At 34.0% G+C, this 65,000-nt stretch overlaps 1 protein-coding gene across 1 annotated transcript; it reads left to right on the forward strand.

The window, feature by feature from the left end:
* The first annotated feature begins 5,550 nt into the window (after window positions 1–5,550).
* zfp64 (zinc finger protein 64 homolog (mouse)) lies at window positions 5,551–29,551 on the forward strand. Its single transcript, XM_062052493.1, has 6 exons — window positions 5,551–5,801; window positions 8,192–8,353; window positions 17,219–17,359; window positions 19,427–19,489; window positions 19,559–19,810; window positions 28,242–29,551. The coding sequence occupies exons 1-6, from the start codon at window positions 5,753–5,755 to the stop codon at window positions 29,246–29,248; spliced, it is 1,674 nt and encodes a 557-aa protein (XP_061908477.1). The 5' UTR covers window positions 5,551–5,752; the 3' UTR covers window positions 29,249–29,551.
* The last annotated feature ends 35,449 nt before the right edge of the window (window positions 29,552–65,000 follow it).

A 65,000-nucleotide genomic window follows, 5' to 3' on the forward strand; every position in this document is an offset into this window, starting at 1 on the left:
TTGAGTAAAATGACGACTTTTATTTTATTATTTTTTCTTGTGAAATTGTGACCTTTTTATTGTGAAATTCCAACTTATTTTTCACAACAATCTTTGTAAATACAAATCTTTATATATCTAGAAAGGCTGGTCCTAAAGAGGAAGGCATTTTTCTCAGGTCTCCAGAAGGTAACAAATACAAGAGTGTGTGTGTGTGTGTGTGTGTGTGAGTGTGTGTGTGTGTGTGTGTGTGTGTGGGTGTTTGTGTGTGTGTGTGTGTGTGTGTGTGTGTGTGTGTGTGTGTGTGTGTGTGTGTGTGTGTGTGTGTGTGTGTGTGTGTGTGTTCTTGTATTTATACCCTCCTTGAGACATGAAGAAGGAAAAGTATCTTCCATATGAGGAGGTGTGAACAAGTGATGACATAAGTCATGGTCCCAATAACATTGCATCTAATAGAGAGCCAAATACTAGAGTCCGTGAACATTGCTCCAAAGTCAGGATTTTTTTTGTTGATTTAATGTGCATACCAAAGTAAACATTGACAGGTGCAAAGGCAGCGATATATGGGCGGTAGGCGGGGTACACCCTGGACAAGTCGCCAGCTCATCGCACTTCTGTTTCTGTAATATTGCAATATTTTTTTTTTTTTTTTTGCATTAAAAAGTAAAAATTTTACATAAAAAAGTAATATTTTTTACGAGAAAATATTGCAATATCTGTTTCTGTAATATTGCAATATTTTCTCGTAAAATTTGTACTTTTTGATGCAAAATGGTGACATTTGACGTATACAATTCTGACTTTTATCACAATATTGCCAATTTTTGTTCTTGTAAAATAGTGAATTTTTTTGAGTAAAACTAGGATTTTCGTCATAATTTTGCCAAGTAAAATTCCGATTATTATTATAATGCCAAAATGTTAAAGTTTTCTTATAAAATGTTGACTTTTGTCGAGCAAAATTACTACACTTTTCATCAAATTGCCAACATTTTAAGCTTTTCCTGTAACTGTTATTGAGTAAAATTACAACTTTTATCATAATATTGCACAAATGTTCAGTTTTTCTTGTAAAATTTTGACTTGTGTTGAGTAAAATGACGACTTTTATTATAATACTGCCAACATTCTACGTTTTTCTTGGGAAATTGTGACCTTTTTCTTGTGAAATGCCAACTGATTTTTCACAACAAGCTTTTTTATATTTGCATAGTATGTATATATTATTAATGTTGTAAATACACTTCTTTATATATCTAGAAAGGCTGGTCCTAAAGAGGTAAGCATTTTTCTCAGGTCTCAAGAAGGTAAGAAATACAAGTGTGTGTGTGTGTGTGTGTGTGTGTGTGTGTGTGTGTGTGTGTGTGTGTGTGTGTGTGTGTGTGTGTGTGTGTGTGTGTGTGTGTGTTCTTGTATTTCTACCCTTCTTGAGACATCAACAAGGAAAAGTACCTTCCATATGAGGAGTTGTGAGTTGTGAACATGCATCTAATAGACAATGTCTCATTAGCACCCCTGCTGGTGACATCTATCAAAATGAGGGTGGTCCCAAAAAGGAGGGAGTTTTCAAATTGACTGCGTGTCGCTTTTAAAAGTGCTCCCCCTCTGGTCAATATATATAATAACATGTGATTGTAAGAAATTGAAATGCGCCCCCTTTGGCCAAAAGTATTACTTTTTTTAAATATGTATATAGAGACATACTGTAATAACTTGAAGTAAATAATGAAGATTAAAAAAACAATTACAAACAAAATATTCCAAAAAAAATTTAAAAAATTAACTAGAAGTTTACCTTTTTTATATTTGCATAGTATGTATATATTATTAATGTTGTAAATACACATCTGTATATATCTAGAAAGGCTGGTCCTAAAGAGGTAGGCATTTTCCCGATGTCTCAAGAAGGTAAGAAATACAAGAGTGTGTGTCTGTGTGTTTGCCTGCAAGGATTTTGTGCTGTCTCAGCAGGCCGGGAATCAGGCCAACGTCTCGAGTCCTCCTCTTGGTAGCAATGAGCCAGTTAAGGAGCTGCCAGGGAAAATGGCGCCGTGTGTCAGTCACGTTCACGGCTTATTCACATATAAAGAGGCTTTCTCCTTCGCTCGCCCCAACAAGCCACTAAATTGCCCTTGCTAGTTGAAAGATGGCCGGGTGTGTGCGTGTGTGTGTATATGTGTGTGCGTGTAAGTGCCTTGTAAGAGCAGCTTCATGGGAAATATGTGCTCGCAGAAGGTAGCGACTCATGTTAAATCTGGCTACGACGAGCTGACGTTAAAGCCGCAAAGCTGCAGCCGTCAGTGTTTGTCAGGCCGGAGAAGTAACGTGACGTGTTGAAGACTCCGGAAAGTTAACAGTATCGCAGTACTGTTGCCTGAATTACCGTATTTTTCAGACTATAAGTTTTATGTTTCTAGGATGGGGTTGACGACACAGACACAAGGGGGCAGTAAAGTTCTATGATTTATTATTATATATAGCCAAATATATATATATAATAAATAAACAATACTAACTAATAACTAAGGAAATGGAGTGTGACTAAATTCAAGAGTGTGTATGGTGTGAGACTATGTGAAGCAGTTATCTGTTGAGTGTTACCGGGAGGGTGTTGTTCCAAACTGGAAGTCCACGAGGGCGAGGCTTATCTGGGAAGTCCGTGAGACAGGCGAAAGATCCACGGGTGAGAGAGAGAGGCGTCAGAGTCCGTGTCCATGCGAGGGGGTCGAGATCCGGGAAGGCAGTCGAGATCCGGGGGGGGAAGTCCAAGGGAGCAAAACACACAGCTCGACACTGCGGGCACTAGGGAGAAGACAGGGGACAAATCAAGCACGCGGAAGAAACACGGAGAGAGCATAAAGCTTGTCGGCTTACGGTACACCATAGAGAAACTAAGTTCCCCCAGGATCCTAGGGTCCACTGGTCCTCATACCGCTCGCCCTCATCAGTCCCAGGTGTGCAGATTGCTGATCGCCCACAGCCTTGCCGGCATGTGGGCGTGTCTCGGCGCGCTGCCAGCGGAGGTGCTGGTAGACCCAGCTGCCGGGGAAAAGCGAGTTCGAGCCCGCGCCGTGACAATAAGGCGCACTTGAAATCCTTCCATTTTCTCAAAACTCGACAGTGCGCCTTATAACTTACCCCTTATAATTTTGGTTGTGCTTACCGACCTCGAAGCTATTTTATTTGGTGCGCGGTGAAATGATAAGTGGGACCAGTAGATGGCAGTCACACATACGAGATACGTGTAGATTGCAATATGACTCAAGTAAACGACACCAAAATGTTATATGTTCCATTGAACATATAGAACATTACACACGGCGCTCAAAAATCTATCAAAATGATGGTCTGTAAAACATCATCTATGCAACATTTTGACAAAAGAACAACCATTACATGTTATGTAGACCACAAGGAAATGTTTTATTTATAAATATATATATATAAATATATATATATATATATATATATATATATATATATATATATATATATATATATATATATATATATATATATATATATATATATATATATATATATATATATATATATATATATATATATATATATATATATATATATATATATATATATATATATATATATATATATATTAGGGCTGCAACTAACGATTAATTTGATAATCGATTAATCTGTCGATTATTATTTCGATTAATCGATTAATGATCGGATAAAAGAGACAAACTACATTTCTATCCTATCCAGTATTTAATTGGGAAAAAACAGCATACTGGCACCATACTTATTTTGATTATTGTTTCTCAGCTGTTTATAAATGTTGCAGTTTATAAATAAAGGTTTATTAAAAGAAAAAAAAAGAAAAAAAAAAGTTTTTTTATTGAAAAAAAAACAACAACAAAACCTCTGTGCATGCGCATAGCATAGATCCAACGAATCGATGACTAAATTAATCGGCAACTATTTTAATTATCGATTTTAATCGATTTAATCGATTAGTTGTTGCAGCCCTAATATATATAGATGTATATTATATATGTATACATATATACGTATATATTATATATATGTACATATATGTATATATTTATATATATATATATATATATATATATATATATATATATATATATATATATATATATATATATATATATATATATATATATATATATATATGTATATATTTATTTATATTTATTTATATATATATATATATATATATATATATATATATATATATATATATATATATATATATATATATATATATATATATATATATATATATATATATATATATATATATATATATGTATATGTATGTGTATATACAATTTGCTCGTAAATAATATGTTCAATCGAAAAAAAATCGTATAATTTTTTAGAATACATTTATATTATACTGTTCATACATGTTATGAATTTATTTGTAGTACAGGGCAAACGTGGTTTGTTTAATTAATTATACAAAATGTAAATATTATGCAAATTAAGTGTGGGAATGCAAATCAAGGCTTCCTTTGTATAAATGAATGTTATGTCATTTTACAATAATCCCTATAAAGTAAGTAAATTTATTTTTAAAAAATATTATTAATCTACAGTTACACATATATATGTATATATATATATATATATATATATATATATATATATATATATATATATATATATATATATATATATATATATATATATATATATATATATATACATTCTATACAGTTGATATATATATATTGATCAAAACAATAATATTATTTAAATTAGGTGCGGAAATGCAAAGCAAAGGCATTGCGCTTCATTTGTATGAATAAATATAACCTGTAATATTTTTAAATAATCCTTACAAAAGCAGTAAATGTATATCCTTTACAGTCATTAAATAACATATATGTTATACTGTTAATGAATTTATAATTAACAATATTCATAGTAAATGTAATTAACTATTTTTATTTTACAATTCAAAATATGTAAGCTTATTAAAAAAAAATTGCGCTTCATTTGTATGGATGAATATAACTTGTAATATTTTTAAATAACCCTAAAAAAGGCAGTAAATGTATATCCTTTACAGTTATTAATTAAAATATATTTTATACTGTTAACGAATTTATAATTAACAATATTCATAGTAAATGTAATTCATTATTTTTATTTTATCATTCTAAATATTTAAGCTTTTTTTTTTTTTTAATTATCATTCTACAGTTAATTTGTTATTTGGTTGTAATGTATTTTTTGTCCTTTATTGTACAGCACGCATATTTTTCTGTGAACAAAACATGAATATTGTTCAAATTAAGTGTGGCATTGTGCTTCATTTGTACAGATGAATGTGGTGTATTATTTTAGAACAATCCTTACAAAGTGAGTGCATTTACATCCTTCACAATTATAAAGTGAAAATATTTCATACTTTTAAAACGTGTATTTAATATAGTTGATAGTATCGATACTAAATGTAATCAATAATACAATGTAGTTGTGTCTCTAAATAAATGGTTTAGAAATACAAAAGCTGCGTGTGACGTCACTCTGCCGACACCTTTGCGCATGCGTGTGCAGCTGCCGTAACCTGGTGTGGTGTGTCGCAAACACCACCGAGCTGATGTTGTCGCTTCGCCTCTTTCTGCGTTTGTGCGCGTTTACCTCTTTGGGCGTTGTCAAAATGCAATAATTACTTCAGCGCCGTGGAGAAAGAAGTTGTTGCGGTGGCCCGAGTCTCGTTCGGGCTGGGAGAAAGTGCTCGGGTTTGTCGTCAAAGGAGCCAGGCGATGACTTGATGTGTCGCAAAATAAGCTGCTGCACTATGGCGGCTGACGACGCAGAAGGTATGAAACAACATGTTGGACGTCCTCTAAGGCAGTCTTTTTCAACCACTGTGCCGTGGGAGATTATGTCATTTCACCTATTTGGGTTATAAATATTGTATGCAAACCAGTAATTATAGTCTGCTGTCTAGAGCTCGACAGAGTAACCGTGTAATACTCTTCCATATCAGTAGGTGGAAGCAGGTAGCTAATTGCTTTGTAAACATTGTATCTAATGCTTAAACCAAAAATAAACAAAAGGCTAGTGCCCCTAAAAAAGGCATTGAAGCTTAGGGATGGCTATGTAAAATGAAACTAAAACCGAACTGGCTACAAAGTAAACAAAAACAGAATGCTGGACAACAGCAAAGACTTACAGCGTGTGTAGCAGACGGCATCCACAAAGTACATCCGTACACACTGCAAAAATTGAAATCTAAGTAAGATGAAATATCTCAAATAAGGGTGATATTTGCTTATTTTCTGTCTGATAAGATAATTCTTCTCACTAAGCAGATTTTATGTTAGAGTGTTTTACTTGTTTTAAGAGTTTTGGTCCAAAATGATCTCAGTAAGATATTACAGCTTGTTGCTGAGATTGGATGACCTATATTGAGTAAAACATGCTTGAAACTAGAATATCAAGTGTTGCAAAGCTGTGTCATCAACTCTCACAAGTATAAAACTACTTTTTTAAAGTAAAAATTTCTTATTTCAAGCATGAAAAACAAAAAACATTTAACATGTGACATTTCAAACAATTTTGAACCAGAAATAGTTCATGCACATTCAGATAAATTCTTCAAAATTACAATTAAAAAAAAATTGCCTTGTTGCCTTTCCATTAAGAACAATAAACTTGTTTTTAGTATAAGTTTGCTGGTTTCAAGAAATGTAATGCCTCAATCATTGGTATGTTTTCATCTACAAAACCATTCTGGGTATCACTCCATCTTATCTGTCTTGTCTTTTAACAAAGAAACAAGGAAGTCACAATCTTCGTTCAATGAATGTTCTGCAATTTGTCGTCCCCAAAGTAAGAACTGAACTGGGCAAGAAAGCATTTAGGTTTTCAGCAGCGAAGGCTTGGAATAACCTACAATCGAATATTAAACTTCAAACCCTTGTTACGTTGAATGAGTTTAAAGCTTCTGTGAAAGGACTGCAGTCTACCTTGTCTGTATGCACATGTGTTATGTGAGCAAGTTTTAATGTCGTAAATGTGATGTTTTATGTATTTGTTTACTGTTTTTAATGTAACCTTGCTGCTGCCCTCTTGGCCAGGTCTCCCTTGGAAAAGAGATCTTTGATCTCAATGGGATTTTACCTGGTTAAATAAAGGCTAATAAAATAATGCCGAGCGCATATCATTATGTCAAGATAATGGCACTAGCATTTACTTCATTTAAGAATATTTTTCAACATATTGAGCAAAAAGGTCTCTTTTTTCCCCCCAATCAAAGTGCACTTGTTATTAGTGAGAATATACTTATTTCAAGGTATTTTTGTGTTCATTGAGGTTAGCTAATTAGGGTCCGCACAGGACCATTGTCAAAGGAATCCCAAAGGGAGTCCTTTTGCAATGGGACGAAAGGACCCTATTGAAATTGTAAGTTTTTATTATTCTTTATTATTATTATTATTATTCCGCAGCTTTGGGCACTACTTTGCCCCCCTTAACATGCTTCAAAACTCACCAAAACACAAATAAGGCAACAAGAGAAGTATCCTACACTTCTCTTTTGTAAAGTAAATCTGAACAGCCTATATGGGCATCTACATCAACTATATGATTTGCCTGAGAAGCTGGACAGGACAAAAAACACAAAAAAAATTATTTTTAATTTTTTAAATTTGTGGCGGACATAATTCTTTCGTGGCGGGCCGCCACAAATAAATGAATGTGTGGGAAACACTGAACTGTCATAGGATGCCACCTGTGCAACAAATCCAGTCGTGAAATGTCCTCGCTCCTAACTATTCCAAAGTCAACTTTATTATAATAAAAGTGAAGAGTTTGGGAACAACAGCAACTCAGCCACCAAGTGGTAGGCCACGTAAACTGACAGAGCGGGGTCAGCGGATGCTGAAGCGCATAGTGCAAAGACTTTCTGCACAGTCAGTTGCTACGCTCAGCTTTTGTTTATTTTATTTTTACCTGCACCCTGCCTCCCGCTGTTCCCGACATCTACACAGCAATTAGCTACCTGCTGCCACCTACTGATATGGAAGAGTATTACACGGTTACTCCGCCGAGCTCTAGACAGCACCGACACTCAACAACAACACATCATTTGCAGACTAGGTGAAATGACATCATCTCCCGTGTGCCGCGGCACAGTGGTTGAAAAGTGTGCGTATACTTTCTAAATGTGCACAATTCCACTTTGTTGTCCGTTGTAAATGTGCAGGGCATCCTGTGCTGGTGGAGGTGAGCCCCGACATCCACATCTGCGGCTTCTGCAAGCAGCAGTACAACAACGTCCAAGTCTTCCTGGCCCACAAGCAGAATGGATGCTCGGTGCAAAGCATGAGGAACACCTCTGCCGAGACAGCAGCTCCCTCGCTGCCAGGTGACCTCATGCTCCTCTTTGCTCTCCTACTGCTTGTCCTTTATTTGCTCATGTCTATCTTCTCATTGTCATGTCCTTCTTAGGCCCAGGTCATATATATCATCCAAATGGTCGTCTTTACGTCCCGTTCACTTTCTCATCCTGTATTTCAGCTCTTTACATCCTGCTGCTCTTCTCATGTTCCTACGCGAGTGAGTGACGGGAATTATATTTATATAGCGCTTTTCTCTAGTGACTCAGAGCGCTTTACATAGTGAAACCCAATATATAAGTTACATTTAAACCAGTTGAAGTGCCCATGATTGTCACACACACACCAGGTGTGGCGAAATTATTCTCATCACCCTTGATCACCCCCTGGGAGGTGAGGGGAGCAGTGAGCACCAGCGGGGGCCGCGCCCGGGAATCATTTTTGGTGTTATAACTCCCAATTCCAACCCTTAATGCTGAGTGTCAAGCAGGGAGGTAATGGATCCCATTTTTATAGTCTTTGGTATGACTCGGCCGGGGTTTGAACTCACAACCTACCCATCTCAGGGCTCATTCTTTATCATGTCGTCTTCATGTCCCATTCACTTTCTCATACGAATTTGTCTCATCCTGTATTTCAGCTCTTTACCTCCTGCTGCTCTTCCTGTCTTCGTCTTCTTCTTTTTGTTCTTCTTCAGTTTATTCTAATGCCAATTGCTCTCATCTTGCTCCTCATCACCTCATTGCCTTCTCATGCTGCTACTCTTCATCTTCTCATCTTTTGTGCGTTCATCCTGCTGCTCTTCTCGTGTTTTCTTCATCGCCCCATGTTCTTCTTCACTCTCACGCGATCGTCCTCATCTTCTTCTGTTCTCCTTGAGCTCCACTTCAGCATCTTCTCATGCTTATTTTTCTCATCTTACTCCTCATCACCTCATCTACTGCTTGTCCTTTATTTACTCTTTTATATCCTCTCATTGTCATGTCCTTCTTAGCCCAGGTCATATATATCTTCCAATGGTCTTCTTTGCTCTTTTCATTCTTTATCATGTCGTCTTCATGTCCCATTCACTTTCTCATACGAATTTGTCTCATCCTGTATTTCAGCTCTTTACGTCCTGCTGCTCTTCTCATGTTCATACCTGTCTTCATCTTCTTCTTTTTGTTCTTCTTCAGTCTATTCTAATGCCCATTGCTCTCATCTTGCTCCTCATCACCTCATCGCCTTCTCATGCTGCTACTCTTCATCTTTTGTGCGTTCATCCCGCTGCTCTTCTCGTGTTTTCTTCATCGCCCCATGTTCTTCTTCGCTCTCACGCGATCGTCCTCATCTTCTTCTGTTCTCGCTGAGCTCCACTTCAGCATTTTCTCATGCTTATTTTTCCTCATCTTACTCTTCTTTACGTTCTCCTTGGTTCCCATGCTGCTACTGTTCATCTCCTCATCTTATCTCATGTGCTTCTCCCCCTTCATCTTACTATTCTTCACCATCTCTTCATTCTTCTGAACTCTCATCCTCACGTCTTTCCTGGAATTTGATGAGGAGCAAAAATGAGACGGCTGCTAAAGACATGAGGATTAGATGAGAGCTCGGAAGAATGATGGTCCTTTCCTCATCTCATGCTCCCATCCAATCCTCATCTTCATATGTTGTATCATCTTGTTGGCGCTCATCCCGCTGCTCTTCTCAGGTTTTCTTCATCGCCTCACGTTCTTCTTCACTCTCACGTGATCGTCCTCATCTTCTTCTGTTCTCGTTGAGCTCCACTTCAGCATCTTCTCATGCTTATTGTTCTCATCTTACTCTTCTTTACGTTCTCCTTGGTTCTCATGCTGTTCATCTTCTCATCCTCTTCTCCGTCTCACCTGGCTATCCTAATTATACGATCGTCTTCTCATGTTCCCCACGCTCACTTGCTCCATGTCATCCTCTCAAATCCTCGTCCTCTCCTGTCTCATCCTCATGTCCTTATCGGCACATGATGATGAGCAAAATAAAACAGTTGCTGAGAAGGACGTCAGGATGAGATGAGAGATCTTTTCTCGTTGTGATTATTTCATCATCTCATGCTTTTCTGAACTCTCATCCCAATCCTTATCTTCATTTCTTGTCATCGTCTGTAATGGCAACACTCCTCTTCATCTTCTCATCTTTTCTCATGTGCCTTTCCCCCTTCATCTTACTATTCTTCACCATCTATTCACTCTTCTGAACGGAAAGGACCAACATCTCTTAAGATGAAGATTTGCCTCCTGACTCTCATCTCATCCTCATTTAGCAACTGTCTCATTTTGCTACTCATCAAATGCTAAGAAGGACATGAGCATGAGATGAGAGCTCAGAAGAATGTCTTCATCTTTACTCATTATAATCATTTCATCATCTCATGCACTTCTTAGCCCTCATCCCATTCCTCATCTTCATATGTTGTCATCGTCTGTAACTTTACCGTACGTCTCTTCATCTTCTCGTCATCTTTTTCACTTTCACGTGGTCATTCTCGTCATCATGCGTTGCTATCGTTCTCATCCGGTTCGTGTTCCTTGCACCTTTCTCTTTTCTCATTGTTTCACTTCTCATCCTGCTCCCCGTCGTCTTTTCATGTTCCTCCCTGCCTCCGTTTTACTGCTCCTCATCGTCTTCTCATTCTTCCAAGCTTCCGGTCTCATCCTTACCTCCTTGGATAAGGAGCTTTGCTGAATTATTTAACCCAAAAGTTGAGTTATGCTAACTCAATGTTGGTTGATTCATAACCCAACTATTGGGTTGAAAGTATTTAACACAAAAGCTGAGTTAAAGGCCTACTGAAAGCCACTACTACCAACCACGCAGTCTGATAGTTTATATATCAATGATGAAATCTTAACATTGCAACACATGCCAATACGGCCGGGTTAACTTATAAAGTGCAATTTTAAATTTCCCGCCACACTTCCGGTTGAAAAACTCCTTTGGATATGATTTATGCGCGTGACGTCACAAAAGCAACGGAAGTGGTTGTACCCCATCGGACCCGATAGAAAAGCCTCTTGTTTTCTTCGACAAAATTCCACAGTATTCTGGACATCTGTGTTGGTGAATCTTTTGCAATTTGTTTAATGAACAATGGAGGCTGCAAAGAAGAACGTTGTAGGTGGGATCGATCGGTGTATTAGCGGCTAAGTACAATACTTACAGCAACACAACAAGGACTACTTACTACGCCTAGCCGATGCTTGCCGCCAAACCCACGGATGAAGTCCTTCATCGCGCCGTCGATCGCTGGAACGCAGGTGAGCACGGCTGTTGATGGGAAGATGAGGGCTGGCTGGCGTAGGTGGAGCGCTAATGTTTTTATCATAGTTCTGTGAGGTCCGGTTGCTAAGTTGCTAAATTAGCCTTAGCGTCGTTAGCAACATCATTTTTAAGCCTTACCTGGCTGAGAATTTTTAACCGTGTAGTTACATGTACATGGTTTAATAGTATTGTTGGTCTTCTGTCTATCCTTCCAGTCAGGGGTTTATTTATTTTGTTTCTATCTTCATTTGAGAACGATGCTATCACGTTAGCTCAGTAGCTAAGTGTGTCACCGATGTATTGTCGTGGAGATAAAAGTCACTTTAAAAGTCCATTTTGCGTGCTCGACTCTCATTTTCAAGAGGATATAGTATCCGAGGTGGTTTAAAATACAAATCCGTGATCCACAATAGAAAAAGGAGAGTGTGGAATCCAATGAGCCAGCTTGTACCTAAGTTACGGTCAGAGCGAAAAAAGATACGTCCATCACTGCCTCTCAAGTCCTTCACTGTAACGTTCCTCATCTACGAATCTTTCATCCTCGCTCAAATTAATGGGGTAATCGTCACTTTCTCGGTCCGAATCTCTCTCGCTCCATTGTAAACAACGGGGAATTGTGAGGAATACTAGCTCCTGTGACGTCACGCTACTTCCGGTACAGGCAAGGCTTTTTTTTTATCAGCGAGCAAAAGTTGCGAACTTTATCGTCGATTTTCTCTACTAAATCCTTTCAGCAAAAATATGGCAATATCGCGAAATGATCAAGTATGACACATAGAATGGATCTGCTATTCCCGTTTAAATAAAAAAAAAATCTTTTCAGTAGGCCTTTAAGCTCACTACAATGTTGGGTTATTCCCAACCCAACTATTGGGTTGTGCAATTTAGCAGTCCTTGACCCAAAAGTTGGTTAGAAATTATATATATTTTACTGCTGGTTTGTTCTACTCCTTCTCAACTAAAAACAACCCAAAAATGGTTCATAGTTTTGAAAACCCAGAAATGTAGTTAAAATAATACCCTTATAACCCAAAAACTTGATTGCTCTTCAAAAAAAAAAACTCCAAAATTTAACCCAAAACTCGCAACCCATAAATTAGGTTATCAAAATAACCCAATTTTAACCCAACTGCTGGTTCAGAAAAGGACAAACCCCTTATTTGAGTTATTTTAACTCAACATTTTGGGTTAATGTTTTCAACCCAACTTTTGGGTTAAATTATTCAACCAAAAAGTTGAGTTATGATACTCATTGAAAAACAACCCAAAAATGGTTCATAGTTTTGAAAACCCAGAATTTGAGTTAAAATAATACCCTTATAACTAGGGATGTCCGATAATGGCTTTTTGCCGATATCCGATATGCCGATATTGTCCAACTCTTTAATTACCGATACCGATATCAACCGATACCGATATCAACCGATACCGATATCAACCGATATATACAGTCGTGGAATTAACACATTATTATGCCTAATTTGGACAACCAGGTATGATGAAGATAAGGTACTTTTTTAAAAAAATGAATCAAATAAAATAAGATAAATAAATTAAAAACATTTTCTTGAATAAAAAAGAAAGTAAAACAATATAAAAACAGTTACATAGAAACTAGTAATTAATGAAAATTTGTAAAATTAACTGTTAAAGGTTAGTATTATTAGTGGACCAGCAGCACGCACAATCATGTGTGCTTACGGACTGTATCCCTTGCAGACTGTATTGATATATATTGATATATAATGTAGGAACCAGAATATTAATAACAGAAAGAAACAACCCTTTTGTGTGAATGAGTGTAAATGGGGGAGGGAGGTTTTTTGGGTTGGTGCACTAATTGTAAGTGTATCTTGTGTTTTTTATGTGGATTTAATAAAAAAACAAAATTTAAAAAAATAAAAAAAAACAAAAAACGATACTGATAATTAAAAAAACGATACCGATAATTTCCAATATTACATTTTAACGCATTTATAGACCGATAATATCGGCAGACCGATATTATCGGACATCTCTACTAATAACCCAAAAAATTAATTTCTCTTCATAAAAATAACTCCAAAATGTATCCCAAAAATAAATTGGGTTATCAAAATAACCCAGCATTTTTTAGTAATATTGGGTAAAAAAAATTAACCCAATTTTAACCCAACTGCTGGTTCAGAAAAGGACAAACCCCTTATTTGAGTTATTTTAACTCAACATTTTGGGTTAATGTTTTCAACCCAACTTTTGGATTAAATTATTCAACCAAAAAGTTGAGTTATGATACTCATTGAAAAACAACCCAAAAATGGTTCATAGTTTTGAAAACCCAGAATTTGAGTTAAAATAATACCCTTATAACCCAAAAAATTAATTTGTCTTCATAAAAATAACTCCAAAATGTATCCCAAAACTCGCAACCCATAAATTGGGTTATCAAAATAACCCAGCATTTTTTAGTAATGTTGGGTAAAAAAAATTAACCCAATTTTAACCCAACTGCTGGTTCAGAAAAGGACAAACCCCTTATTTGAGTTATTTTAACTCAACATTTTGGGTTAATGTTTTCAACCCAACTTTTGGGTTAAATTATTCAACCAAAAAGTTGAGTTATGATACTCATTGGAAAAACAACCCAAAAATGGTTCATAGTTTTGAAAACCCAGAATTTGGGTTAAAATAATACCCTTATAACCCCAAAAATTAATTTCTCTTCATAAAAATAACTCCAAAATTTATCCTAAAACTCGCAACCCATAAATTGGGTTATCAAAATAACCCAGCATTTTTTAGTAATGTTGGGTAAAAAAAATTAACCCAATTTTAACCCAACTGCTGGTTCAGAAAAGGACAAACCCCTTATTTGAGTTATTTTAACTCAACATTTTGGGTTAATGTTTTCAACCCAACTTTTGGGTTAAATTATTCAACCAAAAAGTTGAGTTATGATACTCATTGAAAAACAACCCAAAAATGGTTCATAGTTTTGAAAACCCAGAATTTGGGTTAAAATAATACCCTTATAACCCAAAAAATTAATTTCTCTTCATAAAAATAACTCCAAAATGTATCCTAAAACTCGCAACCCATAAATTGGGTTATCAAAATAACCCAGCATTTTTTAGTAATGTTGGGTAAAAAAATTAACCCAATTTTAACCCAACTGCTGGTTCAGAAAAGGACAAACCCCTTATTTGAGTCATTTTAACTCAACATTTTGGGTTAATGTTTTCAACCCAACTTTTGGGTTAAATTATTCAACCAAAAAGTTGAGTTATGATACTCATTGAAAAACAACCCAAAAATGGTTCATAGTTTTGAAAACCCAGAATTTGAGTTAAAATAATACCCTTATAACCCAAAAAATGTATTTCTCTTCATAAAAATAACTCCAAAATGTATCCCAAAACTCGCAACCCATAAATTGGGTTATCAAAACAACCCAGCATTTTTTAGTAATGTTGGGTAAAAAAACAAAAAACAATTTTAACCTAACTGCTGGTTCAGAAAAGGACAAACCCCTTATTTGAGTTATTTTAACTCAACATTTTGGGTTAATGTTTTCAACCCAACTTTTGGGTTGAATTATTCAACCAAAAAGTTGAGTTATGATAACTTAATAATGGGTTATTCCAGACCAAACTATTGGGTTGAGCTATTTAACCCAACAGTTGAGTTATGCTAACTCAATGTCGGCAAAAGGATGAGATGAGAGCTAGGAAGAATATCTTCATCTTAGCTCATGATAATAATTTCAACATCTCATGCGCTTCTTAACAATTGTCCCAATCCTCATCTTCACATGTTGTCATCATCTGCAACAATGACACACCTCTTCATCTTCTCATCGGTTCCTTTTCTTTGCTTTTCTCGTGTTCTCTCGTCTTTTTTGTGCTTCTCTCCGGCATCCTCTCATGTCCATTACTCTCATCTTGCGTCTCATGTTCTCCACGGCTCTCATCCTGCAAATATTGATGTACTCTCACTAGGGATTATATTTGATAAGAAATGATCGAGTTCGAGCCCATTATCGAATCCTCTTATCGATTCTCTTATCGATTCCAGATAGGTTGTTGTATATGGAAAAAAACACAATATTTGGTTTAACAAAAGCTCACTTTTATTTTATAATAAAAAAATAAATATTGACTGTTACCCCCCCCTAAAAAAAAATATATTGACTGTTTTTTACCCAAAGTATATTAAGTGGGATTTTTCAGAAAAACAAATATATACAGTAACACAAAAACAACCTGTCTCTGTGATCCCTATAGGTGTATAAATAATAATATAGTGTTAAATAAAATCAGTCCCTTGGGCACAAAACTGAAAATAATACAGCTCTCCAAAAAGTGCACTCCTGCTGCTATTGGAACATACTAACTACACACACTATGACACTAAGAACACCACAGTCATCAATCAACAATTATTCTTCCCTTACATGAGAGCGAAGCCTGGCAATAATTGCATATTGCCTATTCTACCTTCACTATACGTGTTGAGGTTATACAGCTTGGCAGACAGCTAACAAACAATCCAAGACGTCTAATATTAAAGTCCCAAAGCAGATTAATCCATTTAGGCTCTTTATTGTTGTTGATCTTGCCATTTCTTTTCCTATCTTTACTTTTGTCTTGCACTGGACTGTTATTTTAATTTTTTTAACCGAAATACACACAATGACAAATGTATAAGCTATGTGATTCAATTAACATACTGAAATGTAATACAGAATATGTAAATATTAGCTTCACACAAATATACAGTTCTATCATCAAACAAATACTTCAGAGTGTTGAAACTATTTCGAGGGTGGAAATAGACGATTGGCAGCCATTTTAAGTCCTCAAAACATCCATTGAAACAGTGCACAAAAATCGTTTTTCAATAGACATCTTACTATCAAATTGAAACACTTTCCACCTTAATATTGAGTTATATAAACAAGTTAAACAGTTTACTTACAGACTTATCTTTTCCAAGGCTTGTAGGAGCTAACACAACTTGTCTACTTCTCAATTGTCTCATGAACTGAACTGACTCGCCAACCCGGAAGTGCCCAAACTAATGACGCGTACTATTTTCATCTCGCCACAAGGTGTCAGTAAGACGTCCCACAGGGCATTTCCTGTGGGAAGGGATTCGTTCTCAGGGATTCGAATAAAGAACCAACTCTTTTTCTTTACTATAGTGATTTTGATAACTGGTACCGGTTCTCAAAAAGGGATTCGAGTCCGAGGACTCGGTTCTTTTCTTATCGAACAACCGGGAAAACCGGTTTCGAGCATCATCCCTAACTCTCAACCCTGTTCCTTCATCTTCTCCCCTCTTCATTCTCATCATTTTGCGTTCTTATTGTTTTCACCCAGCTACTTTTTATCATCTTCTCATGTTCCTCTCATCTTCCTTTTTGCTCTCATCTTCTCATCCTTTCTCATCCTCATCTCCTCATGTCACCCGTGTCTTCTGTGTGGCCTATTATCATCTGCCCATGTTCGCCATGGGCTCTTCATGCGTATATTCTCATGTTTATCCTCCAGTTCCGCCCGTCTTCAACCTCTCACATTCTCATCGCGCCGTCCCGTCTTCTTCTCACGTTCCAGTCTGTCTCATTTCGCCGTGCTCAGGCTCCAGCATGGAGGTGGTCCTGGAGGAGACCTTCCAGACGTGTCTGCTGAGAGGCGTCAAGAAGATCCTGACCAAGCCGCAGAAGCGCAAGAAGCTAAAAGACTCGCTGGCGTCCAAAAGACGCAGTTGCTGTTTCTCAGGTGGGCGTAGCATGTAATGAGCGGCGGCTTTTTTGTCACCATCTGGTGGCCATTGAAAGTAACGCAACCATTGAATGCACTTGCAAGGAAACAAGAGTACAGCATTTATTTATCTAAATAACCTTCCCTAGTCATGGTGAAAAGAAAAACATTCAATCAGCACAAAAGTTCAACAAGCATGGCCATACATAACACATCCTGCTCATTGAACTTTGTGGATCTTAAAAAAAAAACTTCCAATCAACATAAAAAATCAAAAATACATAAAAAAAATTAATAAAAATACAGCCATTTAAATAATGGCTGTCACTTATCCATGTTTGCCACATTTTAACTGCTTGTTATTTCTGAAAAGTAAACAAGGTAGGAGTTATACTTTCACATACTCTTAATAACCAATTACAATAATGATTAATTATATATCCATTATATTTTTATATTGTGTAAATAGTAAATAAAAACAGAATACAATGATTTGCAACTCCTTTTTCAACTTATATTCAATTGAATAGACTGCAAAGAGAAGATATTTAATGTTCACACTGGAAAATGTTGTTATTTTTTGCAAATATTAGCTCATTTGGAATTTGATGCCTGCAAGATGTTTAAAAAAATCTGGCACGAGTGGCAAAAAAGACTGAGGAAGTTGAGGAATGCTCATCAAAGACTTATTTGGAACATCCCACAGGTGAACAGGCTAATTGGGAACAGGTGGGTGCCATGATTGGGTATAAAAAGCAGCTTCCATGAAATGCTCAGTCATTCACAAACAAGGACGGGGCGAGGGTCACCACTTTGTCAACAAATGCGTGAGCAAATTGTCCAACAGTTTAAGAACAACATTTCTCAACCAGCTATTGCAAGGAATTTAGGGATTTCACCATCTACGCTCCGTAATATCATCAAAGGTTTCAGAGAATCTGGAGAAATCACTGCACGTAAGCAGCTAAGCCCGTGACTTTGGATTCCTCAGGGTGTACTGCATCAAAAAGCGACATCAGTGTGTAAAGGATATCAACACATGGGCCCAGGAGCACTTCAGAAAACCACTGTCAGTAACTACAGTTGGTCGTTACATCTGTAAGTGCAAGTTAAAACTCTACTATGCAAAGCCAAAGCCATTTATCAACAACACCCAGAAACGCTTCCATCTAAGATGGACTGATGCAAAGTGGAAAAGTGTTCTGTGGTCTGACGAGTCCACATTTCAAATTGTTTTTGGAAACTGTGGACGTTGTGTCCTCCGGAACAAAGAGGAAAATAACCATCCCGATTGTTCTAGGCGCAAAGTTGAAAAGTCAGCATGTGTGATGGTATGGGGGTGTATTAGTGCCCAAGACATGGGTAACTTACACATCTGTGAAGGCACCATTAATGCTGAAAAGTACATACAGGTTTTGGAGCAACATATGTTGCCATCCAAGCAACGTTATCATGGACGCCCCTGCTTATTTCAGCAAGACAATGCCAAGCCACGTGTTACAACAGAGTGCGGGTACTAGACTGGCCTGCCTGTAGTCCAGACCTGTCTTCCATTGAAAATGTGCGGCGCATTATGAAGCCTAAAATACCACAACGGAGACTGTTGAACAACTTAAGCTGTACATCAAGCAAGAATGGGAAAGAATTCCACCTGAGAAGCTTCAAAAATGTGTCTCCTCAGTTCCCAAACGTTATTGAGTGTTGTTAAAAGGAAAGGCCATGTAACACAGTGGTGAACATGCCCTTTCCCAACTACTTTGGCACGTGTTGCAGCCATGAAATTCTAAGTTAATTATTATTTGCAAAAAAGAAATAAAATTTATGAGTTTGAACATCAAATATGTTGTCTTTGTAGTGCATTCAACTGAATATGGGTTGTAAAGGATTTGCAAATCATTGTATTCCGTTTATATTTACATCTAACACAATTTCCCAACTCATATGGAAACGGGGTTTGTATATATAATATATGTATATTCATATGTATTAGTTAGTTTGCATGCAGTCCACTTTTAAGGCCAATGTGACCCCCCAGTCAAAAAGTTTGGACACCCCTGGTAACAGGAAGTTGTTGTTGTGGTTCAGGCTGCACCTTCAAGACACAGTACGGCCAGAAAGACATGGAGAGACACCTGAAGACTCACACAGGTAGGCAGTCTGACCTCCCTTTCCAAAAAATAGGCCGTGTCCCCTGACCAGCAGCCCCCCTCTCCCCAGGCGAGAAGCCGTTCGAGTGCGAGCTGTGCCACAAGCGCTTCAGCCGGCGGGACAAGCTCAACATGCACCTGCGCTCGCACACGGGAGAGAAGCCGCACAAGTGCAAGCTGTGCTCGTACGCGGCGGCCGACAGCAGCAGCCTGAAGAAGCACGTGAGGATTCACTACGACGAGCGGCCATTCAAGTGTCAGATCTGTCCTTATGCCAGCCGCAACTCCAGCCAGCTCACCGTGCACCTGCGCTCGCACACAGGTACGTTACTCCCTCGCACAGGTGCGTGACTCGCTCTCACACAGGTGCATTACTCGCTCGCACGCAGTTATGTTACTCGCTCCCTGACAGGTACGTTACTCGCTCACACAGGTGCATTACTCGCTTGCACGCAGTTATGTTACTTGCTCACACAGGTGCATTACTTGCTCGCACGCAGTTATGTTACTCGCTGCCTGGCAGGTATGTTACTCGTGCGCACGCAGTTATGTTACTTGCTCACACAGGTGCATTACTTGCTCGCACGCAGTTATGTTACTCGCTCCCTGGCAGGTATGTTACTCGTGCGCACGCAGTTATGTTACTCGCTCCCTGACAGGTATGTTACTCGCTCGCACGCAGTTATGTTACTCGCTCCCTGACAGGTATGTTACTCGCTCGCACGCAGTTATGTTACTCGCTCCCTGACAGGTACGTTGCTCGCTCACACAGGTGCATTACTCGCTTGCACGCAGTTATGTTACTTGCTCACACAGGTGCATTACTTGCTCGCACGCAGTTATGTTACTCGCTCCCTGACAGGTACGTTGCTCGCTCACACAGGTGCATTACTCGCTTGCACGCAGTTATGTTACTTGCTCACACAGGTGCATTACTTGCTCGCACGCAGTTATGTTACTCGCTCCCTGGCAGGTATGTTACTCGTGCGCACGCAGTTATGTTACTCGCTCCCTGACAGGTATGTTACTCGTGCGCACGCAGTTATGTTACTCGCTCCCTGACAGGTATGTTACTCGCTCGCACGCAGTTATGTTACTCGCTCCCTGACAGGTATGTTACTCGCTCCCTGACAGGTGCGTTACTCGCTCCCTGACAGGTACGTTACTCGCTCGCACGCAGTTATGTTACTCGCTCCCTGACAGGTGCGTTACTCGCTCCCTGACAGGTACGTTACTCGCTCGCACGCAGTTATGTTACTCGCTCCCTGACAGGTATGTTACTCGCTCGCACGCAGTTATGTTACTCGCTCCCTGACAGGTATGTTACTCGCTCGCACGCAGTTATGTTACTCGCTCCCTGACAGGTATGTTACTCGCTCGCACGCAGTTATGTTACTCGCTCCCTGACAGGTGCGTTACTCGCTCCCTGACAGGTACGTTACTCGCTCGCACGCAGTTATGTTACTCGCTCCCTGACAGGTATGTTACTCGCTCGCACGCAGTTATGTTACTCGCTATCTACAGGTATGTTACTCGATCGCACGCAGTTATGTTACTTGCTCCCTGACAGGAACGTTACTCGCTCGCACGCAGTTATGTTACTCGCTCCCTGACAGGTATGTTACTCGCTCCCTGACAGGTGCGTTACTCGCTCCCTGACAGGTACGTTACTCGCTCGCACGCAGTTATGTTACTCGCTCCCTGACAGGTATGTTACTCGCTCGCACGCAGTTATGTTACTCGCTATCTACAGGTATGTTACTCGATCGCACACAGTTATGTTACTCGCTCCCTGACAGGTATGTTACTCGCTCGCACGCAGTTATGTTACTCGCTATCTACAGGTATGTTACTCGCTCGCACGCAGTTATGTTACTCGCTCCCTGACAGGTATGTTACTCGCTCCCTGACAGGTGCGTTACTCGCTCCCTGACAGGTATGTTACTCGCTCGCACGCAGTTATGTTACTCGCTCCCTGACAGGTATGTTACTCACTCCCTGACAGGTGCGTTACTCGCTCCCTGACAGGTACGTTACTCGCTCGCACGCAGTTATGTTACTCGCTCCCTGACAGGTGCGTTACTCGCTCCCTGACAGGTACGTTACTCGCTCGCGCGCAGTTATGTTACTCGCTCCCTGACAGGTATGTTACTCGCTCGCACGCAGTTATGTTACTCGCTATCTACAGGTATGTTACTCGATCGCACGCAGTTATGTTACTCGCTCCCTGACAGGTATGTTACTCGCTCCCTGACAGGTATGTTACTCGCTCGCACGCAGTTATGTTACTCGCTATCTACAGGTATGTTACTCGCTCGCACGCAGTTATGTTACTCGCTCCCTGACAGGTACGTTACTCGCTCGCACGCAGTTATGTTACTCGCTCCCTGACAGGTACGTTACTCGCTCGCACGCAGTTATGTTACTCGCTCCCTGACAGGTACGTTACTCGCTCGCACGCAGTTATGTTACTCGCTCCCTGACAGGTACGTTACTCGCTCGCACGCAGTTATGTTACTCGCTCCCTGACAGGTACGTTACTCGCTCGCACGCAGTTATGTTACTCGCTCCCTGACAGGTACGTTACTCGCTCACACAGGTGCATTAATCGCTCACACGCAGTTATGTTACTCCTTCTTTCCTTTCTTTTCATCCTCCTTCTTTCTTTCCTTCCTTCATTTATTGTCCTCCCTGCCTTCCTACGCGACACAGGCCATGTTTGATGTGTGCCGGGACTCTTCATGACACTTATGTTCACCTGAGTGAACCGCAGCTCGCCAGGGTCGGCAGCACTCGTGCTCACCAAGCTCGACCGAAGACGAGACACGATTCCCTCGCTACTCACTCGTGTTGCAGATAGCAATGTTTTGTGTTGACCTCCTTTTGATAGCACGACACAAGCTGTACACTGACTACTCTCAAGTACACCCACTTTACTTGTTATTGTGACGTCAAAAAAGTGACTTCCTTTATTAGTTCCTTCTTTCATTTCTTAGTTCCTTCTTTCTTTTCTTTTCATCTTCCTTCCTTCATTTATTCGTTTCTTCTTTCCTTTATTAGTATTTTATTTGCTTTCTTTTCATCTTCCTTCCTTCATTTATTAGTTCCTTCTTTCATTAATTAGTTCCTTCTTTCCTTTCTTGTCATCGTTCTTCTTTCATTTTTTAGTTCCTTCTTTCCTTTCTTAGTTCCTTCTTTCTTTTATTAGTATTTTATTTGGTTTCTTTTCATCTTCCTTCCTTCATTTATTAGTTCCTTCTATCCCTTATTAGATCATTCTTTTCTTTCTTAGTTCCTTCTTTCCTTTCTTAGTTACTTCTTTCCTTTCTTTTCATCATCCTTCTTTCCTTTATTTTCATCGTCCTTCCTTCATTTATTAGTTCCTTCTTTCCTTTCTTTTCATCTTCCTTCCTTCCTTTATAAGTTCCTTCTTTCCTTTCTTAGTTCCTTCTTTCCTTTCTTTTCATCTTCATTTATTGGTTCCTTCTTTCCTTTGTTCTCGTCGTCCTTCCCTCATTTATTCTTCCTTCATTTATATTTCCTGCTTTCCTACCTTCCTTTCCTGTTTTTTTCCCCCTTTCCTTAATTTCTTCCTTTCTTCATTCCTTTTTACTTTCTTTCTTTCCTTCACTATTTTCTTCCTTCCTTCCTTTATTCCTTTTTTCATTCCCTCCCCCCTTTTCCCTTCTTTCCTTCCTTCTTCATTTCCTTCCTTCCTTTATTAGTTCCTTCTTTCCTTTCTTTTCATCTTCCTTTATTTATTAGTTCCTTCTTTCTTTTCTTTTCATCTTCCTTCCTTCCTGTATTAGTTCCTTCTTTCCTTTCTTTTGATCTTCCTTTATTTATTAGTTCCTTCTTTCATTTATTAGTTCCTTCTTTCTTTTCTTTTCATCCTTCTTCCTTCCTGTATTAGTTCCTTCTTTCCTTTCTTAGTTCCTTCTTTCTTTTCATCTTCCTTCCTTCATTTATTAGTTCTTTCTTTTCTTTTCATCTTCCTTCCTTCCTTCCTTTATTAGTTCCTTCTTTCTTTTCATCTTGCTTCCTTCCTTTATTAGTTCCTTCTTTCCTTTCTTAGTTCCTTCTTTCTTTTCATCTTGCTTTCTTCCTTTATTAGTTCCTTCTTTCCTTTCTTAGTTCCTTCTTTCTTTTCATCTTCCTTCCTTCATTTATTAGTTCCTTCTTTCCTTTATTAGTTCCTTCTTTCCTTTCTTTTCATCTTCCTTCCTTCATTTATTGGTTCCTTCTTTAATTTATTAGTTCCTTCTTTTCTTTCTTTTCATCTTCCTTACCTTATTAGTTCCTTCTTTCCTTTCTTTTCATCTTCCTTCTTTCTTTCCTTCCTTCATTTATTGTCCTCCCTGCCTTCCTACGCGACACAGGCCATGTTTGATGTGTGCCGGGACTTTTCATGACACTTATGTTCACCTGAGTGAACCGCAGCTCGACAGGGTCGGCAGCACTCGTGCTCACCAAGCTCGACCGAAGACGAGACACGATTCCCTCGCTACTCACTCGTGTTGCAGATAGCAATGTTTTGTGTTGACCTCCTTTTGATAGCATGACACAAGCTGTACACTGACTACTCTCAAGTATACCCACTTTACTTGTTATTGTGACGTCAAAAAACTGACTTCCTTTATTAGTTCCTTCTTTCTTTTCTTAGTTCCTTCTTTCTTTTCTTTTCATCTTCCTTCCTTCATTTATTAGTTTCTTCTTTCTTTTATTAGTATTTTATTTGCTTTCTTTTCATCTTCCTTCCTTCATTTATTAGTTCCTTCTTTCATTAATTAGTTCCTTCTTTCCTTTCTTGTCATCGTTCTTCTTTCATTTTTTAGTTCCTTCTTTCCTTTCTTAGTTCCTTCTTTCTTTTATTAGTATTTTATTTGGTTTCTTTTCATCTTCCTTCCTTCATTTATTAGTTCCTTATCCCTTATTAGATCATTCTTTTCTTTCTTAGTTCCTTCTTTCCTTTCTTAGTTACTTCTTTCCTTTCTTTTTATCATCCTTCTTTCCTTTCTTTTCATCATCCTTCGTTCCTTTCTTTTCATCTTCTTTCCTTCATTTATTGGTTCCTTCTTTCCTTTATTAGTTCCTTCTTTCCTTTATTTTCATCGTCCTTCCTTCATTTATTAGTTCCTTCCTTCATTTATTAGTTCCTTCTTTCCTTTCTTTTCATCTTCCTTCCTTCCTTTATAAGTTCCTTCTTTCCTTTCTTAGTTCCTTCTTTCTTTTCTTTTCATCTTCCTTTCTTCATTTATTGGTTCCTTCTTTCCTTTGTTTTCGTCGTCCTTCCCTCATTTATTCTTCCTTCATTTATATTTCCTGCTTTCCTACCTTCCTTTCCTGTCTTTTTCCCCCTTTCCTTAATTTCTTCCTTTCTTCATTCCTTTTTACTTTCTTTCTTTCCTTCACTATTTTCTTCCTTCCTTCCTTTATTCCTTTTTTCATTCCCTCCCCCCTTTTCCCTTCTTTCCTTCCTTCTTCATTTCCTTCCTTCCTTTATTAGTTCCTTCTTTCCTTTCTTTTCATCTTCCTTTATTTATTAGTTCCTTCTTTCTTTTCTTTTCATCTTCCTTCCTTCCTGTATTAGTTCCTTCTTTCCTTTCTTTTGATCTTCCTTTATTTATTAGTTCCTTCTTTCATTTATTAGTTCCTTCTTTCTTTTCTTTTCATCCTTCTTCCTTCCTGTATTAGTTCCTTCTTTCCTTTCTTAGTTCCTTCTTTATTTTCATCTTCCTTCCTTCATTTATTGGTTCCTTCTTTAATTTATTAGTTCCTTCTTTCCTTTCTTTTCATCTTCCTTTATTTATTAGTTCCTTCTTTCTTTTCTTTTCATCTTCCTTCCTTCCTGTATTAGTTCCTTCTTTCCTTTCTTTTCATCTTCCTTTATTTATTAGTTCCTTCTTTCATTTATTAGTTCCTTCTTTCTTTTCTTTTCATCCTTCTTCCTTCCTGTATTAGTTCCTTCTTTCCTTTCTTAGTTCCTTCTTTATTTTTATCTTCCTTCCTTCATTTATTAGTTCCTTCTCTCTTTTCTTTTCATCTTCCTTCCTTCCTTCCTTTATTAGTTCCTTCTTTCTTTTCATCTTGCTTCCTTCCTTTATTAGTTCCTTCTTTCCTTTCTTGGTTCCTTCTTTCTTTTCATCTTGCTTCCTTCCTTTATCAGTTCCTTCTTTCCTTTCTTAGTTCCTTCTTTCTTTTCATCTTCCTTCCTTCATTTATTAGTTCCTTCTTTCCTTTATTAGTTCCTTCTTTCCTTTCTTTTCATCTTCCTTCCTTCATTTATTGGTTCCTTCTTTAATTTATTAGTTCCTTCTTTTCTTTCTTTTCATCTTCCTTACTTTATTAGTTCCTTCTTTCCTTTCTTTTCATCTTCCTTCTTTCTTTCCTTCCTTCATTTATTGTCCTCCCTGCCTTCCTACGCGACACAGGCCATGTTTGATGTGTGCCAGGACTCTTCATGACACTTATGTTCACCTGAGTGAACCGCAGCTCGACAGGGTCGGCAGCACTCGTGCTCACCAAGCTCGACCGAAGACGGGACACGATTCCCTCGCTACTCACTCGTGTTGCAGATAGCAATGTTTTGTGTTGACCTCCTTTTGATAGCGCGACACAAGCTGTACACTGACTACTCTCAAGTACACCCACTTTACTTGTTATTGTGACGTCAAAAAAGTGACTTCCTTTATTAGTTCCTTCTTTCATTTATTAGTTCCTTCTTTCTTTTCTTTTCATCTTCCTTCCTTCATTTATTAGTTTCTTCTTTCCTTTATTAGTATTTTATTTGCTTTCTTTTCATCTTCCTTCCTTCATTTATTAGTTCCTTCTTTCATTAATTAGTTCCTTCTTTCCTTTCTTGTCATCGTTCTTCTTTCATTTTTTAGTTCCTTCTTTCCTTTCTTAGTTCCTTCTTTCTTTTATTAGTATTTTATTTGGTTTCTTTTCATCTACCTTCCGTCATTTATTAGTTCCTTCTATCCCTTATTAGATCATTCTTTTCTTTCTTAGTTCCTTCTTTCCTTTCTTAGTTACTTCTTTCCTTTCTTTTCATCATCCTTCTTTCCTTTCTTTTCATCATCCTTCTTTCCTTTCTTTTCATCTTCTTTCCTTTATTAGTTCCTTCTTTCCTTTATCTTCATCGTCCTTCTTTCATTTATTAGTTCCTTCCTTCATTTATTAGTTCCTTCTTTCCTTTCTTTTCATCTTCCTTCCTTCCTTTATTAGTTCCTTCTTTCCTTTCTTAGTTCCTTCTTTCCTTTCTTTTCATCTTCCTTTCTTCATTTATTGGTTCCTTCTTTCCTTTGTTTTCGTCGTCCTTCCCTCATTTATTCTTCCTTCATTTATATTTCCTGCTTTCCTACCTTCCTTTCCTGCCTTTTCCCCCCTTTCCTTAATTTCTTCCTTTCTTCATTCCTTTTTACTTTCTTTCTTTCTTTCCTTCACTATTTTCTTCCTTCCTTCCTTTATTCCTTTTTTCATTCCCTCCCCCCTTTTCCCTTCTTTCCTTCCTTCTTCATTTCCTTGCTTCCTTTATTAGTTCCTTCTTTCCTTTCTTTTCAACTTCCTTTATTTATTAGTTCCTTCTTTCATTTATTAGTTCCTTCTTTCTTTTCTTTTCATCTTCCTTCCTTCCTGTATTAGTTATTTCCTTTCTTTTAATCTTCCTTTATTTATTAGTTCCTTCTTTCATTTATTAGTTCCTTCTTTCTTTTCTTTTCATCTTCCTTCCTTCCTGTATTAGTTCCTTCTTTCCTTTCTTAGTTCCTTCTTTCTTTTCATCTTCCTTCCTTTATTTATTTGTTCCTTCTTTCTTTTCTTTTCATCTTCCTTCTTTCCTTCCTTTATTAGTTCCTTCTTTCCTTTCTTAGTTCCTTCTTTCTTTTCATCTTCCTTCCTTCATTTATTAGTTCCTACTTTCTTGTCTTTTCATCTTCCTTCCTTCCTTTATTAGTTCCTTCTTTCCTTTCTTAGTTCCTTCTTTCTTTTCATTTTCCTTCCTTCCTTCCTGTATTAGTTCCTTCTTTCCTTTCTTAGTTCCTTCTTTCTTTTCATCTTCCTTCCTTCATTTATTTGTTCCTTCTTTCTTTTCTTTTCATCTTCCTTCTTTCCTTCCTTTATTAGTTCCTTCTTTCCTTTCTTAGTTCCTTCTTTCTTTTCATCTTCCTTCCTTCATTTATTAGTTCCTACTTTCTTGTCTTTTCATCTTCCTTCTTTCTTTTCATCTTCCTTCCTTCCTTCCTTTATTAGTTCCTTCATTCCTTTCTTAGTTCCTTCTTTCTTTTCATCTTCCTTCCTTCATTTATTAGTTCCTTATTTCCTTTATTAGTTCCTTGTTTCCTTTCTTTTCCTCTTTTCCTCTTCCTTCCTTCGTTTATTGGTTCCTTCTTTTATTTATTAGTTCCTTCTTTCATTTATTAGTTCCTTCTTTCCTTTCTTTTCATCTTCCTTCTTTCTTTCCTTCCTTCATTTATTGTCCTCCCTGCCTTCCTACGCGACACAGGCCATGTTTGATGTGTGCCGGGACTCTTCATGACACTTATGTTCACCTGAGTGAACCGCAGCTCGCACTCGTGCTCACCAAGCTCGACCGAAGACGGGACACGATTCCCTCGCTACTCACTCGTGTTGCAGATAGCAATGTTTTGTGTTGACTTACTTTTAATAGAGCGACACAAGCTGTACACTGACTACTCTCAAGTATACCCACTTTACTCCAAAAAGTGACTCGCCACCTTTACGTCTTCCCCAAGGCGACGCCCCTTTCCAGTGCCAGCAGTGCGACGCCAAGTTCAAGATCAACTCGGACCTGAAGCGCCACGTCCGCGTCCACTCGGGGGAGAAGCCCTACAAGTGCGAGCTGTGCGAGTACCGCTGCGCCATGAAAGGTAACCTCAAGTCGCACGTTCAGATCAAACACGCCGCCGACAACGCCTTCCACTGCGCGCACTGCGACTTCAAGTGCGCCAACAAGACGGCGCTGCGCCAGCACGCGCGCCACCACCGGCCCGCGCAGCCCGTGCAGTGCCCGGCGTGCACGTACTCCTGCGCCAGCCGGGGGGCGCTCAAGGTGCACGAGAGGATCCACTCGGAGGAGCGGCCCTTTAAGTGCGAGGCGTGCAGCTACGCCTCCAAGCAGCGCAGCAACCTGGTCATCCACAGGAAGAGGTTCCACTCGGACGCCACGGAAAAGGGCGGCTGGCGAGCGGGCGGCAGAAGGCCCGGCGAGGACCCCCCCAAGCCCGTCAGCTCCCGGTACCGGGCCAAACTGGAAGCCGCTCGCGCCTTCAGCTGCGACCTGTGCAGCGCCTCCTTCGTCAGGGAGGACTCGCTGCGGAGTCACAGGAAGCAGCACAGAGAATCCCAGGAAGACCCGGCGGTCCTGGTCCCGGTCCAGGTGGACTCGTCCTCGCAGCTCAAAATCATCGTCTCTTCCGCCGAGACTCCCAGCAAGATGGTCCTGTTGAGTCCAGAGCACCAGGACCTGGTGGTCAACTCCATGCTGCTGGCGCCCGGCCTGTCGGACGCCGCCTTCGCACCGCAGACGGTCCTCCTGACGCCGCTCCACGCCGACGACTCGCTGCACCAGGTCCACGCCGGGCCGCAGACTTTCATCACCACCTGCGCAGAACTGGAGGACCTAAGGGCCTTGGTGCAGGAGGGCGGCACCGAGGTGACGGTGGTGACGGAAGGCAACGGCGCCGCGGTGGCCAGTCCGCCCGGCGGCGGGGATAGTCGAGGCCAGTGCCTTAGCATGTGAGCAGGTCCACTTAAACTAACCTTTTGTCACTTTAGCGTTCGTCTTTTTTTTTTTTAAATTTTTTTAAATGTTGTCCAAAAGCACTGAAGCCAATAGTCGCGCAGTTCCCCGCTTGCTCCACAAGGGGGCGGCAGATAGCTTGAAGAGGCGCCGCGACCTCGCCAGTATCGATTGTTTTGTTTCCAAGAAGAAGAAGAAGAAGTTCTCTGAAGATGCACAAACTAGTCCTACTTGCTCAAAAGCCAGCGTTTCTGTCCCAAGGATCGATTTTTCAATAAAAAGCCTGTTTGGGCTTCTAGCGTCTTCTTGCTTCAGCACTTAGTGCTTCTAAAGTCAAGGCTGCGCGTCAACACTCCACTATTGATTGGCCTTTTGTTACGCCGGCTTAGAATCTTCTGGTTCCGGCTCAAAACACGCTTAATATGGTTATGGTTGTAAGTTTATTTCAAACATGTATACAATATGATACATCAGATAACATACACATTCTCATTTCTATTTGCAACATAGTACTAACGCAAAACTCATAACATTGTGTGACATCAAAACTATTAACTCTGTCATCCTTAAATGACACAAAACGTTATTATTTGTTTATAATTATTTCATGTATGATTTCCAATAATGAACAATCAGTGATGTGCAGTACAGGTAAATCCAGTGCTTCACAGTTATTTTCTGTTACGCCCCCCGAGGGGAAAAAAATTAATGTCACAACCAATGATATGTCATTTGTTCATAAAACTGTTATAAGTACACCTCTGCATAACATTGTATACTTATTAACATTAAAGAAATATACATCAAATTATCACAAATATTAACTATTATTAATGTTTATAATAATAATTATCCGGTGCTTCCCAGTTGTTTTCTGTTACGCCCCGCTAGGAAAAAAATTTAAATGTCACAACCAATGATAATAATAATAATAATAGATTTTATTTGTAAAAAACACTTTATATTGAGTAAACAATCTCAAAGTGCTACAGTGTATTAAGAAAATAAAGAAAAATATAATTAAGAAAAATAAAAACTAGAATAGCCAAATAGCTATAACTAGTATGCATATATCTAAAAAAAAAAAGGCTTTTTTAAAAAGAAGCGCTTTTAAGCCTTTTTTATAAGCATCCACAGTCTGTGGTGCCCTCAAGTGGTCAGGGAGAGCGTTCCACAGACTGGGAGCGGCGGAGCAGATATGTCATTTGTCCGTAAAATTGTTATAAGTACACCTCTGCATAACATTGTATCCTGATTAACATTAAAGAAAACAAGAAATCTAGATCAAATTATCACAAATATGAACTATTATTAATATTTATAATAATAATTAATAATTATCCAGTGCTCCCCAGTTATTTTCTGTTACGCCCCTTTAGGGGAAACATTTTTACATCCAATACTAGTGTCATTTGTCTGTAAAATTGTTATAAGTACACCTCTGCATAACATTGAATCCTTATTAACATTAAAGAAATCAAGAAATATTGATCAAATTATCACAAATATTAACTATTATTATTTACAATAATAATGAATAATTATCCAGTGCTTCTTAGTTACTTTGTTACGCCCCCCTAGGAAAAAAATGTAAATGTCACAACCAATGATATGTCATTTGTTCGTAAAATTGTTATAAGTACACCTCTGCATAACATTCTATACTTATTAACATTAAAGAAAACAAGAAATATAGATCAAATTATCACAAATATGAACTATTATTAATATTTATAATAATAATTAATAATTATCCAGTGCTCCCCAGTTATTTTCTGTTACGCCCCCCTAGGAAATAATGTTTAATGTTACAGCCAATGATATGTCATTTGTCCGTAAAATTGTTATAAGTACACCTCTGCATAACATTGAATCCTTATTAACATTAAAGAATACAAGAAATATAGATCAAATTATCACAAATATTAACTATTATTAATATTTATAATAATAATTAATAATTATCCAGTGCTCCCCAGTTATTTTCTGTTACGCCCCCCAAAGGAAAACAATTTAAATGTCACGACTAATATGTCATTTGTCCGTAAAATTGTTATAAGTACACCTCTGCATAACATTGTATCCTTATTAACATTAAAGAAAACAAGAAATATTGATCAAATTATCACAAATATTAACTATTATTAATATTTATAATAATAATTAATAATTATCCAGTGCTCCCCAGTTATTTTCTGTTACACCCCTTTAGGGGACACATTTTTACATCCAATACTAGTGTCATTTGTCTGTAAAATTGTTATAAGTACACCTCTGCATAACATTGTATCCTGATTAACATTAAAGAAAACAAGAAATATTGATCAAATTATCACAAATATTAACTATTATTATTTACAATAATAATTAATAATTATCCAGTGCTTCTTAGTTACTTTGTTACGCCCCCCTAGGAAAAAAAAATAAATGTCACAACCAATGATATGTCATTTGTCCGTAAAATTGTTATAAGTACACCTCTGCATAACATTGTATCCTTATTAACATTAAAGAAAACAAGACATTTTGATCAAATTATCACAAATATTAACTATTATTAATATTTACAATAATAATTAATAATTATCCAGTGCTCCCCAGTTATTTTCTGTTACACCCCCCTAGGGAAAACAATGTCACGACCAATACTAGTGTCATTTGTCTGTAAAATTGTTATAAGTACACCTCTGCATAACATTGTATCCTGATTAACATGAAAGAAAACAAGAAATATTGATCAAATTATCACAAATATTAACTATTATTATTTACAATAATAATTAATAATTATCCAGTGCTTCTTAGTTACTTTGTTACGCCCCCCTAGGAAAAAAATGTAAATGTCACAACCAATGATATGTCATTTGTCCATAAAACTGTTATAAGTACACCTCTGCATAACATTGTATCCTTATTAACATTAAAGAAAACAAGAAATTTTGATCAAATCATCACAAATATTAACTATTGTTAATATTTATAATAATAATTAATAATTATCCAGTGCTTCTCAGTTATTTTCTGTTACACCCCCCAAAGGAAAACAATTTAAATGTCACGACTAAAATGTCATTTGTCCGTAAAATTGTTATAAGTACACCTCTGCATAACATTGTATCCTTATTAACATTAAAGAAAACAAGAAATATAGATCAAATTATCACAAATATTAACTATTATTAATATTTATAATAATAATTAATAATTATCCAGTGCTCCCCAGTTATTTTCTGTTACACCCCTTTAGGGGACACATTTTTACATCCAATACTAGTGTCATTTGTCTGTAAAATTGTTATAAGTACACCTCTGCATAACATTGTATCCTGATTAACATGAAAGAAAACAAGAAATATTGATCAAATTATCACAAATATTAACTATTATTATTTACAATAATAATTAATAATTATCCAGTGCTTCTTAGTTACTTTGTTACGCCCCCATAGGAAAAAAATGTAAATGTCACAACCAATGATATGTCATTTGTCCATAAAACTGTTATAAGTACACCTCTGCATAACATTGTATCCTTATTAACATTAAAGAAAACAAGAAATATAAATCAAATCATCACAAATATTAACTATTATTAATATTTATAATAATAATTAATAATTATCCAGTGCTTCTCAGTTATTTTCTGTTACGCCCCCCCAAAGGAAAACAATTTAAATGTCACGACTAATATGTCATTTGTCCGTAAAATTGTTATAAGTACACCTCTGCATAACAATGTATCATTATTAACATTAAAGAAAACAAGAAATTTTGATCAAATTATCACAAATATTAACTATTATTAATATTTATAATAATAATTAATAATTATCCAGTGCTCCCCAGTTATTTTCTGTTACGCCCCTTTAGGGGAACATTTTTACATCCAATACTAGTGTCATTTGTCTGTAAAATTGTTATAAGTACACCTCTGCATAACATTGTATCCTGATTAACATTAAAGAAAACAAGAAATATTGATCAAATTATCACAAATATTAACTATTATTATTTACAATAATAATTAATAATTATCCAGTGCTTCTTAGTTACTTTGTTACGCCCCCCTAGGAAAAAAATTTAAATGTCACAACCAATGATATGTCATTTGTCCATAAAACTGTTATAAGTACACCTCTGCATAACATTGTATCCTTATTAACATTAAAGAAAACAAGAAATATAGATCAAGTTATCATAAATATTAACTATTATTAATATTTATAATAATAATTAATAATTATCCAGTGCTCCCCAGTTATTTTCTGTTACGCCCCCCAAAGGAAAACAATTTAAATGTCACAACTAAAATGTCATTTGTTCGTAAAACTGTTATAAGTACACCTCTGCATAACATTGTATCCTTATTAACATTCAAGGAAAACAAGACATTTTGATCAAATTATCACAAATATTAACTATTATTAATATTTACAATAATAATTAATAATTATCCAGTGCTCCCCAGTTATTTTCTGTTACACCCCCCTAGGAAAAACAATGTCACGACCAATACTAGTGACATTTGTCTGTAAAATTGTTATAAGTACACCTCTGCATAACATTGTATTCTTATTAACATTAAAGAAATATAGATCAAGTTATCACAAATATTAACTATTATTAATAGTTATTAATATTGATTTTAATCATTATTAATCTATTTATATCTGCACCTTCTTTTGTACATGCAAACACTCTGCACATTATTGCTCTTTTATCCTGCACTACAAGCAGCTAATGCAACCAAATTTCATTTTAATCTGTACTGTAAAGTTTAAATTTGATTGACTATAAAAGGAAGTGTAAGTCTTATTAACATTGTTTTTTAGTCTGTAACAGAAAATATTTAAAGTGCATCAATTTGCCTAAAATTACCAACATTTTTTTTTAAATGATAGATATTTTTTGACCGACTTGAACAATTTGATACTGGAAAAATATTCAAAAATTCACAAATAATAATACATTCAAATTGATCAGCAATATTAACTCAGGAGCACAATATATTAAACACTTGAGCCTGCAAAACAAAAATGTATATTATTTGTACCAATTTATACATTTTTGAATCAAAATGAAGTCAGGATGAATGAGCACATTTTGTAGTGCACGGCTTTTTAAAGCATGATACTGATAAAGCGTTTCCCCTGAGGTATTTGAGGGCCTTCTATCTTTTTCAACTCAACATTTTTTTGAACATAATTCAACATGTATAATAGATCGTTTTCAACTTTATTTTATATTTATTCTATTTGATGTAAGGTTTCCAAGTGGAAGACGACTCATTCAGGTACCAGGAGTGAGTCTTGAGCGTAGAATGAGCAAAAAGACAAACAAGTAGTAATTGCACGTCAGCAAAACAAATATTTACACCAACAACCAAAAAAATGATGTAACAGATTTTAAATATGATGGACTAATCATAATAATTGTGATTATTCCCAGATTTCCCAGAATTCCAGGTTTTCCGGGACGTTTTGCCCATTCAAAATGAATCGGCCATTTTTCTAACTTCTACCATTTCCACATTTTTCAACCGATTCAAACCATTCCACCTCCAACATATTCCACATATCCTGGACATTCAAACTATCATTTTTCCAATTTCCCAAAAATTCCAGGAATTCCCAGTTTTCCAAACCCTGTTTTCACCCTTTTTTCTGTCGACTCCTCTTCCCACATTTTTCAACCCACTTCAACCGTTCCACCGTCAAAACATTCCTCTTAATCAGGACAATAAACAAAGTTGTTTTTTTTTTATTGAAAAATTCCTGGTTTTCCCCGAAATTCCAGGAATTCCGAATAACATTTCTCAATTAAAAATGTTACTACTTCAACATTTCTCGACCGTTTTGAAAAATTCCAACACCAACCATTTCAACTCATTCAGAACATTCCTTTTTTTTTTTTTACCATTTTCTAAAAAATTCCCTCTTTTCCCGGAATTCCCAAATTTTTATGAAATTCCCATTGAAACGAATGGGACATTTTTCAAAATTCCACAACTCCTACATTTTTCATCTAATCTAAACTGTTTCAACTTCAAACTGCTCTGCCGATTCGGGAATTGCGGGCTTTCCCTTGACAAATTCCAAAAATTCTCATATTTCCCAGAATTCCAGGTTTTCCGGGACGTTTTTCCCATTCAAAATGAATCGGCCATTTTTCTAACTTCCACCATTTCCACATTTTTCAACCGATTCAAACCATTCCACCTTCAACATATTCCACATATCCTGGACATTCAAACTATAATTTTTCCAATTCCAAAAAAATTCCAGGAATTCCCAGTTTTCCAAACCCTGTTCTTACCCTTTTTTCTGTCGACTCCTCCTCCCACATTTTTCAACCCACTTCAACCGTTCCACCGTCAAAACATTCCTCTTAATCAGGACAATAAACAAAGTTGTTTTTTTTTAATTGAAAAATTCCTGGTTTTCCCGAAATTCCAGGAATTCCGAATAACATTTCTCAATTAAAAATGTTACTACTTCAACATTTCTCGACCGTTTTGAAAAATTCCAACACCAACCATTTCAACTCATTCAGAACATTACTTTTTTTTTTTTTACCATTTTCTAAAAAATTCCCTCTTTTCCCGGAATTCCCAAATTTTTATGAAATTCCCATTGAAATGAATGGGACATTTTTCAAAATTCCACAACTCCTACATATTTCATCTAATCTAAACTGTTTCAACTTCAAACTGCTCTGCCGATTCGGGAATTGCGGGCTCTCCCTTGACAAATTCCAAAAATTCTCATATTTCCCAGAATTCCAGGTTTTCCGGGACGTTTTGCCCATTCAAAATGAATCGGCCATTTTTCAAACTTTCACCATTTCCACATTTTTCAACCGATTCAAACCATTCCACCTTCAACATATTCCACATATCCTGGACATTCAAACTGTAATTTTTCCAATTCCAAAAAAAATTCCAGGAATTCCCAGTTTTCCAAACCCTGTTTTCACCCTTTTTTCTGTCGTCGACTCCTCCCACATTTTCAACCCACTTCAACCGTTCCACCGTCAAAACATTCCTCTTAATCAGGACAATAAACAAAGTTGTTTTTTTTAATTGAAAAATTCCTGGTTTTCCCGAAATTCAAGGAATTCCGAATAACATTTCTCAATTAAAAATGTTACTACTTCAACATTTCTCGACCGTTTTGAAAAATTCCAACACCAACCATTTCAACTCATTCAGAACATTACTTTTTTTTTTTTTACCATTTTCTAAAAAATTCCCTCTTTTCCCGGAATTCCCAAATTTTTATGAAATTCCCATTGAAATGAATGGGACATTTTTCAAAATTCCACAACTCCTACATTTTTCATCTAATCTAAACTGTTTCAACTTCAAACTGCTCTGCCGATTCGGGAATTGCGGGCTCTCCCTAGACAAATTCCAAAAATTCTCATATTTCCCAGAATTCCAGGTTTTCCGGGACATTTTTCCCATTCAAAATGAATCGGCCATTTTTCTAACTTCCACCATTTCCACATTTTTCAACCTGTTCAAACGATACCACCTTCAACATATTCCACATATCCTGGACATTCAAACTGTAATTTTTCCAATTCCAAAAAAAATTCCAGGAATTCCCAGTTTTCCAAACCCTGTTTTCACCCTTTTTTCTGTCGACTCCTCCTCTCACATTTTCAACCCGCTTTAACCGTTCCACCGTCAAAACATTCCTCTTAATCAGGACAAAAACAAAGTTGTTTTTTTTTAATTGAAAAATTCCCGGTTTTCCCGAAATTCCAGGAATTCCGAATAACATTTCTCAATTAAAAATGTTACTACTTCAACATTTCTCGACCGTTTTGAAAAATTCCAACACCAACCATTCAAGTTTTTAACCATTTTCAAAAAATTCCCTCTTTTCCCGGAATTCCCCAATTTTTATGAAATTCCTATTGAAATGAATTAGACATCTTTCTAAATTCCACAACTCCTCCATTTTTCATCTAATCTAAACTGTTTCAACTTCAAACTGTTCAGCCGATTCGGGAATTGTGGGCTTTCCCTTGACAAATTCCAAAAATTCCCAGATTTCCCAGAATTCCAGGTTTTCCGGGACATTTTTCCCATTCAAAATGAATTGGCCATTTTTCAAACTTCCACCATTTCCACATTTTTCAACCGATTCAAACCATTCCACCTTCAACATATTCCACTCATCCTGGACATTCAAACTATCATTTTTGCAATTTCCCAAAAATTCCAGGAATTCCCAGTTTTCCAAACCCTGTTTTCACCCTTTTTTCTGTCGACTCCTCCTCTCACATTTTCAACCCACTTTAACCGTTCCACCGTCAAAACATTCCTCTTAATCAGGACAAAAAACAAAGTTTTTTTTTTTTTTTAAATGGAAAAATTCCCGGTTTTCTCAAAATTCCAGGAATTCAATTCGTAATAACATTTATCTTACTACTTCAACATTTCTCTTCCGTTTTGAAAAATTCCAACACCAACCATTCAGAACATTGAAGTTTTCTACCTCTTTTAATTCCCTCTTATCCCGGAATTACCCATTTTTTATGAAATTCCCATTGAAATAAATGGGACATTTTTCTAAATTCTACAACTCCTAAATTTTTCATCCACTCTTAACCGTTTGAACTTCAAAATATTCAGCCTGTTTGGGAAATATGTGCTCTCCTTCAAAAAAATTTAAAAAAATTCCCTGATTTCCTAGAATTCCCAGTTTTTAGGGACATTTTCCCCATTCAAAAATAATTGGCCCTTTTTCAAACTTCCACAATTCCCACATTTTCCAACCTATTCAAACCATTCCAACATCAAGACATTCCACTCATCCTGCACATTCAAACTAACAATTTCCCAAGTTCCAAACCAAAATTCCAGTTTTCCTGGAAATTCAAACTCTTCAACATTCAAACCATTCTTACATTCATACTACATTCTGTCAGCATTTCACTTCAACTTTCGCATCGGAGCATTCACACGCAATTCCTTCAGGAATTGCCTCATCTAGGTAATGATTTTTATTAATTTTTTTCATCATATTTATATCATTTCGACTGTGTGGGTGTGCCTATTAAAGTGTCCATTCCAGATGAGTCACTCTAAAGTTTGGCCCTGTGTGTGTGCGCGCGTGTGTGTGTGTGTGTGTGTGTGTGTATGTGTGTGTGTGTGTGTGTGTGTGTGTGTGTGTGTGTGTGTGTGTGTGTGTGTGTGTGTGTGTGTGTGTGTGTGTGTGTGTGTGTGTGTGTGTGTGTGTGTGTGTGTGTGTGTGTGTGTGTGTGTGTGTTCCTCCTAAAGGTTGCAGCAGTTTGATATTGTTTGGCACTTCTTCACTTCCTTCCTTCCTGTGTTTGAGTGGGGGTCATAAATACCCCAATCTCCCTGCCCTCCTAAAAAAAAAAAAAAAAAAAAAAAGAAGTCATTTCCACCAGCAGCTGCTTAAAGAAAATGTTTGCGAGATGCTTTTCTTCCCAGTGTGCAACATGGCGTCTATTATCTTACTATTCTGCTGCGTGGTGGATCCACTTTGAGGCGCACAATTGTGACCTTTGCTTTGTTTGCGCACAATGTGGCGTCCCTAATGAAATGACCTGATTGTGACGCCATGTTGAGCATCCACAGGGATTCCCACTTATCTCTTACTATCTTTTATTTCTTTATCCGTATGATTAAAGCATAACAGAGACTTGTTAGCGTGGAAGCCAAAACGATCCATCAGAAAATGTAGTAAGTGCTTACAGTACTTCAATAGGGAGTAATCGTCTGTTCCAGTGTCAAACTATGTCCATCATAAAAGCTTTATTCAGTGCACATGTATTTATTTACAAAACATTTGACGTGAGAAGTAGTGCACAAATATTTTGTCCTGATAAAAATGTTGGATCCATTCATATTTTTTAAAAGTCAAGTTTAGTTAATATTGCAAGAAAGGACATTTTATTGTATTTTAATTTTTTATTATTATTATTATTATTATTTTGCTAAAACAATTGTAAAAAATTTAAAATAAAAAAGGAAGTTTTTCACTTTTTTGATTGGAAAATGTCCAAATTATTTATCCTATTTTTAGTGCGTGATACAGGAAAAATATGACCTAATTTAGAGGCGCAAATAGAGTAAAAGTCATAGACACAAAACTAAAAATTAACTAAAATGTACAGGAATTAAAACGTTTTGCAATAAAAAATAATTTAAATAAAATTAATATGGAGTCTGGCATTTACAATGAAAAATTCTCTGAATGTATTATTTTTAAAAAATAATCACATTTGCCAGGAATTAAATGCCTATTTTCTTTTAAATTGTATTTATTACTTATTTATTTATATTTTAGTAATCCATCATCTGAAAACACTGAAAAAATGTAGTGGCCCATAATATATTTGTATATCATTCTTAACGTCTTAAAAGGTATTAATAAAAACAAACTAGATGGAAAAAAATGACGTGTGTTGACTGATAAAACATGTATATGATATTTGGATAATCATGAACTGTATTGATTATTTACACAAAAAAAACTTGAGGTGATAAAAAATACTGTATGTGTGTATTTTGATGATCTGGAAAGTTATTAATACAAAAGAATTTAGATGAAGAAAAAAATTATTATAAAATATATTGACTGAAAAACTAAAATAATAATCTAATAAAATTATCTAAAAATGTATTGGTCTAGAATATGTATGTCATATTTAGGTAATCTGAAAAGGTATTCATTCGTATTTTTTAAAAGTCAAGTTTAGTTAATATTGCAAGAAACGACATTTTATTGTATTTTGTCTTAATCGTATAATTATTTTTAGGGGGGGATTCAGAGAGTTTTTCTAAAACAATTGTAAAAAATGTAAAATAAAATAGGAAGTTTTTTAATTTTTTTGATTGGAAATTTTCCAAATAATTTATCCTATATTTAGTGCATGATACAGGAAAAATATGACTGAATTTAGAGGCGCTAATAGAGTAAAAGTCGTAGACACAAAACTTAAAATTATCTAAAATGTACAAGAATTAAAAATGTTTGCAATAAAAAACATATTTCAATGAAGTTAATAAGGAGTCTGGCATTTAAAATTAAAAATTATCTGAATTTATTTTTATTTAATTTTTAAATCACATTTGCCAGGAATTAAATGCCTATTTTATTTTAAATTGTATTTATTATTTATTTATTTATATTTTAGTAATCCATCACCTGAAAACACTGAAAAAATGTAGTGGCCTATAATATATTTGTATATCATTCTTATCGTTTTGAAAGGTATTAATAAAAACAAATTAGATGGAAAAAAATGACGTGTTGACTGATAAAACATTTATATAATATTTTGATAATCATGAACTGTATTGATTGTTTACAAAAAAAAGTTGAGGTGTGTATTTTGATCATCTGGAAAGTTATTAATACAAAAGAATTTAGATGAAGAAAACAATTATTATAAAATATATTTACTAATAAACTATAATAATTATCTAAAAATGTATTGGTCTAGAATATTTATGTCATTTTTAGGTAATCTGAAAAGGTATTCATTTTGTATTTTTTAAAAGTCAACTTTAGTTAAAATTGCAAGAAATTACATTTTATTGTATTTAGTCTTAATCGCATAATTATTTTATAGGGGGGGATTCAGACATTTTGTCTAAAACAATTGTAAAAAATGTTAAATAAAATAGGAAGTTTTTCACTTTTTTGATTGGAAATTTTCCAAATAATTTATCCTATTTTTAGCGCAAAAATATGACTGAATTTAGAGGCGCTAATAGAGTAAAACCCATTGACACAAAACATAAAAAATAACTAAAATGTCTAGGAATTAAAAATGTTTGCAATAAAAAATAATTGCCATTTACAATTTTAAAAAAAATCTGAATTTATTTTTTTTGAATCACATTTGCCAGGAATTAAATGCCTATTTTCTTTTAAATTGTATTTATTATTTATTTATTTATATTTTAGTAATCCATTATCTGAAAACACTGAAAAAATGTAGTGGCCTATAATATATTTGTATATCATTCTTATCGTCTTGAAAGGTATTAATAAAAACTAATTAGATGGGATAAAAATGACGTGTTGACTGATAAATCATTTAATATTTTGATAATCATGAACTGTATTGATTATTTAAAAAATAAAAAATATAAAATATGTGTGTATTTTGATAATCTGCAAAGTTATTAATACAAAAGAATGTAGATTAAGAAAACAATTATTATAAAATATATTGACTGAAAAACTAAAATAATCATCTAAAAAAATTATCTAAAAATGTATAGGTCTCTGAAATATTTATATCATATTTAGGTAATCTGAAAAGGTATTTATTCGTATTTTTTAAAAGTCAAGTTTAGTTAATATTGCAAGAAAAGTATTTTGTCTTAATCGTATGATTATTTAGCTTCAGCAAATTTTGCTAAAACAATTGTAAAAAATGTAAAATAAAATAAAAAAATTTGATTGGAAATTTTCCACATAATTTATCCTATTTTTCGTGCATGATACAGGAAAAATATGACTGAATTTAGAGCCGCAAATAGAGTAAAAGTCATGGACACGAGATGAAAAACAAACATTAAAATAACTCAAATGTACATTTTTTGCAATAAAAAACTATTTCAATGAAATGAATGAGTCTGGCATTAGCAATTAAAAATTATCTGAATTAGGTCTATAATATATTTGTATATAATTCTTATTGTCTTGAAAGTTATTAATTTAAAAAAATTAGATGGAAAAAAAGGACGTGTTGACTGATAAAACATATAATATGTTGATAATCATGAACTGTATTGATTATTTACAACAACAACAAAACTTGAGGAAATTTTATAGGAAAAATAATAATGTTGTAAAATATCTTTATAATATTTGGATAATCTGGAAAGTTATTAACTAATATAGACTAAAATGATAATCTAAAATAAGTATCTAAAAATATATTGGTCCCTGAAATATTTATATAATCTGAAACGTTATTGAATAATAAATAAAAATGTAGATGGGGAAAATAATACAACATTTATTGGCCTATAAAATATTTATATAATATTTGATCACATAGAAAGTTATTCATTATGAACATTTCAAATGGGGAAAATTCAATTTTAAAATTCATTGGTCTATAAAATATTCATATCATAGTTTGATCTTCTGGAAAAGTATTAATTAAAAAAAATACATGTGAAAAATTCTAATTAAAAAATGTGTAATAATCTGGAAAGAAAACAAAGATGTATATATGAAAAATGATCATTAAACAATGTTATAAAATATATTTATAATATTTGGAAAATCTGAAAAGTTATTTAGTAATTGAAAGTAAAATAATAATCTAAAAATGTATTGATCTCTGAAATATTTATATAATATTTTGATAATCTGAACAGTTATTGAATAATAAATAAAATACAGATGGGGGAAAATATATATATATATATATATATATATTGGCCTATAAAATATTTATATCATATTTGATCGCATAGAAAGTTATTCATAATGAACATTTCAGATGGGAAAAATAAAATTTTAAATTTCATTGGTTCTGTAAAATATTTATAATCATAATTTGATTTTCTGGAAATGTATTAATTGAAAAAAAATACATGTGAAAAATTCTAATGAAAAAATGTGTTATAAAATGTATAATATTTTGTTAATCTGGAAAAAAAATATCTATATAAGAAAAATAATAATTAAACAATGTTATTAAATATATTTACAATATTTGGATAATATGGTAAGTTATTAACTAATTAAAACTAAAACTATCTAAAATATATATATATACAGTATATCTAAAAATGTATTGGTCTCTGGAATATTTATATTATATTTGATCACATAGAAAGTTATTCATAATGAACTTTTAAAAAAAAGAGTGTTATAAAATGGATTATATTTGGATAATCTGGAAAGACAAAAAAATATGTAAATAGGAAAAATAATAATGTTATAAATATATTTATAATATTTGGATAATCTGGAAAGTTATTAACTAATTAAAAGTAAAATAATAATCTAAAAAAAAGTATCTAAAAATGTATTGGTCTCTGAAATATTTATATATCATTTTGATAATCTGAAACGTTATTGAATAATAAATAAAAATATAAATGGGGAAAATAATACAACATTTATTGGCCTATAAAATATTTATATAATATTTGATCGCATAGAAAGTTATTAATTATGAACATTTCAAATGGGGAAAATTGAATTTCAAAATTAATTGGTCTATAAAATATTTATATCATAGTTTGATCTTCTGGAAAAGTATTAATTTAAAAAATAAAATACATGTGAAAAATTCTAATTAAAAAATGTGTTATGAAATGTATAATATTGCAATAATCTGGATAGAAAACAAAGATGTATATAAGAAAAATAATAATTAAACAATGTTATAAAATATATTCATAATATTTGGATAATCTCGAAAGTTATTAACTAATTAAAACTAAAATAATAATCTAAAAATGTATTGGTCTCTGAAATATTGATATATTTAGGTCATCTGAAAATATATTCATTAGATTGTTGAATTCACATTTAAGGTTATGTGAATAATATCAACAAGGTGGGGAAAAAATCATTGTAGAAAAGTCCATTATTGAAGAAGAATGACGTAATCGATCACTTTAGTTGAAATACATGTTATTGATAACGCTTTCTATCATTGATTAGTAAGTGGTGGGTGTCCCTAATGCTTTGGGTTGTTGTCTTTTCTCTTTTTCTATCTCGGGCCAGCTTGTCAGGAAGTATCACTGTGACAACTTGTTGTTTTTGCTGCTTTAAGACTTAAAAACAGCATTTTCTTTTCAAACCAAAGTCCCCATGGAGGAGGGGGCAGACAAAAAAAAGTCCTTTTACGGACAAAGTGTCCGTCATTGTACTTCATATTTGACATGTGCTCTGCACACCGTCATGAAAGCATTGTCCAAAGTATCTGTAACAATCTTATCAGTCATACCAGTGTGAAAGTATTCATTTGATAATATTGCAGTGTGAAACAGCACATTTGTCAATATAAACAAGTATCACATACTTCTAGTTGCATATTTTTACACATACACGTATTAGACCGTGTCCAGTAACAAACGTGTCCGCATCATTCAATACGCTGTGTCTTGAGCTTAACCTAGCCACTAGGTGTCGCCAAAAAACAATAACTATCAATCAATCACTCAAAGTTTACTTATATAGCCCTAAATCACGAGTGTCTCAAAGGGCTGCACAAGCCACAACGAGTATATATATATATATATATATATATATATATATATATATATATATATATATATATATATATATACACACACACACCAGAATAAGTCCATTGCAGACAGTTAATAATAGTTAGGTTAGTGTAGGGTTGTCCCGATACCAATATTTGGGTACCGGTACCAAAATGTATTTCGATACTTTTCGATACTTTCCTCAATAAAGGGGACCACAAAAAAATGTCATTATCGTCTTTATGTTAACAACAAAAAATCTTAGTGTACATGAAACATATGTTTATTATTGCAATTTAGTCCTTAAATAAAATAGTGAACATACTAGACAACTTGTCTTTTAGTAGTAAGTAAACAAACAAAGACTCCTAATTAGTCTGCTGACGTATGCAGTAACATATTGTGTCATTTATACACCTATTATTTTGTACACATTATAAAGGACAAACTGTAAAACATTTATTATTAATATACTTGTTCATTTACTGTTAATATCTGCTTATTTTCAGTTTCAACATGTTCTATCTACACTTCTGTTAAAATGTAATAACCACTTATTCTTCTCTTCTTTGATACTTTACATTAGTTTTGGACGATACCACACATTTAGGTATCGATCCGATACCAAGTAGTTACAGGATCATACATTGGTCATATTCAAAGTCCTCATGTGTCCAGGGACGTATTTACTGACTTTATAGACATAATATGAATTTTTTTTTTTGATGATAAAAAATATCGATGTACTCATAGTAGTATCGACTAGACATGCTCCTGTACATGGTATCATTACAGTGGATGTCAGGTGTAGATCCACCCATGGCGTTTGTTTACATTGTGACGCCGGTGAGCTATTGTATCCTCCTACGGTGTGTAGTGAAGCATGTTTAGCTATTCCTCGTCCTCCAGTGATAATGCTACTTGGAATAAACTTACTGTATTTGTCGCCATGGAGGCGAGGATTATTGATGACTAGCTAGCCATGTCTTAAAGCAGCTCTTCCTGAGGGTGTTTCCGTGTTATAACTTCACCTTTATCTTTACTTTTTAGGCCAAAATGCGTCCGTTCTCCCTTTTCTGTCTACACACTGTGTCTGCTTGTAAGTACTCCGTGTGTGTGTGCGCTGCCGAACATGCTCCTCTGCTCGTAAAACCAGCAATTTCACCACGTAACGACAATATGATTCATTAGTATGGCGGTACTATACTAGTTGTGTACAATCCTAGGTTAGTGTGTTATGAAAAGCTATGAAAAATCCCTTTTTATTGGGTAAAATAGTGACCATCAGTTTACTTTGTCGTGTGTGTGTGTGTGTGTGTGTGTGTGTGTGTGTGTGTGTGTGTGTGTGTTTAGCTTTAAATAAATATAGGTCTTCTTTCTCCCCTGCCAAAAAAAAAAAAAGCTTCTTTTTGGAAAAACAATGCGAGGAATTCCTGGGGTTTCAACAGATGGCTATTAGCTAGCAAAATATTGTCTTTCTTCACACACGCCTTATCCTAGCAAAACAAACATGATGGAAATCTGATCTTTACACATGCGAGCCATTGTGTGTGTGTGTGTGTGTGTGTGTGTGTGTGTGTGTGTGTGTGTGTGTGTGTGTGTGTGTGTGTGTGTGTGTGTGTGTGTGTGTGTGTGTGTGTGTGTGTGTGTGTGTGTGTGTGTGTGTGTGAGAGTGTGATGCATGAGTATGAACTCTTGTCTGCTATATTGTGTTTAAAGTGCTAACAGTTACACAGCAGTTTTGATGATACAATGTGACATATCGCCCCCTAGTGGCTGTGAGTAGAATAGGTGTGAGGTTTTTTTTTTTAGGAACTAGCCTGGGAGTTTGCTCAACCAGTCTACATGTGCTTTGTGGACTTGGAGAAGGCATTCGACCGTGTCCCTCGGGAAGTTCTGTGGGGAATGCTCAGAGAGTATGGGGTATCGGACTGTCTGATTGTGGCGGTCCGCTCCCTGTATGATCAGTGTCAGAGCTTGGTCCGCATTGCCGGCGGTAAGTCGGACACGTTTCCAGTGAGGGTTGGACTCCGCCAAGGCTGCCCTTTGTCACCGTGGTTCGGGCATCGGGTCAGGATGCCACCCGAACGCCTCCCTAGGGAGATGTTTAGGGCACGTCCGACCGGTAGGAGGCCACGGGGAAGACCCAGGACACGTTTGGGAAGACTATGCCTCCCGGCTGGCCTGGGAACGCCTCGGGATCCCCCGGGAGGAGCTGGATGAAGTGGCTGGGGAGAGGGAAGTCTGGGCTTCCCTGCCTAGGCTGCTGCCCCCGCAACCCCACCTCGGATAAGCGGAAGAAGATAAATGGATGGATGGATGGGCTAGCATTGCGTTCTTGTGGCTAAAGGCTAGCTTCACCTACATGTGGCTAGCATCATGTAAATGCTAAAGCTAAGAGCTACTTATATGTGGTCCAAACTTGTTATATTCCCCAAATTCCTCCTACCTCGCCCCCCCCCCCCCCCCCCCCCCGCCCTCCCCCGGTGTGTCAGAGCCATATTTGCAGTTGTGTGACCCCGCAGGCACAAACTCACAAACTGTGCGCTGATCCTGCATGAAAAGGACAAAGCTGATGTTTGCCATGACCTCATAAAACGTCTGAAAGGGACAACAATGGATGATGAATTCTGTCAGTCAGGCGCTGACACCTGACACTTCACCTGGAAACACCTGACTGACACTTCACCTGGAAACACCTTAACCAAACACCAAAATAAAAGACCCTACTGGTCTGACTGCATAACTCACATTGACATCATTTAAATGAATATTTCATTTCATTTATTTTCTTATCATTATGAAATCGTCTTTAAAATATTGTAATATATTTGATCTATCATGCTAAAATATTGTTTTACGTTTCCAATAACAATAATCATTTGTTTTATTCAATATTGTGATGATATTAATATATTATATACAATATGTGTTTCTATACACAAAACAATGCGTACATAAAATAGTAATATTGACTTTATCATCTTAATTATGTTTTATATGTGATATATTATGCTAAAATGTTGTTTTGTATTTCCAATAATAATATTAATATTAATATTAATGACTGGTATAATATTAAGACATGTTTCATATTATATCATATTAAATAATGTATAAGATATCATTAAAATGTGTTATTATTGCATGTCTATAATGCATTTATTGTCTAAATAATGTATTATATTTCAGCTAAGATATTGTTATATATTTCCAATAAGAAGAAGAATTGTACTGAATCAATATTTCAGTGATATTTAATATGCATTACTAGTACAGTATTAATGCATATTTGATATTTATATTTTATAATATGGAATACTTTATAATATATATCAAATGTCTATTCTATTATCAATAATATTATATTTGTGGCTAAAGGCTAACACCATTTGTGGCTAAAGGCTAGTATAGCGTATTTGTAGCTAAAAGCTAGCTTCACATATATGTGGCGAAAGACTAGCATCATTTGTGGCTAAAAGCTAGCTTCACATATATGTGGCTAAAGGCTAGCACCATTTGTGGCTAAAGGCTAATATAGCGTATTTGTGGCTAAAAGCTAGCTTCACATATATGTGGCTAAAGGCTAGCACCATTTGTGGCTAAAGGCTAGTATAGCGTATTTGTGGCTAAAAGCTAGCTTCACATATATGTGGCTAAAGACTAGCATCATTTGTGGCTTTTATTTTTCCTGAGCGAACTCTCCTGAAGGAATCAATAAAGTGCTATCTATCTAAAGGCTTGCTGTGCATATATGTGGCTAAAGGCTAGCATCGCGTACTTGTAGCTAAAGGCTAGCGTCATTTGTGGCTAAAGGCTAGCCTCATGTATATGTGGCTAAAGGCTAGCACCATTTGTGGCTAAAGGCTCGCACCATTTGTGGCTAAAGGCTAGTATAGCATATTTGTGGCTAAAGGCTAGTTTCACGTATATGTGGCTAAAGGCTAGCACCATTTGTGGCTAAAGGCTAGCTTTGCATATATGTGGTTAAAGGCTTGCATTGTGTACTTGTGGCTAAAGGCTAGCATCATTTGTGGCTAAAGGCTAGTATAGCGTATTTGTAACTAAAGGCTAGTTTCACATATATGTGGCTAAAGGCTAGCACCATTTGTGGCTAAAGGCTAGTATAGCATATTTGTGGCTAAAGGCTAGTTTCATGTATATGTGGCTAAAGGCTAGCACCATTTGTGGCTAAAGGCTAGCTTTGCATATATGTGGTTAAAGGCTAGCATTGCGTACTAGTGGCTAAAGGCTAGCATCATTTGTGGCTAAAGGCTAGTATAGCGTATTTGTAGCTAAAGACTAGTTTCACATATATGTGGCTAAAGGCTAGCACCATTTGTGGCTAAAGGCTAGTATAGCTTATTTGTGGCTAAAGGCTAGTTTCACGTATATGTGGCTAAAGGCTAGCACCATTTGTGGCTAAAGGCTAGCTTTGCATATATGTGGTTAAAGGCTAGCATTGCGTACTAGTGGCTAAAGGCTAGCATCATTTGTGGCTAAAGGCTAGTATAGCGTATTTGTAGCTAAAGACTAGTTTCACATATATGTGGCTAAAGGCTAGCACCATTTGTGGCTAAAGGCTAGTATAGCATATTTGTGGCTAAAGGCTGGCACCATTTGTGGCTAAAGGCTAGCACCATTTGTGGCTAAAGGCTAATATAGCATATTTGTGGCTAAAGGCTAGTTTCACGTATATGTGGCTAAAGGCTAGCATCAATTGTGGCTAAAGGCTAGTATAGCGTATTTGTAGCTAAAGGCTAGTTTCACATATATGTGGCTAAAGGCTAGCACCATTTGTGGCTAAAGGCTAGTATAGCATATTTGTGGCTAAAGGCTAGTTTCACGTATATGTGGCTAAAGGCTAGCACCATTTGTGGCTTAAGGCTAGCTTTGCATATATGTGGTTAAAGGCTAGCATTCCGTACTAGTGGCTAAAGGCTAGCATCATTTGTGGCTAAAGGTTAGTATAGCGTATTTGTAGCTAAAGACTAGTTTCACATATATGTGGCTAAAGGCTAGCACCATTTGTGGCTAAAGGCTAGCACCATTTGTGGCTAAAGGCTAGTATAGCGTATTTGTGGCGAAAGGCTAGTTATAATAAATGATAAATGGGTTATACTTGTATAGCGCTTTTCTACCTTCAAGGTACTCAAAGCGCTTTGACAGTATTTCCACATTTACCCATTCACACACACATTCACACACTGATTGAGGGAGCTGCCATGCAAGGCACTAACCAGCAGCCATCAGAGGCAAAGGGTGAAGTGTCTTGCCCAAGGACACAACGGACGTGACTAGTAAGGTAGAAGGTGGGGATTGAACCCCAGTAACCAGCAACACTCCGATTGCTGGCACAGCCACTCTACCAACTTCGCCACGCCGTCCACACGTCAATGTGGCTAAAGGATAGCTTCATTTGTGGCTAAAGGCTCGTATAGCGTATTTGTGGCTAAAGGCTAGCCTCACGTATATGTGGCTAAAGGCTAGCACCATTTGTGGCTAAAGGCTAGCACCATTTGTGGCTAAAGGCTTATGTTTCTGATAATCCTGAAAATATTCATGTTTACTTTAGTTAATTAGTATTATATCTTTTAGCGAGGATTATTTTGAAATTTTTTTATTGAGTTAATATTGTATTAAAATGTTTTTAATGTTTCTAAAATATTTCAGATTCATCCATCCATCCATCGCTTTTATAAGCGGAAACTTATAAACACTATGTTTTTTCTTTATGAGTGGAAACTTATAAACACTATGTTTTTTCTTTATGAGCGTAAACGTATTAACGCTATGTTTTTTTTTATGAGTGGAAACTTAATAACGCTGTCTTTTTCTTTTATGAGCGGGAAATTATAAACACTACGTTTTTTCTTTATGAGCGGAAACGTATTAACGCTGTCTTTTTTTATGAATGGAAACTTAACGCTGTATTTTTCTTTTATGAGTGGAAACTTATAAACACTATGTTTTTTCTTTATGAGCGTAAACGTATTAACGCTATGTTTTTTTTTATGAGTGGAAACTTAATAACGCTGTCTTTTTCTTTTATGAGCGGGAAATTATAAACACTATGTTTTTTCTTTATGAGCGGAAACGTATTAACGCTATGTCTTTTTTTATGAATGGAAACTTAACGCTGTATTTTTCTTTTATGAGTGGAAACTTATAAACACTATGTTTTTTCTTTATGAGCGTAAACGTATTAACGCTATGTTTTTTTTTATGAGTGGAAACTTAATAACGCTGTCTTTTTCTTTTATGAGCGGGAAATTATAAACACTATGTTTTTTCTTTATGAGCGGAAACGTATTAACGCTATGTCTTTTTTTATGAATGGAAACTTAACGCTGTATTTTTCTTTTATGAGTGGAAACTTATAAACACTATGTTTTTTCTTTATGAGCGGAAACGTATTAACGCTATGGTTTTTTTTATGAGTGGAAACTTAATAACGCTGTCTTTTTCTTTTATGAGCGGGAAATGATAAACACTATGTTTTTTCTTTATGAGCGGAAACGTATTAACGCTATGTCTTTTTTTATGAATGGAAACTTAACGCTGTATTTTTCTTTTATGAGTGGAAACTTATAAACACTATGTTTTTTCTTTATGAGCGGAAACGTATTAACGCTATGTTTTTTTTTTATGAGTGGAAACTTAATAACGCTGTCTTTTTCTTTTATGAGCGGGAAATTATAAACACTATGTTTTTTCTTTATGAGCGGAAACGTGTTAACGCTATGTTAACTTAATAGTCTATCATTTCAGATTAAAATGCTAAAAATAATTTGATTTGCTGAATATTTATTTATATATAATAATTTCATATACAAATGTAGAAGTGTGTAATTGAATGATGTAATTGTTTAACAGAGTTGTAATGTGGGGGCTTTAGGGGCGGGGCTAGTGTTGTTGCTAGGGGCGGGGCTAGTGTGGTTGCTGGAATGTGTTTTATTAGCATTGCTGATTGCTCTGCAGCTGCAGGTGGTCTGATAATGGGCCTCACATTGCTTTGCTAATCATATTTCAGCACAGGAAGTGGCGTCTTTTCTCAGGTGCGGCGTTTGTGAAATGAATGTGACAAACCTTCGTTAGCATGCGCACATTAGCATAGCATTGTTAGGCCGACGGCGCCATGGCGGGGGGTGTGGGGCCGTACATTTATGGCCCACAGGCTCCGCTTCAATCCCCAACATTTAGCCTTTTGTGGTCCCACTTTGACCCATAAACATCAGCCCGGGGACACTTCCTGTCGTCTCCCCTCCAGATAATGAAGGACTTTATGTGATAAACATCTTCTATTAATTACCGGCGCTCGCAGTAACCCGACACCTTTTGGGGAATGCTGTCAATCAGGATGATTGTTTCTGCTCTGAGTTCCTCCTGGAAGATAAAGTCCGCTCTGGCCTGGCAGATAAGGAGGCCCCCCGAAGAGTCCACGCGACACCTTCGCTGTACACGCCTCAGCTCTAAGCTGCTTGGTGGCGGTGGCAGCGTCATCTGGAACCGTATGCGAGTCACCTCTCCGTTTAAGGCCAGCGCGCTTGTATTGTAACCAGCGCAAATATGCCCCCTAGTGGCTGTGAGCAGCGTAGAACGATCAGTACGTGGTTTTGTTTAATGAGCGGAAACTTATTAAAGCTGTCTTTTTCTTTTATGAGCGGAAACTTATAAACACTATGTTTTTTCTTTATGAGCGGAAACGTATTAACGCTATGTCTTTTTTTATGAGTGGAAACTTATTAAAGCTGTCTTTTTCTTTTATGAGCGGAAACTTATAAACACTATGTTTTTTCTTTATGAGCGGAAACGTATTAACGCTATGTCTTTTTTTATGAGTGGAAACTTATTAAAGCTGTCTTTTTCTTTTATGAGCGGAAACTTATAAACACTATGTTTTTTCTTTATGAGCGGAAACGTATTAACGCTATGTCTTTTTTATGAGTGGAATCTTAATGACGCTGTCTTTGTCTTTTATGAGCGGAAACTTATAAACACAGTGTTTTTTCTTTATGAGCGGAAACCTATAAACACTATGTTTTTTCTTTATGAGCGGAAGCATATTAACGCCATGTCTTTTTTTATGAGTGGAAACTTAATAACGCTATCTTTTCTTTTATGAGCGGAAACTTATAAACACTATGTTTTTTCTTTATGAGCGGAAACTTATTAACGCTATGTCTTTTTTTATGAGCGGAAACTTAATAACGCTGTATTTTTATTTATGAGCGGAAACTTATAAACGCTATGTTTTTTCTTTATGAGCAGAATCGTATTAACGCTTAGTCTTTTTTCAATGAGCGGAAACTTATTAACGCTGTTTTTTTTTTATGAGCGGAAACTTATAAACGCTATGTTTTTTCTTTATGAGCGGAAACGTATTAACGCTATGTCTTTTTTTATGAGTGGAAACTTAGTAACGCTGTATTTTTCTTTTATGAGCGGAAACTTGTAAACACTATGTTTTTTCTTTATGAGCGGAATTGTATTAACGATATGTATTTTTTTATGAATGGAAACTTAATAACGCTGTGTTTTTCTTTAATGAGCAGAAACTTATAAACACTATGTTTTTTCTTTATGAGCGGAAACGTATTAACGCTATATCTTTTTTTATGAATGGAAACTTAACGCTGTATTTTTCTTTTATGAGTGGAAACTTATAAACACTATGTTTTTTTTTCATGAGCGGAAACGTATTAACGCTATGTTTTTTTTATGAGTGGAAACTTAATAACGCTGTCTTTTTCTTTTATGAGCGGAGACTTATAAACACTATGTTTTTTCTTTATGAGCGGAAAAAACGTATTAACGCTATGTCTTTTTTTATGAATGGAAACTTAACGCTGTATTTTTCTTTTATGAGTGGAAACTTATAAACACTATGTTTTTTCTTTATGAGCGGAAACGTATTAACGCTATGTCTCTTTTTATGAGCGGAAACTTAATAACGCTGTCTTTTTCTTTTATGAGCGGAAACTTATAAACACTATGTTTTTTCTTTATGAGCGGAAACTTATTAACGCTATGTATTTTTTTATGAGTGGAAACTTATTAATGCTATGTATCAGTGTGGAGTTTGCATGTTCTCCTCGTGACTGCGTGGGTTTCCTCCGGGTACTCCGGCTTCCTCACACCTCCAAAGACATGCACCTGGGGATAGGTTGATTGGTAACACTAAATTGGCCCTAGTGTGTGAATGTTTTCTGTCTATCTGTTGGCCCTGTGATGAGGTGGCGACTTGTCCAGGGTGCACCCAGCCTTCCACCCAAATGCAGCTGGGATAGGCTCCAACCAGCCCCACGACCCTGAGAGGGACAAGCGGTAAAAAATGGATGGATTTTTTTATGAGTGGAAACTTATTAACGATGTATTTTTTTTATGAGTGGAAACTTATTAACGCTATGTCTTTTTTATGAGTGGAAACGTATTACCGGTATGTCTTTTTTATGAGTGGAAACTTATTAATGCTATTAAGGTTATGTCCTTTTTTTTATGAGCGGAAACCTACTAACTCTATGTCGTTAGCGGAAAATAAGTAAAAATACATTGAAAAGCGCTGGTTATGAAGTCTGTTAAATGTCATTTAAAAAAATGGAAATTCATTAAAAAAAATGTTTTAAGAGATAAAAATATACATAATACATTTTTAATGCTCATAGAAGTTGTGCAAGTGCGTCAAAATTAAATGAATATGAAGCCGATTAAATAGATTTTTTTCAAAAAATATATAAAAATAAAATTTTGGGGGATGAAATTAAATGTTGGTTAATAAATTAAAGAATAGGGATGCATAATTACTGTGAACATATTTTGAATAGTGTATTTTAATATTCATAAATGTTATATATTCACCATTATTATTTAAGGTTATGATTGGGACTCAAAAATGTAATAAATATGATATAAAATAATTAAGGAAATGTTTAATTGAATTCAAAAATATTATTGTCGACATAAAATTGATTGATATCAAATAAGTACAATTGTTTTATACATTGTATTTTATTATTTATATATTTTGAGTTGTAGTTTGACTATTTATTCATTCATAGACAACTATTTGCTGTTCTATGTACTATAATCAAATGTATTCAAAATAAAAATCAATAAATTGTACTATTATTTAAGGTCGTAAAGTCAAACAATTATGATTCCTTGGAATTAATTTTAAATATTATATTTATTTGTTTATATGTTTACGCATACAAATAAACTAAATATGAATGATTTTTTTTTAAATCATATCAATTTAAGTATACTGTGTGATCTGACGTCATGTGATTAAATTAAAAAAAAAAAAAAAAAATTGGAAAAGGTCATGACTTGAATGTTGGTCATAAAATCAAATAAATAAATAAGAAATACTGTGAGTTTATTTAAAATATTGTATTTTTATATGCGTATAACATTTTAAATATTGTATGTGTATACAGTATGTTAATAACTTACTTTGAATATTGTATTTTTATATGTATATAACTTACTTTAAATATTTTATTTTTATATGTATATAACATTTTAAATATTGTATTTTTATATGTGTATAACATTTTAAATATTGTATGTGTATATGTTTATAAATTTGAATATTGTATTTTGATATGTTTAATAACTTAAAAAAAATTTTTTTTTTTAATAACTTACTTTAAATATTGTATTTTTATATGTATATAACTTACTTTAAATATTGTATTTTTATATGTATATAACATTTTAAATATTGTATGTGTACATGTATATAACTTACTTTAAATATTGTATTTTGATATGTTTAATAACTTACTTTAAATATTGTATTTTTATATGTATATAACATTTTAAATATTGTATTTTTATATGTGTATAACATTTTAAATATTGTATGTGTATATGTTTATAACTTACTTTGAATATTGTATTTTGATGTGTTTAATAACTTTAATTTTTTTTTTTTTTAATAACTTACTTTAAATATTGTATTTTTATATGTATATAACTTACTTTAAATATTGTATTTTTATATGTATATAACATTTTAAATATTGTATGTGTACATGTATATAACTTACTTTAAATATTGTATTTTGATATGTTTAATAACTTACTTTAAATATTGTATTTTTATATGTATATAACATTTTAAATATTGTATTTTTATATGTGTATAACATTTTAAATATTGTATGTGTATATGTTTATAACTTACTTTGAATATTGTATTTTGATATGTTTAATAACTTAAAATTTTTTTTTTTTTTTTAATAACTTACTTTAAATATTGTATTTTTATATGTATATAACTTACTTTAAATATTGTATTTTTATATGTATAGAACATTTTAAATATTGTATGTGTACATGTATATAACTTACTTTAAATATTGTATTTTGATATGTTTAATAACTTACTTTAAATATTGTATTTTTATATGTATATAACTTACTTTAAATATTGTATTTTTATATGTATATAACATTTTAAATATTGTATGTTTATATATATTTAACTTTAAATATTGTAATTGTATATGAATGTAACATTTTGAATATTGTATTTTTATATGTATATAACTTATTTTAAATATTGTATTTTATATGCATATAACATTTTAAATATTGTATATGTTAATAACTTATTTTTAATATTGTATTTTGATATGTATATAACTTACTTTAAATATTGTATTTTTATATGTCTATAACATTTTAAATATTGTATTTTTATATGTTTATAACAATTTAAATATTGTATTTTGATATGTATATAACTTACTTTAAATATTGTAGTTTTATATGTATATAACTTATTTTAAATATTGTATTTTTAAATGTATATAACTTACTTTAAATATTGTATTTTTATATGGATATAACTTACTTTGAATATTGTATTTTTATATATATTTAACTTTAAATATTGTAATTGTATATGTATGTAACATTTTAAATATTGTATTTTTATATGTATACAACTTATTTTAAATATTGTATTTTATATGCATATAACATTTTAAATATTGTATATGTTAATAACTTATTTTTAATATTGTATTTTGATATGTATATAACTTACTTTAAATATTGCATTTTTATATGTGTATAACATTTTAAATATTGTATTTTTATATGTTTATAACAATTTAAATATTGTATTTTGATATGTATATAACTTACTTTAAATATTGTAGTTTTATATGTATGTAACTTATTTTAAATATTGTATTTTTAAATGTATACAACTTACTTTAAATATTGTATTTTTATATGGATATAACTTACTTTAAATATTGTATTTTTATATGGATATAAATTACTTTAAATATTGTATTTTTATATGTATAATATCCATCCATTTTCTACCTCTTGTCCCTTTTGTGGGTAACTTACTTTAAACATTGTATTTTGATATGTTTAATAACTTACTTTAATATTGTATTTTTATATGTATATAACTTACTTTAAATATTGTATTTTTATATGTATATAACTTACTATAAATACTGTATATTCGTGTATACATATATTTACTCGTTATAAAATTAAATTGTGTTTAAAATACCATCAATAGATGAGTTTATCAGTCAGAATAATACAACAAATGGAAAAGGTCATGACATATATAATAAATGAATAATAATAACAGTAAAGAAATAGATACAACATTTCAGAATGACAATTAATCATTTCCATTTTGAATAAATGTATTCATATTTCATTTATTTTATTTTATTTCATGTTGTCACACGCCAAAGAAAATAACTTTTCAGTGTTTTCCTCTCAATTACCATTTGTTAGCAGCTGCATGCTAGAAGTGCTGACTCATCCTTTCTTGCCTCTGTGGGAGGAGGGGGGTGGGTTGGTGGCAGCCGATACAGTATGTTGTCCTGCAGCTGGTCTGATATCATAATTACGAACTCAGCATGGAGATGTCTTCTCCATGTTGCATCATACAACACTTTTACATTGAACTCATATTGGTGAAGAAAGCTGTTTTGTCAGCCAGATAAGTGCATGAAAATGTGGTGTGTGCGTGTGTGTGCGTGTGTGTGTGTGTGTATGCAAATACTTCCAGCAACTTCCACATGCAGCTTTCCCAACTCAAACAAACTCCCATCCCCCTTTTTTCTCAGCTTCTGCTGACCCATGGGAGGAGGGGTGATTGTACACACACTTTTGTGTATTTCTTACCTTCTTCAGACCGCCTCTTTAGGACCAGCCTTTCAAGATATATAAAGAAGTGTATTTACAACATTAATAATATATACATACCATGCAAATATAAAAAAACTTGTTGTGAAAAATGAGTTGGAATTTCACAAGAAAAAGGTCACAATTTCACAAGAAAAAGTTAGAATGTTGGCAGTATTATAATAAAAGTTGTCGTTTTACTCAACGCAAGTCAAAATGTTAGAAGAAAAACTGAATATGTGTGCAATATTATGATAAAAGTTGGAATTTTACTCAATAACAGTCGCATTTTTTCAAGAAAAGCTTAAAGTGTTAGCAATTTTATGAAAAGAGTCGTCATTTTACTCGACAAAAGTCACAATTTTATAAGAAAACTTAAAAATGTTGGCAATATTATAATAATAATCGGAATTTTACTTGGCAAAATGATGGCAAAAGTCATCATTTTACTCAGAAAATGTCACAATTTTACAAGAACAACAACAAAATTGGCAATATTGTGATAAAAGTCAGAGTTTTATATGACAAATGTCATCATTTTGCATTAAAAGGTAATCATCTTATGAGTTGGAATTTCACAAGAAAAAGGTAACAATTTCACAAGAAAAACTTGGAATTTTGGCAGTTATAATAAAAGTCGTCAACGCAAATTCAAATGTTACAAGAAAAACTGAACATGTGTGCAATATTATGATAAAAGTTGGAATTTCACTCAATAACAGTCGCAATTTTACAAGAAAAGCTTACAGTGTTGGCAGTTTTATGAAAAGAGTCATAATTTTGCTCGACAAAAGTCCCAATTTTATAAGAAAACTTAAAAATGTTGGCAATATTATAATAATAATCGGAATTTTACTCGGCAAAATTATGACAAAAGTCCCAATTTTATAATAAAACTTAAAAATGTTGGCAATAGTATAATAATAATCGGAATTTTACTCAAAAAAGGCACTATTTTACAAGAACAACAAAAAAATTGGCAATATTGTGATAAAAGTCCGAATTTTTTATGACAAATGTCACCATTTTGCATTAAAAAGTAATCATTTTACGAGAAAATATTGCAAGATTACAGAAACAGAAAGAATATGAGAAATTGTTCCCAATTTTATAAGGAAAAAAAAGTCGACACATTGTAAGAAAAAGACTGCTTTTAATTATTTATTTATTTTTTAATTTTTTGTTTGTCATTGGTTTTTAATCTTCATTATTTACTTCAATTTATTACAGTATGTCTCTATATACATATTTATTTTATTCATTTTGGCCAAAGGGGGCACATTTAAATTTCTTCCACACACTTGTTATTACATACATTGGCCAAAGGGGGACCATTTCACATTTTTACACACACTTGTTATTTCATATGTTGACCAGAGGGGGAGCACTTTTAAAAGCAACACACAGTCAATTTGAAAACTCCCTCCTTTTTGGGACCACCCTCATTTAGATAGATGTCACCAGCAGGGGTGCAAATGAGACATTGTCTATTAGATGCAATGTTGACGTCTTTAGGACCAGCCTTTCTAGATATATACAGAAGTGTATTTACAACATTAATAATATATACATACTATGCACATATAAAAAAAACTTGTTGTGAAAAATGAGTTGGAATTTCACAAGAAAAAGGTCACAATTTCACAAGAAAAAGTTAGAATGTTGGCAGTATTAAAATAAAAGTAGTCGTTTTACTCAACGCAAGTGAAAATGTTACAAGAAAAACTGAACATATGGGCAATATTATGATAAAAGTTGGAATTTTACTCAATAACAGTCGCAATTTTACAAGAAAAGCTTAAAATGTTGGCAATTTTGTATAAAGAGTCGTCATTTTACTCGAGAAAAGTCACAATTTTATAAGAAAACTTTCAAATTTGGGCAGTATTATAATCATAATCGGAATTTTACTTGGCAAAATTATGACAAAAGTCATAATTTTACTCAGAAAATGTCACAATTTTACAAGAACAACAACAAAATTGGCAACATTGTGATAAAAGTCAGAGTTTTATATGACAAATGTCATCATTTTGCATTAAAAAGTAATCATCTTATGAGTTGGAATTTCACAGGAAAAAGTTCACAATTTCACAAGAAAAACTTTTGGCAGTATTATAATAAAAGTCGTCAACGCAAATTCAAATGTTACAAGAAAAACTGAACATGTGTGCAATATTATGATAAAAGTTGGAATTTCACTCAATAACAGTCGCAATTTTACAAGAAAAGTTTACAGTGTTGGCAATTTTATCAAAAGAGTCATAATTTTACTCGACAAAAGTCCCAATTTTATAAGAAAACTTAAAAATGTTGGCAATATTATAATAATAATCGTAATTTTACTCGGCAAAATTATGACAAAAGTCCCAATTTTATTAGAAAACTTAAAAATGTTGGCAATATTATAATAATAATCGGAATTTTACTCAAAAAAGGCAGTATTTTACAAGAACAACAAAAAAATTGGCAATATTGTGATAAAAGTCAGAATTTTTTATGACAAATGTCACCATTTTGCATTAAAAAGTAATCATTTTACGAGAAAATATTGCAATATTACAGAAACAGAAAGAATATGAGAAATTGTTCCCAATTTTGTAAAAAGTTGACACATTGTGAGAAAAAGACTGCTTTTAATTAATTTTTGTTTTTTTGTTTTTTTTTTGTTTGTAATTGTTTTTTAATGTTCATTATTTACTTCAAGTTATTACAGTATGTCTCGATATACATATTTATTTTATTCATTTTGGCCAAAGGGGGCGCATTGAAATTTCTTCCACACACTTGTTATTTCATATGTTGACCAGAGGGGGAGCACTTTTAAAAGTCAATTTGAAAACTCCCTCCTTTTTGGGACCACCCTCATTTTGATAGATGTCACCAGCAGGGTAGATGCCTACCTATTTAGGACCAGCCTTTCTAGATATATAAAGATGTGTATTTACAACATTAATAATATATACATACTATGCAAATATAAAAAAGCTTGTTGTGAAAAATTGAATATGTGTGTAATGTTATAATAAAAGTTGGAATTTTACTCAACAACAGTCACAATTTTACAAGAAAAGCTTAAAGTGTTGGCAATTTTATGAAAAGAGTCATAATTTTACTCGACAAATGTCACAATTTTATAAGAAAACTTAAAAATGTTGGCAATAGTATAATAATAATCGGAATTTTACTCAAAAAAGGCACTATTTTACAAGAACAACAAAAAAATTGGCAATATTGTGATAAAAGTCAGAATTTTTTATGACAAATGTCACCATTTTGCATTAAAAAGTAATCATTTTACGAGAAAATATTGCAATATTACAGAAACAGAAAGAATATGAGAAATTGTTCCCAATTTTATAAGGAAAAAAAGTCGACACATTGTGAGAAAAAGACTGCTTTTAATTATTTATTTATTTTTTAATTTTTTGTTTGTCATTGGTTTTTAATCTTCATTATTTACTTCAATTTATTACAGTATGTCTCTATATACATATTTATTTTATTCATTTTGGCCAAAGGGGGCGCATTTAAATTTCTTCCACACACTTGTTATTACATACGTTGGCCAAAGGGGGAGCATTTCACATTTTTACACACACTTGTTATTTCATATGTTGACCAGAGGGGGAGCACTTTTAAAAGCGACACACAGTCAATTTGAAAACTCCCTCCTTTTTGGAACCACCCTCATTTTGATAGATGTCACCAGCAGGGGTGCAAATGAGACATTGTCTATTAGATGCAATGTTGACGTCTTTAGTACCAGCCTTTCTGGATATATAAAGATGTGTATTTACAACATTAATAATATATACATACTATGCAAATATAAAAAAACTTGTTGTGAAAAATTAGTTGGAATTTCACAAGAAAAAGTTAGAATGTTGGCAGTATTATAATAAAATTCGTCATTTTACTCAACGCAAGTGAAAATGTTACAAGAAAAACTGAACATTTGTGCAATATTATGATAAAAGTTGGAATTTCACTCAATAACAGTCGCAATTTTACAAGAAAAGCTTAAAGTGTTGGCAATTTTATGAAAAGAGTCGTCATTTTACTCGACAAAAGTCCCAATTTTAAAAGAAAACTTAAAAATGTTGGCAATATTATAATAATAATCGGAATTTTACTCGGCAAAATTATGACAAAAGTCATCATTTTACTCAGAAAATATCACTGGTTTACAAGAACAACAAAAAAATTGAGAACAACAAAAAAATTGGCAATATTGTGATACAAGTCAGAATTTTATATGACTGATGTCACCATTTTGCATAAAAAAATAATAATTTTACATAGAAAAAAAGTAATAATTTTACGAGAAAATATTGCAATATTACAGAAACGGAAAGAATATGAGAAATTGGTCCCAATTTTGTAAAAAAAAAAAGTCGACACTGCTTTTAATTATTTTAATTTTTTATTTTTTTTTTGTTTGTAAATGGTTTTTAATCTTCATTATTTACTTCAAGTTATTACAGTATGTCTCGATATACATATTTATTTGATTAATTTTGGCCAAAGGGGGCGCATTTAAATTTCCTACACACACTTGTTATTACATATGTTGGCCAGAGGGGGAGCACTTTTAATCGACGAATGATTGTAACAAAATCATTTTTGAACGGGCCGTGGTCGGATTCAAACATGGATAACTCATTGGATGTTAAGGTCGTCTTGTTGCGTTTTCTGGGAAAATGCAGCATGCTACTGTTTTAGCATTAGCGCTATCTGCCGATAGTTTCTGTGCGTGTAAAAAAAAAATTGTTTTAATTCTTTATTTTTTTTTGTCATAAAAAATTACAATCATGTGTGCTTACGGACTGTATCCCTGCAGACTGTATTGATATATATTGATATATATGAGAAACAACCCTTTGTGTGAATGGGGGAGGGAGTTTTTTTGGGTTGGTGCACTAATTGTAAGTGTATCTTGTGTTTGTTATGTTGATTTAATAAAAATAAAAATAAAAAATATATATATATTTTATTTTATTTTTTTATTTTTTTTATTTTTATTTTTTTATTTCTTGTGTGGCCCGGTACCAATCGATCCACGGACCGGTACTGCACAGGCCGGATGTTAAGCAGATGAAACTGAAATTAAAAATATGTTTTTAGTGAAATTGTTGATATTAAGTACACGTCATCAAGCGCTGTTACGTCATTTAGCTGGTCTTTATCTGAGCGGGAAGATCTGCGTGGCAGCCGACTAAATGGGTCTGAGCGATAAGTCCGGGCGGGAGTCTTTCATCCTGCTGGCACCCAAAGACGGGTCAGGGTTAATGAGGTGCACCTTTTAATGTACTACGTGTTGACTAAACTACCATATTTGGTCAAACCACCGACCCTGAAAGCATCACTTTCATATTATCATTGTGTTTTTAAAGTAAAATGTGGGAAAATATTGCATTTATTTTCATTAAAACACAAATGATCAGTAAAAATGTATGTACAATTTACCCATTGTGGATTTTTTAAAGACAATTTTAAAGTCCAATATTTTTTTAGGTTTAAGTCATAAAATATATATATTTTTAAAAGTATATTTAAAAAAAAGATTAAAAGTAAATAAGGAAAATTAACCGTTGAAAAATAATTTAGTTTATTTTCAACTCAGATATATATTATTATTATTATTATACCATTTTTTTATTTACAAGAAAAAATTATGTGCAAAAAAATTATGTTGAAAAATACATTGTAAATATCCTACTTTTTAAATTAAAATTAGAAAAAAATATGTTTTTTAAATAAATTAAAAGTTGGAAATAAATTCAGGTTTTTTTTTTTTCAATTTAGATATATATTAAAATCAAATCATTGATCACTAAAAATGCATTTGTTGTCACCATTTTTTTATTTACAAGAAAAAATAATGTGCATATTTTTAAGTTGAAAAATACATTGTGATTATCCTATTTTTTAAATTAAAATAAGAAAAAAAATTTCAATATTTAAAAGTTGGAAAACAATTCCGTTTATTTTCTTAGGTATATGTTAAAATCAAATTATTGATCAATAAAAATGCATTTATTGTCACCATTTTTTATTTACAATACAGAATAAAGTGCATGTTTTAAGTTGAAAAATACATTGTGATTATCCTACTTTTTAAAATTAAAATAAAATAAAAAAAATTTTTTAATAAATTAAAAGTTGGAAATAAATTCAGTTTTTTTTTTCAATTTAGATATATATTAAAGTAAAATCATTGATCAATAAAAAGGCATTCATGGTCACCATTTTTTTATTTACAAGAAAGAATAATGTGCATATTTTTAAGTTGAAAAATACGTTGTGAATATCCTACTTTTTAAAATTAAAATAAGAAAAAAAAATGTTTTTTAATAATTAAAAGTTGGAAAACAATTCTGTTTATTTTCTTAGATATACATTAAAATCAAATTATTGATCAATAAAAATGCATTTATTGTCACCATTTTTTTATTTACAACAAATAATAATGTGCCTATTTTTAAGTTGAAAAATACATTGTGAATATCCTACTTTTTTAATTAAAATAAGAAAATGTAATTTAAAAAAATATTTATATAAATTAAAAGTTTGAAAATAATTCCGTTTATTTTCATTTTTTAAACTATATTAAAATAAAATGATTAATTAAAATATATTCACTGCCGTTATATTTTTGATTGTCATCAATGATGACAAAAAATATATGAATATTGAAATAAAAGTGTTATTCAATACAAATGCATTTACTGTCATTTTTCAATATACTCAATAGTTTAAAAAAAAAAAACTTTTTTAATGTATTGTTTTGCTGTCATAATGTTTTTAAATAATCACAAAATTTATTTTTATTTAATTAATATACAATATATTTTTTTTTTTTTAAGTATTTTATCAATTTTTTACTGGTTACTTATAAGTTAGTTGTATTTGTGTTCATTATTATTATTTTAATGATGATAATAATCAAAATGTTTTGTTTCATTTCAAAATTCCTTCAAATTGATTAACTGTGTGATTTTGACAAATAATTTCCTGTATTTATCTTTGCTTCATATTTAATTAATTGTCATGTTTTAACTGTACAGCAATATTGAGTGCAATATTAAAAATAATACAGTAGATGAGCAATGAAAAAAAAGAGTATGACTTACAGTGTGAAACTTATGTTTTGGGTCGGGAAGAAGTTTTCCCAGCTTGGCGACTGTAAGGCAACCCTTGTAAAATGACAAGAATGCACTTTTAATTTGTCAACTTTAGTAAAGTCCGCTATAACAACCTTCCAGGGCCCCTGACCTCGGGAGGGAGTGACCTCTGACCTTATTTGGGCCTCTTTTATGAGGACCTTTTTGCGCTGGAGCC

The sequence above is a fragment of the Entelurus aequoreus genome, linkage group LG07, assembly GCF_033978785.1.
Source record: "Entelurus aequoreus isolate RoL-2023_Sb linkage group LG07, RoL_Eaeq_v1.1, whole genome shotgun sequence".
NCBI classification, from domain to species: domain Eukaryota; kingdom Metazoa; phylum Chordata; class Actinopteri; order Syngnathiformes; family Syngnathidae; genus Entelurus; species Entelurus aequoreus.

Bases quoted from the DNA above. Each gene is read 5' to 3' on its own strand.
- zfp64 (XM_062052493.1), top strand. From the start codon at position 5,753: ATGTGTCGCAAAATAAGCTGCTGCACTATGGCGGCTGACGACGCAGAA. The intron at 17,360-19,426 runs GTGGGCGTAGCA...GTTGTGGTTCAG, and splicing joins ACGCAGTTGCTGTTTCTCAG to GCTGCACCTTCAAGACACAG. The intron at 19,811-28,241 runs GTACGTTACTCC...GTCTTCCCCAAG, and splicing joins GCACCTGCGCTCGCACACAG to GCGACGCCCCTTTCCAGTGC.